Raw genomic sequence first — 72,089 nt, forward strand, 5'->3', positions numbered from 1 at the left:
TAAGAAAGAAGGAATGTTTAACCATTTGCAACTGCAGGTTGCACAGCTTCCTTAAGTAAACGATGTGCACGCTCAACAAGACCATTAGAGGACAGACTGTACAATGGAACTAATATATGTTTGACATCTAATCCACTCAAAAACGAGTCTATATCGTGAGCTGTAAAATATGAACCATTATGCGTTACAATCTCCTCAGGTGTACCTTCAGTACAAAATAGATGTTGCAAAAATAAAACAACAGAGTTAGCATCAGCATTTTTAACAAATGAAAAATAAATCCATTTTGAAAAATAGCCACCAGCAACAATCAAATATTTCTTATCTGTACTCAAAGCAGAGAATGGTCCTGGAAAATCTAAGCCAATTTTCTTCCAGGCTCCGCTAGGCCACTGAACAGGACAAAGAGGAGAGTTGGAAGCTTTCCAATGCTTATCAGAGCAAAGACAATGGGGACACTTGTCAACATGTGTTCTAACTTGATTGTCAATCCCCAGCCACCAATAGGTTTGTTTGATTTTATTGATAGTAGCGGTGGTGCCGGGATGCCCTTCATGAGCTAAAGTAATAATGGTGTCCCTAATGCCTCTAGGTGGAACAAATTTATCCTGACGAAGTAAAATATCATTTGAAAATGATAATTCAGCAGCAATTTGAGCAAAAGTTTTTTCTTCCATAGATACATTTCTATCAGTAGGCCAACCATTAATTAAATATTTTTTTACATTCTGTAAACAGCCATCCTCTGCATAATTGCGAATCCAATCATCCTGAGTTATAATTTTGTATGACATCTTCAATAGAATACACACACTCAAAATCATCCTCCGATTTGAAAGATTCTTGCATATGTGAAAGTGGAATCCGTGAAAGACAGTCGGCACGTACATTTTTGCCACCAGGGATATATTTGATGTCGAAATTACATTTCTATTTAAACGTGAAGATGCTCTATTAGAGCAGCTATCACCAAACATTTAAATTAATGGTTTATGATCAGTGTACAACAAAAATGTAGTCCCCCAAATGTTAGCTTTAAATTTTGCCACGGACTAAGTACACGCTAAAGCCTCACGCTCAATTGTGCTATAATTGAGTTCAGCCAAAGTTAAAGTGCGAGAGGCAAATGCAATAGTGCCTTCTCGTCCATTTGCAATCTGACTCAGAACGGCACCAAGACCTTTTGCGCTTGCATCTACCGTAATAATGCTCTGAACACCATAAGTAAAAGGTTTGATGGCAGGAGCATTAAGAATTAAATCCTTTACCGAGATGAAAGCATTTTGTGTTTCCATTGACCATTCAAATTTAGCATGTTTTATTAATAGGTTTCTAAGGGGTTGTACAACTAGAGCATACTCTTGAACGAAGCGAGCATAATACTCGCTCAATCTAAGAAATGCTCTTAAGGAATCTTTGTCAGTAGGAGAAGGAGCGCATTTAATAGCATCCAGTAGAGCAGTTTTAGGTTTAATACCTGATCCTGATAGATTATGACCTAAATAATCCACATTGTCAGAAGACTCAACAGGACATATTATACCCTGAGAACACAATGGGGTCGATTCCGATCCTGGAGAAATATTCCCTATACGAATCGTATCCGGATTTTTTTACGTACGAATCGTACAAGTCCCGTACAAACTGGCAAGTACGATTCGTATGTAAAAAACACCATACGAATCGCATTGGGAATATACCCCGACACGTCCTCGGGTCGGAAAAAGTGTCCGACACATCCCTGGACGTTTTTACGTACGACTCGGCAAACCGACGTCCGAACGTGCAAGTACGATCTGTCCCGTCCGTCCGAATCCACAACCGTATGGTAAAAACACAGTGCGGAGCGGACCTCCACAGCAACCATGGAGACGTCTAAACATGTGCCCGCATACGCGCCGAACACCCCCCGTATGTCCGTGACGTCCCCCCAGCCCCCCCGTATGTACGTGATGTCCCCCCAGCCCCTCCGTATGTACGCGACGTCCCCCAGCCCCCCATATGTACGGTGCGGACCCCCACCCCACCGCCGTATGTACGGTGCAGACCCCCACCCCCCGTATGTCCGGTGCGGACCCCCATGCGGACCCCCACCCCACCCCCCGTATGTACGGTGCAGACCCCACCCCACCCCCCGTATGTACGGTGCGGACCCCCACCCCACCCCCGTATGTACGGTGCAGACCCCCAGCGCGTGGAGTGGGGGTCCGCACCGTACATACGGGGGGCTGGGGTGGGGGTCCGCACCGCACATACGGGGGTGGGGTGGGGGTCCGCACCGGACATACGGGGGGCTGGGGGGACGTCGCAGACATACGGGGGTGGGGTGGGGGTCCGCACCGGACATACGGGGGGCTGGGGGGATGTCGCGTACATACGGCGGGGGCTGGGGGGACGTCACGTACATACGGGGGGGCTGGGGGGACATCGCGTACATACGGGGGGAGCTGGGGGGACGTTGCAGACATACGGGGGGGGCTGGGGGGACGTCGCGGACATACGGGGGGTGTCCGGCGTACCGGGCCCCCTTTTCCTCACGCTTCACAGCGTACTTCGCTTTACTGGCACTTTTTGTGTGCCGTAATAATATGGCCGTCCGGAGTGCTGTTGGCACAAATCGTACTTGCTGGTACGTAAAAAGCTGCCTAACTCCGTCCGCATGTCGCGTACGCGCCGTCCCGGATCACATTTGTATGTGTTTTTGTGTCGGTCTGTGTTTTGTACGATTCGTACAGAAATGGTGTTTCCGTGCAAATCGTACTTGCATGTTTGTATGGTGTTTTTACCGGGTACGAGTCGGACGGAGAAAACGCTCCGACCGACGGTTCGTACCCGGTTTTTCCAGGATCGGAATCGACCCCATAGTGTCCAGATGTTTTTTAAGATCATCTCTAACTGAAAGAGGTACAGGACGTACTTTTTGGACAACAGGAGTTACTTTATCTTTTAACTTTATTGTGTGTTCAAAATTTTTAACCACCCCCACATCATTACTGAACACACTTTTGTACTGATTAAACAAGATGTTTAGAGTAGAATCTTGTGTCATGTTGTCAGAAATAGTTAGAACAGGAAAATCACCTAAAACAACAGGTTCTGGGTGCCCTGGTTTGAGTAGTATGCCTAAACTAGCCTGGTCACGCCACCCTAAAATGTCTCTGCCATTTACAGCAACATAAATCTTAGTGTGAGTAATTCTGTTCTTGAAATCAATAACATCGTTAAAACATTCAAGCATAATGATATCGTAACCACCAAATGCTTTAGGATTAACATCTGTTGACAATAACTTAGTGTTAGGCCATAAATTGTGAAATGTTTTCTCATCCAAGATGGTAATTGGCGAACCAGAATCAGCCATAACGTCAATAGCAACAGGACCAATTAGTACTTTAACAGTGTTACCATCCAGAGAATTGATTCCAATAGATAAAGCGGCTACATTGAGAGCTTTGCAAATTTCATCTTCAGTATAAACAAAATTAGCCTTACTTTTATCTTTAGGTACCTTGCAAACTGTGAAAAAATGACCAATCTTTTTACAATTGTTACACCTTTTTCCTTGAGCCGGGCAGTTAGGATTATTAACAACATGAAATTTTGAGCCACACCTGTAACAAAAAATATTAGGTTTTCGATCAACAAATTTCTTATCCTTGAAACGAGTAATGACAGCACTAATATTACACTCATTAGTGTCATTTGTAGATAGAGATATAACATTAGTGGTAGCATTCATTGTTGAAGATTCTGCTATAATTTTTGATGAGGTGACAGAACATTCTATACTTCTTGCAATGACCATAACTTCATCTAGCGTAGGGTTTTTGAAAGTCAAAATGCGTTCCTGAATCTTTTTGTTGTAACAATTGAATACCAACTGATCACGACGTGCAGTGTCAAGATAAGAACCATATTCACATTTTGAAGCAAGTACTCTTAGTGTGGCTAGGTAATCCTCAGTAGATTCATCTGGCAATTGTTTACGTTTCACAAAAACATGGTGCTCAACCATTATAGATGGTTCATCTTTAAATTGTTTCCCAAGACGAGCCAAAGCCTCAGTAAAAACATTCCATGAATCATCTGAAGATGAACTTTGTACAACTGGTAAACTGTCAAAAAGTTGTTGTCCCGCATCTCCAAGGTGATTAAATAAAATTACTCTTTTTTAGAAGGAGAATAATCCAGAGTATCTATGGCTTCCAAATAGTAGTAATTAAGTCAAAAATGTATTGTTTCTGATTAATTAAAACCATTACAAAAGTTCATAATGAGTACACATTTCATCAATTTCAAAATTTGAGAGAGATCTTAAAGGAAAAAAATAAAAATAAGAGTTTAAAAGATGTTCATAATTCCTTATTTCTTTGAAGCACCATCACCTGTTTTGGATTGTTTAAACTTAACTAATTTCAAGAATTTTACCAACAGTCCATTCAGTTCTAAAAGTCTTGGGTCGAAGCATGCGATGACTGCTTGTCTCCGTATGCGCATATTAAGTTCATTGAAGGTGGTTTTCAGGAGAGCTACTCTTTCATCTTTTAACTTTTTGCAGGAGCATAACAGATGTTCCATGTCTTCTTTCCCTGAGCCGCACAGCCCACATATAGACCCGCAATTCCTTCTCAGCCATGGTTGTAAGTGGGGTCTGGCTGGTAAGATTCCTAGCCTATGTTTTAAAAAGGCTTCTTTTGATTTCCTGCAGTACCCCAGTCCGAAATAAGCCTGTAACCCGGGCGATTTGTAGGTGCTCAATATCATCCATGCATGGCGTCTGTGGGCAAAGGTAACTTTGTCCTCTATAAAGGAAAGTCTCTTTATATTCTTGTTTACAACACGCTTAAATTGTGCATGCGGAAGAGAAATTTCCCATAGATCTTTTAGACCTGTAGTTGCTAGTGACTCCTCTAAGTATTTATTTTTTTGCAGGTGCAGTGGAGCTGCCACGCAGGTCTTCCCAAAACTGGTGATTCAGTGTGTTTTCAGGTGAATTCTTTATTTTGTACCAGCACTTGTTGTATGATCCTCGCCTTGCGAGCAGTTGCTTGGTTAGTCCAAATTCTAACCGGATTTGAGCCTGTGAGGTATATGATGGTAGATTTAGGAGGACTCTATAAGCTTTTGAGATAGTAGTGTCCAACAGTTTTGCATCTGTACCTCTTAAGGCTTTGCTACCATAAGTAATTGATGAATGGATTTTAGCTTGAGCGACACGCAGTAGTGGCAGAAGAGTAGGCCCAGACAGTTTGGTTTTGAGTTGTCTAAGTGTTGTTGCAATCAGCATACCTTTCCTCTTGGTGGCCTCAAGATGGTTTGAAAAATGGCCAACCCTGTCAACTATGACGCCAAGATATTTGTAATCAGAGCAGGTCGCAATTGCCCTTGTTCCAAGGAACCAAGAGTAGGATTTTTTTTTCCCCTTTATTGTCAGTGTTTTGGTTTTTTCGATGTTGACTTCAAGCAAGTTATCCTCAGCATATCCGTGCAGTGTATTGATAAGATGTTGAAGGCCTACTTTGGTGTGACTAATCAGGACCACATCGTCTGCATAGGATATGCTGGGCAGGGTTCGGCCCCCCAAATAAGGGGCGTGTGCATTACAGGCGTCTAGAGCTGGTGGCAAATCTGCTGTGTATAGGTTGAAAAGAGTTGGTGCTAATACACACCCCTGCTTGAGGCCTTTTGTTGTTGTTATGCACCTCGAGAGGTGGGTATCATTTCCGAGCTTCACCTGGACCCATGTATTGGAGTGCAATTCGATCAGGAGATTTAAAAGGGGTGCAGGGATCCCCCAAAGGGCTAGTTTCCTCCAAAGATTTGCTCGATTGACATTATCGAAGGCCGCTTTGAAATCCACAAAGCAAAAGTGGAGACTTTGTTTGGTCTGTTTTGCTTTAACAATAAGTAATGATATTGCTAAAAGGCTTGTTGTGGTTCCGGCATCTCTGCAAAATCCTGTTTGGCTGGGCGGAATTATGTTGTTCTTGGCAGCCCATTCGCACAGCTGAATCAATAGGAGCCCTGCAAAATATTTCGCCTCGATGTCCAGTAAGGCAATCAGGCAATAGTTTTTCGGAAGGGTTCTGTCACCTGCTTTGTATATTGGTGAGATGACAGAGCCCTTCCATGAAGCTGGAAGGCCCCCAGACAGACTGGCCGAAATGAAAAGTGGGGTCAGAGATTCTGACCAGTATTCCGGATCATGTTTAAAAAGAGCTGGTGGAATTCCATTTGGCCCTGGTGCTCCGTCTTTCCTCCCTTTGGAAATTAACTCCCTGATCGTTGCGGCGCTGATTTCGAGTGGTGCGTCTTCATGTAATGTTATTGTTTACTGTAAGTTGGCCGCCTGGACTTCCCGGCGCCTGATTGTTCCTACAGCCGGTTGATTAAAATGAGTGTCTAAAAAGAATTCGCAGGAGTTGTCTGTTACGTGTGATGTTAGACCTCCGTGTTTGGGATTTAGAAATTTATTCAGGGTGGACCAGAAACAAGCACTGTTATTTGCTTTAATGTCGTAGTAAAGTTTGGCCCAAAAATCATCTTCTTTGGATCTTTTGATCTCTCATATGGCTTCCAAATAATTCGTGAAAACTTTTAACCACTTATGCCAGGGTGTAGGAGGCTTACCTGGAACTTTCAAAAAACATGGTGGAGTTAAAATACTGTTGTTCGAATTAGTCATATTAAAATAACGAAATTAACAAAACAAAAAAAAAGTTTTACATATTTTTTTTTTAATATATATTACTTAATAAACTCTCCAAAATATTAAGAAAGCAATGTTTCTTTTATTTCAACCGATATGTCCATAAACCGGTTAGAGAGCTCAATGTAAATAAAATTAGTAGTGTTTCTCCATAGCACATGAATTCTGTTTCTTCGTTGTTCGTAGACGCTATTAAAGTCAATCTGAATCTTCCCAAAGTTCAACAAGCATTTACAATGCAATGGTCTCGGCATTGGTAAAGTTAGAGCTATTGGCATTGCTCATGACATTATTTTTGTTTATGTTTTTGTTTTTAAAACATTTAAAGAAACGGCATTGTTATTTACAATGTCAATAGCTTAATCACTCTCAAATGCGAGACCTATTGCATTTGCACCCACACACAGAGCCACCTACACACACACTGATTAAGCTATTGACATAGTAAATAACAATGCCGTTTCTTTACATGTTTATAAAAAAAAACATAAACAAAAAAAATGTCCTGAGCAATGGCAATAGCTCTAACTTTAACAATGCCGATACCGTTGCATTGTAAATGCTTGTTCGCTAGCCGAGACCTAAAGACTTAATAAAACATGTTCCGCAGAGGAAAATACAAGCAGCCTTCATTTTGTGTTCAGGCAGTGTTCTTGAGTGTGTACAGTTTTCCCCTTTAATATGGTTGTGAAATCTATGCTTTCAGGCAGCAGAAAGGAACCCCCTTGCCAAACAACACTTGGAAAGAGCAGGGGGAAGTGGGTGGGGGGAGTGGATGCGATGTCCTCGCGCTACCCTTCGCTCCACCCATGCACAAACTTGCAAAGTTATAAACCATTGCAAAGTTATTCCTGTACAGCATCCCATTAACCCCCCCCACTTGTGACCATTGTGCCGCCAGGCACTCTCGTAGCGGATGCATGGGGGACTATGGCAATAAGAGAGGCCATCATGGCAAGAAGGGGCATTACTCTTCTGACCATCAGGTGGCGATCCGGCACAAAAAGAGGCAGTGGTATAGTTAACTCAAGTAACTATACTGCTGAATTTCACTGGTTTATGTCCCAGGGCAGAAGCTCTGGTGTCATGCCCTGGGGCTGGCTATACACTTCCTCTGCCCTCAGCTGCCCTGGTGGGTCATCCTTCACCACTGTGCTTGTCTGATCGTGTCACTTTGAGATTTGGCGGCTGCTACTTCTACATTTTTTCTAGTGCCACCTGTTTGTGGTAACTGGGCGCTCAAAATGCATTGCATGTAAAAAAAGCGAACACGCCCCTTTAACGAAGCGTTCACTGCATGGCAAGAAAACAATCGATTTGGGTATTGACACAGCAGCAGGTTAAACTTAAATAACCTGTTCACGTAATACAGCCGCCTGGTTACCAAAATTAGCCCTGGTACTGCGGCCGACTCCTTCCCAGCCTTTGCAACAGAGGGGCGGCTCGGGTTTGTGTACTCTCGGCCAGACTGTTACATAATAGGCTGTTTGCTCGCGACCGGAGACCCTGCTAATCCGGGCACAGCGCGCGCACTTATGTCATCAACTAGGTGCTAACCCTTTACATGTCACCAGGCAGACGCTCTCCTCACCTGCAGACAGTATTTTCACTCACTTTCGCATAAAATGATAAATCCAATTCACGCACACATGACTATCGCTCTGCAGAGAGGCCAACGATTGGATGAGCATGTAGTGTGAACACCTTATGACTCACTGAGGTGCAAGATGAGACACTCTCCACCTTCAGAGCCCTCTGTCGAACACACCCCCCTACAACCTGAACTCCCCAGACACCTTGAGGCGACTCGTTTCACACCTGGCATCTAATCAAGAGTCCTGTGTTAAATGAAGATTAAAAAAACTATAAAACACATCCGGAAATAAGAAATACTCTTAGGGTATCACGATGAAGCAAAACAGGTGAAATACAAATGAGGACCGCTTCGCTGACATGGATTACCTAATGGATGACGTCGATTAGTGTTTTGGCTTGCAAAGTTAAGGTGGCGAATATAGAGCATTGTGTGTACTCGTATCAAGTCTGCCCAGGCAGGGTCAATGCCTCGCAAACCCTGCTGGAACCTACCCTTACAATAACAAAACGCAGTCATTCGCGTCTACGCGTGCAGTGACTACTAAACCCACCGTGCTGCCGCAGTTCCAGAAGGGCCAAACATACCGGAGCGTGCAATCGCCCCCGGACACCAGTGCTGCCGGTGAAAACGTGAGGGGTCCAGAGGGCTGCGGGGAGAGAGAGAGAGCTGGTGTCTGTGTGGAAACCCCCGCCCTCCGGACCTTATCAAGACAGGGCAGCCCGGATAGGCCGAAGATTCCCCGGGAATAAGCAGTTCTGGGTCTCAAAGGTCATGAACAGGGAACTAGAGAGCCGGTCCCCGTGAACTTTGGAAAGGTAGTCAGCTGGTCCGGCCCCGCCACTTTCACATCTAATTACCTCGTGTATCCCCTCCCCTTCAGCCACGCAGCGCCTTCCAGCTGTGACAGTCACCTTGGAGGGCGCATTCCGCAGAAGGGGGGGGGGGGGTGTAATTGGCAGCTGCATCGCCACTCGACTCTCCCGACCACAATCCACATTGTGGCGGAGATCAAACCCCTCCGAGACTCTAGCTGCTCCCTGGACGAGTATCTGTAACAGTCCAGTTCCTACCGATGGATTCTGGGACTTGTAGTGCAGAACATAATATTGTAGCATGCGCCACGCTACCTGAACTGTTTACACGTGCAATTCAAATGCCGGTCACAGCATATGCTATTGTCTATATTGAAAAACTTAAATAAAAACATTGAAAATGTTGGTACCAGAATTCAGCGAGAACCTGGGACTTTAATTAGCTAAAAATGCCAATAACTGTCAACAGGGCCCATGGCACGGGCCACCACTGCCTTTTATGTCGACCTCGCTCGGAATGCTGGGACATTTAAGCCTATAGTTACAGCAGATAAAAGTGAGACTTCGAGACTCCGCACACACATTGCTTTTGACTAAAACTTCTGTACAGATCAAGGATGGCGGAATGACACGACGTCAAGTCGTAGTTAATGATTGCTGCCGCAAATACTAACTAAGGGGCTTATTCACAACCCCCCCCCCCCCTTTTTGTGCATATTTATGTAGCGCGAACCTGTTATCTGGACTTAAATCGTGTGAATTTATCAAAACCAGAAAGGTGAAAGGCAGCGTGAACCCTGCCTCAAGTTTACCAAAGACTTCAGGTTGCCAGTGGTTCTGTCTTAGCCTGTGGTCTGAGGGTCTGCAACTCTTTTCCAAAATTAAATAATATTACCAATAATTATTATCAAAATGCTAAAACATGTTTATCCCACAAGCAGACGTCAGGGTAACCCCCCTCCTCCTCCTCCTCCTCTCTACGCTAAAGATGGCCGCTTCGAGATCACAGCGAGGCTTGTCCTTTTTCCATTTGTACACTTCAGCGGAGGCGGGATATCAGGCAAGCTCCTCGGCCCTTAGGCTAAAGAAAAGCTCCAAATACAGCCGAGGTCCGCCTGCTTTGTGATGTAATCTATAGATTGCATTAAAGACAACCGCTCCTTGTATGGGTAAGCTTTTTGTCGGCGATTGAGGAGAGCGACTGCTAATTTCGAACGGAGGCAAAAGGCACACCACCGCCTTTCTCCGAGGCAGAGAAGAAAATGCCTCGGAGGAAGGGAGTGTCCTTTTCGGATTGGGGGGCGTGTTTTGCTGTTGTCTCCTCCCTGAGACTTCTCGCAAAAAACACGCCCCCCGATCCGAAAAGGACGGGGCCTAATCGGAGTGACTGGACCTCTTCTCCAGTGGCTGGCCAGCATTTACGAGGCCAGCCAATGGAGAACAGGAGAGAAGAGGGGCGGGTGCAAGCCCCTCTTCTCAAAGTCACTCCAACTCATTAAATCTCGGAGCGAGACTGCGCAAGCGCCGAGACCTAAAAACGGCTGCTGAAACGTGCTGACATCCTCACGTATATGAAGTCTTTCAAACGTTTGATGTCATCCGCACGAGTTCAGCAATCGAAGTAGAACATGAACGCGCAACTCAGTGAGCGCTGGAATGATTGCGCGCTTCAAATGAAAGCAGCGCACAACAATATGAAACGGTAAGAAGATTTTGTTAGCTTTTCGAATATCAACGCAAATGGGTAATCATGTGCAAGAGAATAACACAAAGTACTCACAAATCTTCTTCGAATATCAATAAAGATTTCACCAAATCAGTTCCAAATATGCTGACGATCTTCAGATGGTCGGTGGATAGTAATACAATCCACAGAAAACACGTAGGTTTCAGAGATGCAAAATCCAAACGTTGCCAAAATATGTAGTAAGATGTTTTCCCAAGTGAATCCAATGAATCCAAGAAGACTTGGGAAAAGTTATAATCTGTAGTTTATTTCACAAGTAATAACCACGACTGATCACAGCAAAATCCAAGAGACATCTGAATGCCACTGTTAACATTCTGGAACATAGTGATGTCAATGAAATTGAAATACAACAATGACTCTTTAAAGACACATTACTGTAATAAAGGTAATACATTATATACTACCTTACTACATACACACAGTGTTTTTTGGTAATCTTAGCGCCAGGATACCCGCTGGGGGGCAGCCGCGCTAAAAAGTGTCCCTTCCATTACATAACATAAGGAATCGCTATTAGGAAGGAATGACTTGTAGGCATCCCTTCTAAATAGGGATTATTTAGGAGTTGTAATAATATTTTTGGACCAAAATCCGCTCGTGAAAAATTGAAAATTTACGGACTCCTGAGTCAGGATGGAAGGCCATTCACAAAAAGCTTCACCTTTTGTAAATGGCTTATAACCCCAATCTGGGAGCCATTTATGAATTAGCAAAAACGTTTGCCAGGGAGTAATCAGAGGTCAAGGGGACCATTGCCATCTCTCACACAGACAGACAAAGAACTACACTTTTTTTTTTATTAACGCAGCCTAATGTCGGGCTGTATATAATAAAATGTTTACTTGCTTTAAATGTGATCATAGAAAAGGTAGTCTGCTGGCCCGAGCAGTCTACATCCATGTAAAGCGATGGATTTAGGCCCAGATCTCTGTACTGGGGTGAATGTATGACATTGTTCTGCATTCTGTCCATCAATAGTTCTTTGTGCATTTGTCACCCCGAGTGGGACGGGTATGCTCAGACGTGAGTCCCGTGCTCTCCATGCCACTGGAATCAAGCTATCCTGGCTGAAGAGGGATGAAACCCTGAAACCGGTCCTAGGATGCTTGTTTAGAGTCCAGAGAGGACCTGGCCTGGCAGTTCGGGTTGGACTGTTCCCATTGGGCACAGGGTCAAGACTGATATGCATATGGCTGGGTCTAAACTGGAACGGCATGGTGAGCAAAAAAACGATGGATTTAGGCCCAGATCTCTGTACTGGGGTGAATGAATGACATTGTTCTGCATTCTGTCCATCAATAGTTCTTTTTGCATTTGTCACCCCGAGTGGGACGGGTATGCTCAGACGTGAGTCCCATGCTCTCCATGCCACTGGAATCAAGCTATCCTGGATGAAGAGGGGTGAAACCCCGAAACCGGTCCTAGGATGCTTGTTTCCAGTCCAGAGAGGACCTGGCCTGGCAGTTCGGGTTGGACTGTTCCCATTGGGCACAGGGTCAATACTGATTTGCATATGGCTGGGTCCAAACTGGAATGGCATGGTGAGCAAAAAAACGATGGATTTAGGCCCAGATCTCTGTAATGGGGTGACTGTATGGCATTGTTCTGCATTCTGTCCATCAATAGTTCATTTTTCTTTCTTTGTACATCCATGTAAAGGCATCCAATTAGAGTAAGTCGCATTTGGAGACCAGTCTCAATAATATTTATTGGGTAGGTCAGACTTTGACACACTCTCAATGGGAATTTTGCAAACTGGCCTATTAGAACATAGGTCGGGTCACAAAATTCCACAGTTGTCGCATAGCTACTGGTCGCTAATTTGCATCTTGCACTTTGCGAACAGCGTGTATGATGTGCAAAGTGTTTTAACAGACACAAACCCTCAAATTCTGTAAATGTTTATAATGTAATGGAATGAACCCAATTAACTGACCGGAAAGGTGTTCTAAATCTTTAGGTGGGTTAAGTAAATATTGAGTATCACTATTTGAAAGTAGTGAGTTTAGGGCGTCCCTTCCAAATACCAATTCTTAAACAGTGAATTAATTTTTTTGCAACAGAAATCTGGTTTCAGAAAATTACTATTTTGACACCAAATCCAAATTGATGGTAAACCCTTCACAAACTTAAAAGGGGCCCCGCCGACCTTTCCCCCTTCAGAATGTTGACAAAAACATTTATTTTTTAGGAGTAGCCAGTGGTGCCATGGGACCGCTGTCCGCTCCTAAAAACGGTTTGCTTAATTTTCTTTTATGTTTTTTTAATGCATCCTGTTTTCCTTTTAGGAAATGGGGCTAAATAGTTTTTTTGCTTCATTTAAAGGCAATCTCAGACGTGCCGGTCTGCTGATCCGAGAAAGCTCCATGTCTATGACTTTAGCCAATCATGATGTGTTGCAATTTCTAACCTGTGGCATGCATATTAATGAGGTAGGTCCAATTGCGACCCCCTAAGATTTGGAATGTTGTGAATGGGTCTATTAATATATAGGTCGGTTCACAAACTTCCTTAACATTTGCAAAACTTTGGTGTTAAAATTGGACTACATTTTGTGAATGGACAATTTCTGCATCAGGCCAACCCTCCCTTTTGACTCTGCAGGACAGTCATTAAAACATACAAACAGAATGTACACAAACTTAAGAAACAATAAACATATTGCAGCAGAAGGCCAGAAAACAGCAAATCATACTAAAAGCAACAACTTTGTTGTATGTCACATGCATGTGCTATCAGGGCTCATCTTTATCTTCACCTAGACAGAACTCTTGCCAGTGGCCTCAGCAAGAGCACAGCTATAGAGTGGTAAAATGGAACTCTTTGGAGTATCAAACTATATGTAAAACACACTGAAGTAACGACACATGTCCAAAATGCACACCCCACACATTGCTCGCCAGTTGAGAAAGCTCACAATAGTGTCATGCAGAACGGAGCCATTAGCCACACAAGTTCATCTGTTAGAGCCACCTGGAGGTCTACACTCAGAGAATTGCTTCTCTTTCCCAACAAGCACCACCTCTTGATATCTTCATAATCAGAGCAGCTTGAGAATCCCACAGCTTAGAGCAGGAGACAACACTGAAACCCTCCTGAACAATCACCTCGACCAATCACTTGATATTGACCTTCTGATGCAACGGGCTCAATTCACAATCGTGGATTCCAGTAAGTGGGGTAAGTTGACAGAGGACTCCATGTCACCAAAGATATTTTTAATTTACCAGCCCAGTGCAGGCTGATAATTGTAGTGCTGGTTCTTGTCTGACATTAACCCACCTGAAAACAGAGATTTGTAGAAGAAAAGCCTAGGAGTGGGTCATTCTATCCTTGGAGACATGGTGGCAACTACTATCATTCTGTGGTAGCCGTGGCATTCATAAACATTCCTGGCATACTTCTGTTATGCAAGGTTTACTCCTGAACTTTTCCACACTTTTTTCAACAGTTTTTTAAAAGGTAAAGCCTGGATCTTTTAGAGTCTAGTTTCCCATGTCCATGCATGAGTAGCTAATCCAACCTTGGTTAAATTTGTTTTCATTCTGGTGAATTTAGTACAGATTTTATAATGATATGGCAGGACTACAAATGTTAGAATGCAAAGAAAACAAAACCTTAACTGGATGATACGCTCATGAATGCCCGTGGGAAACTTGAGAGTTGTACACTGATGTAGGTCCTTAGATATGCATTGGAAAGCCGGAAATGTGCTCCAAATGTTTGTGAATACTTATCACTGTTGGTGTTCGCATCCTTTTAATTGCATAAACCTGATCATTCCTTTGACTCTCTCCTGAGTATACCCACAACTACACATGCATAGTGAACGTACATGAGCAAAACCTAAACCAACTTTGCAGGCTCTCTCACATGCGTAAGTATCATAGTAGGCTCTTACACAAGCATAGCTGATGTCTCTGGGTTTGTTAACTGCCTGTAAGTTATGCATTCATCAGCTACAACTTTTTCCAGGAGTAAAATCACACTTATCCACAGAAAGTGGGTTGTGAATTCGTCTGACCTCTTGTGTGGGTTGGTCATTCATGTGAGGTCTTCATCACAGCATGGGACCTAATGCACATATATTTCTTCCAGTTTCATCAAAAGATGTCGTCCTTTGCAGTCAGATCTGGGTCACCTGTGGGACAGAGGGGAGATGGTCATTGAAGTGCACCCCTCAAGCTTGGTGTTAGATGTATCTTATTCAAAGGTTATACACCATACAGTTTACTAGTTATCACATTGTTTGTCTGCACACTACTGTGCATCCTGACATGATGTGGAGATACATGCATTACTTGTCCATGGTGTGTCATGTCAATACATACCATGCGCCATGTGCACATTTTGTGATTACAAGGACATGTTGTCATCTAGCGACTAGCGCCACAACACATTTATGTGAAGCATCTTTGTTGCTTACTCTGCCTGGCAGACATTTCATCTGAGCATGAACTAGCCATTGTTATCTCATGCATACCTTTGTCATGTCATGTGCAAATCTCAATTTGTACTACAGACCATGCTTACATTGTTTTCATGTGGTCCTTGATGCTCTGCCCACATAGCACTCACACATGGCATTCAGTGTTGTGCATGATTGTGCACAGACTTTCTTCAACATGTGAATTAGTGAGTCATACTTTGGATGCTGTGACAGTTACATTTGCTTAGTTGTCTACACTCTGTAAGTGGGAATTGGATCTGTGTGAATTTTTGTGAGATGAGAGGGCTGGTGTTGTCATATGGCACCATGCTTTTTGAGAGGAATGGCTGGATGCATGCACTGTCTACTTACCTGTTTTGTTGTCACATTTAGGTTGAATTTGTGACACATCTCTGTGTGTGTGTGGTGGGGGGCTCCATCCTGCTCAGGGGTGGGACAAGAGAGCATAAGATGGCTACCCAGCCGAGTCTGGTGGCTCAGTGGACTAATGCATCCACTGCAGGGGCCTGTGTTCGACCTCATGGTCACAGGTTCAAATCCCGGCTGGTCCACTCAGCCTTTCATCCATCTGAGGTCAATAAAATGAGTATCATTGAGTTGGGTAACAATAAACATCTGTTATTCAGCGCTAAGATGCCCCGTCAGGGATGAACGTGCGCTTTACAAATACACGTTATGTTATGTTACCCACCTGTTAGTTTGAAGTGTACAATGCAATGGCTGACACATGCATCTGGGTGGGAGGGAGTGTTCCATCTTGATGAGCAAGGAAACAAGGGGGCATAGTGGGAGTAGTAGTGCAGGCCTCCCACCCCAAAGAGCCCTCCATGAGAAGATGGCAACCTACCTGTTAGGTGAGAGTGAACCATACAATGGGTGACACATGCTTCTGGGTGGGGGGGGAGTGCAACATCCTGCTCAGGGGGGTGCGAGTTGTAGTGCTGGTTGCCTGGGCACATAAGCCTGTAAATGTTGGCTACCTTTGGAGTGATTCAGATGGAGTGAATGTTACATCTGTGTGACCTGTGTTTGGTATTGTAGTGCAGAGGAATCTACTTGGGCCTCGGAGATGTAGCTTTGTAGTTGTGCAAGACAGTACATGGCAGTGTGATGGTTTACATTTGTTTGTCCTTACCAGCCTGCACTCCCTAGGCTATTCCTGTGAGACTCTCTGGATGCAGTATGGCAAGCACCTTCTCCTCCCATGCAGTGAATGTTCTTGGTGGAAATGTAGGACCACCACCAGTCCTCTGAGCCAGCTCATGGTTCTTGTTCCTCTTCTTTTTGACAACACTCTTCAGGTCATGCCACCGCTTCATGATTTCCTGTTTGTTGCGAGGGGTGGACCCTACGGCATTGTCAACTATCCTTACCCACATTTGATTTCTGGTGGATAATGGTGTCTGTTGGACCAGGTTGCCAAACAATTGTGGTTCTACTCTGATGATCTAATCTACCATGACTGACAACTCTCTCTCTGTGAATTTGGGCAATTCTGTGGTGCCATGGTGTGTGATGTGCTAATGTTTTGGGATGCAGTTGTAAGGGTGGTGGGGGTGGTGTAGGTGGTGGGGGTGTGTGGGGGTGTTGTTGTGCTGGTGTGATGTGTGCAGGTTTGCCTCTCCTTTGTGCTCTGGTGTTGGGCCCTTCAGTTGTTGAGTATTTCAAAGGATTCTGGTAAGGGAAGGGGCTGGTTTTATGCTCAGCTATGTGGGTGTGCCAAGATGGAGTATTGCTGTCAGGTGTGTTGTGTGGGTTGTCCTGGGATTGGTACTTTTTGAATTTGCCATGGGGGTGTGGCTTTGGGGTGTGTTAGGTGTTTTGGGGGCAGGGCTAGTTTTCTGTGTGCACTTGGCGGCCTTGTAGTGATTTTTTGTTGTCGGCCGCAATGTTTTTTCACGGAGCGTCCGCAGCGATGGCTATGCTGCATCCGTCGGATCTCCCATTCATCACGGTTTGCGACCGCGGCGGTCGGAAACGGTGGAACATACTGCGATCACATCAGAGATATCCTACTTTTCCGTGCGGTCTCTGCTGTCCTGGCGGCGGTTTGGTGTGTTTCCGCCGCGAATCCGACCACCGCAGACGAGTTTTCGCCTTCTCGGCCCGCTATGGGCGGTCTTTGGTGGCCTCGTTCTGCCACGGTTGGATTTTTTAGGTGGTTGATCCTAATGGGACCGCTGGTTTTGCCGCAGTACCGGCGGACCGTTGGTTTCCGCTACCATTGAGGTCGGGGTGGTTTTCCGACCGCCATCCTAATAGACCCCTAAAGGAATAAAAAGAATTAAAACTTACATTTCACAATACAATAAATGCAAAAATAGGGAAAATGTTGGATAGCGGAATAATTAAATTTACTCTTCCAGCTCCAGTGAGTGCAACAGTAGGGAAGGTGTTGGATAGCAGAGGGGCAAAAATTCAGATTCCCACTCCAGTAAGAGCAACAGTATGGAAAGGATTGGATAGCGGAGGGGAAACAATTACTATTCCCACTCCAAAGAGTGCAACAGTAGGGAAAGTGTAGAATAGCGGAGGGGTAGAAATTACTATTCTCAGTCCAGTGAGTGCAAAAGTAGGGTAAGTGTTAGATAGCGGAGGAATTAAATTTACTATTCCAACTCCAGTGAGTGCAACAATAGGGAAAGTGTTGGATAGCGGAGAGGTAAAAAATATTATTCCCACTCCAGTGAGTGCTGCACAAGTAGGGTAAGTGTTCTATAGCGGAGGAATTAAATTTACTATTCCAACTCCAGTGAGTACAACAGTAGGGAGAATGTTGGATAGCGGAGGGGTAAAAATTACTATTCCCACTCCAGTGAGTGCAACAATAGGGAAAGTGCTGGATAGCAGAGGGGTAAAAATGAATATTCCAACTCCAGCAAGTGCAACAGTAGGGAAAGTGTTAGATAGCGGAGGGGTAACAATTACTATTCCCACTCCAGTAAGTGCAACAGTAGGGAAAGTTTTGAATAGCTGAGGGGTAAAAAATACTGTTCCCTCTCCAGTGAGAGAAACAGTAGGGAAAGTGCTGGATAGCGGAGGGGTAAAAGTTACTATTCCCACTCCAGTGAGTGCAACATTAGGGAAAGTGTTGGATAGCAGAGAAACAAAAATTACTAATAACATTTAAACAATAAAAAACAAATCATAGAAATAATGAAACAATATAAAAAAATATACGATTAAATATATTAAACATATAAAAAGAACACATGTTATAATATAAATCACATATAAAAAAGCTACAAATATATTAAATAAATTAATAAATACATTTCTAAACAATAACTATTGGAAAGTAGCAAATATTAACAAACAAAAAAATTATGTAAAACATACATTTATTTATTTTATTACCTACCCTATAACAGCACACCAATAAAAAAATACTTCAAACGTTTTATTGAAATGTATTTCCATGATTAACATAATTAATAATCAATTAAAAATATTATTAATAAAAACATAATCAACATCCATTGAATACACATGCTTTAACACTATCATATCCACAACACACACCTAAAATTAATTAAACAATTACCAATTAATTTCTAATTAACTAATTTAAATTAATTAACAACTAATTATTATGTCCTCAATTCAAAATAACCCACCCTTCCTTCCATTTACACCTATAAACACCACAACATACACCTAAAATATATGACATAATTACCATAATTAATTACTAATTAATTATTAAAATTAATTAACTAATTCATTCATCAATTAAAAATAAATTACTTCCCACCATATACACCTATAAACACCACAACACACAACTAAAACTGATTACACAATGACCATAATTAATTACTGATTAATTATTTAAAATTAATTAACAACTAATTATTAATTCATCAATTAAAAATAAATTACTTTCCACCATTTACTCCTATAAACCACACAACACACACCTAAAATAATTACACAATTACTATAATTAATTGCCAATTAATTAATTAAAATTAATTAACAAATTATTAAATAATTGATAATAAATTACTTTGCACATTTAACACTATAACATCTCAATTAAGCAAATATTAATAAATAACAAATATTCAATACATTTAATATAATTAAATTACTTTTCACCCTATTCCTCTATAATCCCACCCCCCGCTATGGAACTAAGAACGCAAAATTCAAATAAACCAAAATTAATACTTACTATTAATTATCAATAAACTTTATATAATTAATCTACTTCCCACCTTATTACCCTATAAACCCACAACCCGCTACGGAACTAAAAATGCAAAATTCAAATTAAAAAAAATGAATAACTACTAAAATGTTAACACATATAATAAAAATACAAAAAACATACATCACATACATATAAAATATATACTAAAATACATAACATTAAAATAAAAAAATCTATATTTTTAACAACTAAGGGGCCGATTACGATAGCGGGCACACGTTGTATTACGATGCGATCGCCACCATGGCAGTTCCATCCAGGCTATTTAACACTGTTGCGGGTGCTGCTGGTGCCTGCCACATAGTGCAGGGAAATATAGGGGGGTACCATGGGTACCCTCCCAGTGCACCACCACTCCCCAACACAAGGGGGACCCACAATGGGCCCCTGAATCACATTCTGCCAACCTTTCAATGGCAGTTCCACCACCACAGAAAAGATGCCTTCAGCCAGCATTGTAATTTGTGGGACAGTGCCTGCTAGGCGCTGCCACAATTCACACCATGCTGACCGGTCTGCCAGGCAATCAGTACGATTGCTTGTGGAGGATTCATGGTGGGCGGTCCTTGTTACCGCCACAGTACTAGGACGATTCCCACTGCCATCGCAATTTGGTGAGGGGAAAATTGCTGTCAGATGGCGGAGGGCCCTCCACCGCATGGCTGAGGGTGGCGGGCCTTACGCCGTCGTAATCAGCCCCTATATTTTGCAAACGATATTTAACACTTTGATATTTTAAACATCGATATTATTTACCTAAAATCGATATTCTTGACCACAAGAATGTGTCTGTCGATATTTCTAACCCACAATATTTTTACCTCAATATTTGTGTATTTCCATAATTTTTATTCGATATTCTGTCTCTGCACCGTAGCTGTTCTATAGGCCAACATACCCTGCAAGATGTCCGGAATCAGTCTAGACAACAATCCCTTAGTTTATGTAGTCCAAACAATGTGCAGATCCTGCAGATTTGTGTGAACAACACAATCATTTGTGTTATTATAGGAGCTCCAGTCCTAGCAACCCTGGAAAGACTACACCCCTGTGTTTTTTTAAGTTATCGCAAGTAATAGCCAACACTAACTAATCCCAAGAAAATATTTTATTGTATTTTAACATTTATATATCGCTTACTACCCCTATGTGAGGCGCTGAAGCACTTGCCTACATGGGAAGCACACTACCCCATGTAGGATGTGTGGCTGGACGGATGTTATCTTTGTTTTATCTTGGGTGGGAGGTGTTTTCATGTTGTGCGTGACAACCACCTAGGTCGGTTATCGTGTTATGGGAGGCAGAACTTAGCAGTGTGATAGATTAAAAAGTGTGACTTCACCGATATCGTAGAATAACCGCCTGTAAAGTTGTGTAGGAAGGTTGCCATGGGCCGCAATGCAAGACTGGAAAATGGCCTCCATCCTCCTTTTGGGTAGCAAAAGCATCCATAATTGGGCACCACTGTCCATTAAACAACCCTGGGGGCCTGAAATAGCTACGCCCTGCTTATGGAGATTTGGGACAGAGCTCCCTTACATTACATCAGAGAAGGAGCTGAGAGTGAGAACAGGGGAAAGGAGTACAATCAAATAAACAAAAGAGAAACCCTCTTCACCAGCACCAGGCGTTCTACACCATCAACGGCGGCTCCTCCCCTTAGGCGGAGGAGCATAACCCCACTGCTTTTGAAAATTGCAAAGTAAAATTATAATAAAAGTTATTATAATTTTATTCTTCCTCGCTTACTTTCTGCAACTAAGCCGAGGGCGGGCCGTCCATTCCGAGATGTTGACATAGCCACAGGAAGGAGGCGGAGTGGGGGCACTGCTTCAAGTGCGCATGGCGGTTTGGCTGGCCGTCTAAGGACAGCCAAACCGTCATGCGCACTTAGATGTCTCCACCCAAGCTGAGCTTTACGTGCAGGGTGGAGAACAAACAGAGGGTCATAGTCCCTTAATGAGCACTTAACTATGACGCTCACACCAATCACAGTGCTGCTCTCGTGCTGGGTAATATCAGCATGAGAGCAGTGTCTGGATTGGTGTAGGGACCCTGTGGCATGCAGGGAGTCAAGAAGCAGAGGCCAGAAGAGTAGCAACGCTGCAAAATGCAGGTAAGCATTATTTTTGTAATTCTTTTCCCCTGCACTGCCCCTCACCGCTGCCCTCTCCTGCGCTGTTCTCGCTGCGCTGCCTACCACTTACATGCCACAGCAGCCACCACTGTACAACATATGCATCACGTTCTACCTATCTTTAATGCTGCAAAAGGTTTCTGTAACCAGCCTATCTCTGGTTCATAACATATGCTATTAGTCTAGAATCAAAAGAGTGACAAGTCCTATTAAAAATGTAGGAGACACCTCATGTAAGCAACCAAGATTGAGCTGCTGGATGTTGATACCAGTAGAAGGGGCTTATCATCATCGGTATGTGCCTATGAATGCAGTGATAGACACTTTAGCACTGCTAAAGTGGCGATATATTTATCGCCCTATTCACAAGCTGGTGCAAACTACCGATATCGCCAGTTTTCCAGCGATAGCTGCCGCAAAACACATTGCCACGGATGAGAGTGACAACTAACGCTAATGATATGCAGAGTAGGCATTCCCGTGCAGAAACACACGAAAACACCACTGTGTGAAATTCTCAACAATCAGCCAGATCTGCGATGCGATCCAAAAACAGACGATAAGGCGCACTAGCAGCAGGGATTTAACACCTACCTGCTACTGGTGTTAAGCAGATGACAACCTGCTGTATAAAAGGGAGCCCAGCCCAAAGCCACATCTGAAGATTAACACATGCCATGGAGCAACTGATCATGCAGCTCGGAGATCCAAGAGGGCCACAACACCCACCGCCACCACCACCACCCACAGGCTCCCCCCACCCCCGGACTACCCTCCTCCCCGGACTACCACAGAGTCAGCGCAGAACAAGGCAGGGGACCTTCCGAAAATGCACCAGCCTCACAGACCTAATGCCAGAGGATGTCATTGCCCACTACAGGCACAAAAGGACAACAATCCTCGGCATCCTGACCCTCTTCACCCACAGGCTGACGGTACCAACACAGCGGACGACTAACATCCCTCCGCAGACAAAGCGGCTGGCTGTGCTGCATCTGTCAGCCTCTGGTACCTTCCAACCAACAACTGCCAGAGTCGGAGGAGTCTCACAGCCAGCCCTATCAAAGTTCCTCACACCTGTCTTGAATGCCATCATCAGATTGGTACTCCAGCACCTTCACTTCCCCCACATTGCACAGGAACAGCTGGAGACCAAGCAAGGCTTCTACGCTATAGCTGGCTTCCCGCACGTGTTGGGGGCAGTTGACTGCACACATGTCCTACTTGTGCCCCCTGCCGACACTGCACACAATTACCGCAACAGAAAGCACATGCATTCCATCAATGTGCAGGCAATAGTAGACCAACGGGGACTCTTCACCAACGTCGTTGCCAACTACCCAGGCAGTGTGCATGATTCCTACATCTTCCAACAGTCCATCATCAACCAGCGCTTCGAGGATGGCATCTATGGAAATACACTGCTCGTTGGTAAGTACCAAATGAAAACACCACACACCTCAACTCCACAATCATGCAACTCACAACTGTGGGAATGCCCATGTTACAAAATCACATACATGACAATCAACATGACCACCTACTAGACATGACAGCACAAGTAACTGTGGTAACCGTGGCCAGCCATTTAGACAAACCATCCACGTCATGGCACCTCTGCAACACAATTGCAGAATGTGGGTAGAGGTGGGAACCAAGTCTGTGCGAAGGAGGCAAGTGACCCATGAATAGGAATGTACACAATGCCAAGTGTGGGGGTGATGTGCTAGACAGACTTCAGTATGCAGAGCACAGACATGTCCATGTGGACAAATACTGCTGGTGTTTGTAGTGTTGTGGACAGTGGACGCAACCATGTTACCGCAGGCAGTGGGGAAGACCTTGGACATGTAGCTATGTCATCCCTGCCTGTAAGCGTAAGCGGAGTGTGCTGGGCTGGCATATCCCAGTCCAGCGTAGGAGTGGGAACAAATACCCCGGGGCTCTGGGCGTAGTTCACGTCCGGGATGGCCACCAAAGTAACTACTGTGTGTTTCTCTGTGTCCACCATATCCTGGCCAAAGGTCTACACACACGTGGACGGACACCGTCAACGGCCAATATCACAGTGTGGTTTTCAGGCTTGTGGACATGCACAGACGCTCATGAGAATGGTGTGTCTTAGGAGTGCAAGTGATGCAACCGCGCAGCGCACACAAGTAAATAGGCTACGGGAGAGTGAGGAGCAGCTGTGAGGCAACGTAATACACATTGATGCCTCTCATTTGCCACAAGCAATACATGTCAAACATGAATCCCAAAGTCACACACACCACTAAACCAATAGGCCTGCCAACACACAATGCAGAACCACCAATTGACACATATCTCTCTCCCCTGTCGCAAGTGATCAAGGATATGCACTTTGCCCGTGGATGATGACACCCCTCCGAAACACGAACACCCAGGCCCAGAGGCAGTACAATGAGGCCCACAAACGCACCTGGGGCATTGTGGAGCACTCATTTGGGTGTTAAAGTCATGTTTCAGGTGCCTGGACATCACAGGTGGAAGACTCCTGAGCAGCCAGGAAATAGTGTGCAAGATGATCATTGCATGTTGTGTGTTGTACAACATATGTGTACGCTCCAATGCACCATGGATCCAAGTGCCAGATGCACCGGACAATGATGATGATGAAGATGAGGCAGGTGGAACACACCCCGGTGCAGCAGCAGCAGGAATAGCCTGAAGGAACACAATCATTAACAATTTCTTCACATGAGCTCGTTACATTGTGACTGTCCTTAGCAATCATGGGACAGTACAAAATGACCACAGGCACAGCATGTGCAAATAAATTCAGTCCAACACAAATCTCCTGTGAGGATGTCACTCCTTTGCATAAGCACATCACTCTGACAAGTGTAAGTGCAACATTCAGTGAGAACAATCTCACAAATGGCAATTAGATGGTGGGTGTGTCACCTCTTGACAGAGAGGCTGTTTAGGGTTTCACGTATTCAAAATGCCATTTCAGGGTGTCGAAGATAGTGCGTAATGCCAGTTAGCAGCTTATCACATATGTCCATATTTATCACATAAAGGCTGTGACCAGGAAAAGACAACAGGGCGTCTTTTGGGGTCAAATATGTACCACCATGATGCAGAGAGTTGCACCCTGTGACTCAAGCCCCACAACGTTGGCAATATGGACATGAGGGGGAATCACGGCCCCTACATTCATCCATACCTTCATACCTGATTGATCATAGACATGACACGTATGTGTGAGTTCAAATGTTTTATTCACATTCGGTGGAGTGTTGAAGCTGGAGCAAGACAGGGTCATGCAAACCCCTCTTTACATTGTTACCCCGTGGAGGGCCAGCCAGAGTCCTTTAGGGACTGACAAGTTCATAGGTAGAGGAAGAGTTCAGTCTGCAGTCTGATTGCTGTGTCATTGGTAACTAAACAGAATATGGCAGTCCAAGTTGAGGTCCAAAGTGAGTGTCGCAGAGTGTATCAGGGACAGTGGAAGGTGATGATGCAGAGCCAAGCAGAAACAGGCCATATGGCGGAGATGACTGCTACGCTTCCTTCTCACCACTAAGGCAGAATCATCCACATCTTCGTCCTCTGATGTCTCATGTGCCTCACATGTGGGTGGTAGTGTTTTGTCTGTGGCACTGACACTTCAGGGGGCGGAGATGTGGATGGAGTGGCAGCAGCAGCATTCATATGCACCAGGCCTTGTGGCAGCATTGCCATGATGAGGGTCTGCAGGGCATGGAAGAACCCAGCTACCTCTCGCTGGGTTGCAGCCGTGGCAGCCGTTCTTTCCACCTGCGTCCACTCCATGTTTCTCCATGATCCTCCGCATGTGTCCCAACTCCCGGCTGACATCGCTGGAGCCACTCTGACTATACAGTTGTTCTTGTCTCAGAGACAGGACTCCAGCGATGTCAGCCATGGATTGTTGGAGAGCATGGAGAAGACTGTGGGTGTCTTTTAGGGACTGTGAGTGGTCCCTGATGGGACTTAGACACCCACGAATGGCATCTAGTTTGGCTGCCATGAGGTCGAACCCCACCCGCACCTGTTCAGCCATCTTCTCCTGGCACCCCAACACACGGCTTTGGAAGGCCATGTGTTGTTCGTGGGGGGTCCTGGGAGGCAGCCGTTGTGGTGGGTGCTTCCTGCTGTGTGGTCTGTGCAGGGGTGAGATGTCTCGATGCGGCTGGGCTGCCCTGCTCCTGGAGGTGGGGTGCCGAGGCTGTCCATGAGCTGTTGGAGGGCGTCGGTGTCGATGTTGGGTATGTCCTCTTCCTCATCAGTGAAGAGATGTCCGGTCTGCTCTGCAGTAGGTGTTGATTCTCCCTCTGCAATGTGAAGGGGAGATGCAGTTTAACATTGCGTTCACACGTATGTTGACGCATTGTACAGGTTTACATACAGACTGCATGACAATGTACATTGTGATTGTTTTGTAATAGCTGCCTATTTGATGTGGTACAGTGGACATTTTGACAACATCACAGATGTGTGTTTGTACTTGTACTTTCTCATCTCACAGTTTCCTGCTATGCCAAATGTGATTGGCCAATTTCTACACACAAGTGGCAGCAGCTGTGTCCTCTGTTCTGTTGTGAATGTGTTACAGTTTGTACCACATTTTTGTCAATGTTGATGTGCTCTGTATGTTATGTGTGTGTGCTGCAGTGTCGGAGAGTCGGCCCTGCAGCTCTGATTTTGCTGCCACTTATCAGGTGGTGTGCCTTTGACTTCTGTGCTTATACAGTGCTGAGATGTTGCATATTTGGGTACATTGGGCACTTGGTGGGATTTGGGATTCTGGGGCATGGTTTGTCCGCAGATGTGTTGTTGACGTCAGGGGTTGTTTGTGCACGTGGATGTGTCAGAGTGTGACCTGCTCCTTTACGGATGTGGTCCACACTCAGCCATCTCAGTGTCATGGCGTGCAACATGTCATGATCTATGGACTGCAGCAATGCTAATCATCATGCAGTGTCACTTGCATTGTCAGTGTTGCTCACAGACTTTGATGGGTTTGGCACATGTGCATGGGTTGGTTGTGGGATTGGTGATGTGTGGGAAGGGCCCCCTCTGGGAACATAGTCGACGGGGGCCTCGTTGCTGTTTCTAGGTGTGCGGCAGTGTGCCAAGGGGATCAGGGACATGATTCAGAGTCATTGTGGGTGTCGACTGTGCTCCCCCCGTCCCCCCAGTTGCTGGTCGTTACCCACCCTGTTGCTGTTGTGTCAGGTCATGTTGAGCAGTGTCCGGTCCCCCAACTCTTGCCACTCTCTCCACACTGATTTCTGTGGATACCATTTCCTCCATCTCATCCAGCTCCTCCTGTGGCGCTGGACTCCCACCTCCAGTCTGCATTGCTGCCTTCTGGTTGTTGCCGAGTTTCTGCTTGGTTTTGCGCTTCACATCATTCCAGCACCTCTTGACCTCTTCCATTGTCCTCCTCAGCACTCCGACTGCATTCACCTGGTCCACGATGGACTGCCATATTCCATTTTTAGTTGCCAATGACACAGTGGATGTGACGAACAGTAGTTGATGGTGTTCTACCACCTCCGTTATCAGGATCCTGTTTTCCTGTGAACTGACCAACGTCTTTCTCTTCTTCTTCTCCTTGCCCTTCCCTAACCCGAGGTCCCAGGCTGGTCCTCCGTGGGGCTTGTGGGGTTCTGGTTGTCCTCTGTACTTGCTCTGGCTACCTCCATTGTGCTTTGCAGTTGTTTTGGTTTTGTTTGTGTTTTTTTTCCTACTTTTATAGTGATTTTTCCCACCTGACGTGTGTGGATTGCAGGCCTGATGCAGATTATTGCTAATTTTTTATCGCTGTTGGGCCCGTCGCAACTTTTTTCACATTCGGGTTTAGATTTTTATCGCCATCCCGGTGATTTTATCGCGGACATTTGACACGTTATCGGGAATCTATCGCATATTAGCGCTGTGTTGTGAATAGGACGTTAACACAGAGTTAGTTTCCCGCAATATAAGACATTGCATTAATCTATTTTGGCAATGATTATCGCATGTTCTTGAGAATATCCCTTCTAGTGTGTTCTATAATTGTTTTAAATCCTGGCGTGGTTAGACTGATTTGCATATGGCCATGTCTGAACTGGGGTGGTGGAGTGAGCTAGAGAATGATGGTGGATTAAACCCAGATCAGTTGACTGGGGGTGAGTGTTTGATTTGCTCACGCGCTCCATCCATCATCCCCTTTGGTATCGCGTGGTTATAGGTCTTAACTGGTTCCCTGCACTCCCTCAGTCTCGTGACATTCAAAGTAAAAAATGTGTCCGGGGAGGGGGCATCAAAACTTTATTTATATGGTGCCTAGGTGCATGGTTAAAACCAGTGTTTGGTTTATAAAAAAAAAATAAGTGCCAGTCCCCTCACCAGCCCCCTATTGTACCTGCCATCACTGCCAATGACAGTACTTATACAACTACTAATCATCACACACCTAAAAGTGCGACAATGCAGTCTATTGCAGGTCCCCAAAGCTACAAGAATGACTTGGGCAGCAGGTATTAGTCATTAAAATTGATAAACAACTGTTGTTGTGCTTATCTCTAAATTAGACAACCAGCGCCACCATGTGGCAAACTGTCATAAGTACAGGTGATGACAAGGAAGTACCGGTGCAAAGCTCCAGAAACCACTGGCTCAAATTGAGCCCTGGTCAAAACACACTAATACATGCTACAACCTGTGGCAACATGTTCCATTGCCGGCTGTGTTTGTAGCAAATTCATCAGGCCTATAGGACTGCAATTTCACTCATAGTGCATTGCAAACCATCTGTACCGAGGACGAGCACCTACCAGTGAACCAGGCCATTAAGACATCCAGGGGCTTCTTTACAAGCCCCTTGCGCCGCCGGTACGTCACTTTTAATATGGGAAAAGGTGATGAACCAGTGGCGCAAGGGGTTTGTAAATAAGCCCCCTGGTCAGCCTTTCTCTCATTACCACCTGCGGCGATGACAGTCCCCTGCAGCTTGTTCACGTGCATGGCATGGAGGCTTGTCTGAGAAACCCTTAGAGAATTAACAGTAGGCAGAGGGTGTTGGTATGGTGTAGAACGCAAGGTGCTGCGGGAGAAGTTTTCTTTTGCTTCTTTGATATCATGAGATTTTAACTGATTTTGTTTGACTGATTTCCCTTAGCCTGCAATTGGTGGGGCTCGACCACCGAATAATCTGTATTTGCAATGAAAATATTGTGCACTGTCCAGCAGTTTATGGTCAAAAGACAGTTTGGAAATTCGCTATTGTGGAATGAAAGCCAAATTTATATTTGAGCAGTAAAAAAGGGTCCCTGTTCCTTGCCATCCTGAATGTGTACTGTGCACCTTCACACACCTCAGCATGCTTGCTTTCCAGATGTTTTACATGTAAATGACGAACGAACGTGGGTATGTTCAAATATATTTACGTACCCACATTTTTTTCCTATAAAATATGCAACACTCACACCTGCACACACGAATGTTTGGAGCAGTCGTAGCACGCCACGTCTCACATTCTCTGTCACCATCTGTGGGCAAGGGTACACCAAGCCCAACTGTCGCCCCATACAGGGACACCAAGTAACAATTATGTTGTACACTGGATCGCAGCACAGGCACGCAGAAGTGATGACAAAGGTGCATCCGTGCTGGAGAGAGATCGGAGTTTTGTCCAGTGGCAGTTTTGACTCATACAAAAGTAGCGTAGAGGGTTAATGTGCCTGCTGCTAAGAACGTGAACCATGCAGATCTTATAACAGAGTGTCAGTGAACTATTCGTAGCACTATAAAAAATGAAACATATATCAGGGAGGGGCTATGGTGAGATGAGGGGCACTGTCGGAGGGTGGTAGTGAGGGAATCCGTGGAGAAGGAAGTCCATGGGAGGACACCAAAAAGATTCTCGCACTGGGTGCCACCAGCGCTGGAGCCCTGCCATTGGTAATATGTTCCCTAGAGGACTTTGTATCGTAGCCTGGCCCCACAGACCCTGGTTATGACAGCAACAGGGAACGGGAGGTCACGCCAGCTGTGAAAATGAGTGCAGGGCTTGTGAGCCCTCAGGAAGATTACTCTAATGCTATCTTGGCCGGTGACTGCAACATGCAAAGGAAGCATTGCACAGCATTCCAAATAACATGCATCTGTAAAGTGCATGTTCACCCAGAAAGACATCTTTGCACCGAATAGCAGATGTTTATTGTTACTCAATTCAATGGTACTCATTGTATCAACATCAGAAGGATGATAGGCTGACTGGGATTTGAACCTGTGACAATGACCCCCGCAGCGGTTGCCTTGGTCCACTGAGCCACCAGAACCAGCCACGGTCAAGTGAGGTAGCGCCTAAGGCAGGAAGCATGAAGTGCTCACAAAACAGGGATTGTGGCTGGGGTGTAAAATGTCCAGAAGGACAGCAGGTGGTGTTGGGTGAAGACAAAGGGGCATATTCACAAGAACGTCTGATAACTACCGCAAGAGTAGCTTAACACAACTCTAAACATCGCAGCCCATCGCGGGAAAATAACCCCGTGTCAACGTGGAATTCACAAAACGGAGAAAGCATGCGATAGTCCGCCGAAAACGTGGCCAATGTGCGCGATACATACAACCACCCAGACGGAGATAAAAACACAAACCACAACACCAAAAAACTCGCGATGAGCCAATCCGTGAGGAGGAAAGCAGGGATAAGCACCACCCGGACCGCAAAACACACGGCAGGCAGGAATAAGCACATCCAAAGCCAGAAAAAGTAAGTCAGACCAAGCAGAAAACAACAGCCAACCACAATGGAGCCAACCCGAGGCAGCAGACAACCCCACCAAACCCATTGGCAACAAAATATTGTACATGGCAGCCCAACGTGGACAAGATGAATACATACTGAGAGCGGAGGAGGTCAATGGAACAAAACCAGAACTCCAGCAATGATTCGAAAGGCACAAACATGCAGAAACACGCCAACAACAAAAGGCAGCAATGCACACCGGAGGTGGGAGTCCAGCGCCACACCAGGAGCTGGATGACATGGAGGAAATGGGGTCCACCACACCAGTCTGGAGATGTTGGCAGGACTTAGGGACCGCAAAATGCACCAAACCACAGACACAACAGCAACAGGGAGAGGAACCAGCAGGGACTGGGGGATGGGGGGAGATGGGCACAATGGCACACATGCACAACTAACCACAGCACAACAGCGGACAAACTATGCCCACGAGCAACAACACCAACCAGGTGCACAAGTCACACAACCCGGCAATGTCACACCACTGAACAGGCACAGAAGTGAACACAACACTGCCTGAAAGGGAGAAGGGTGAGCCAAATCAGAGCTGAAGGGACATCTCACACACAATGCAGCACACACACACAGGAAGCAGAGCATCACAATACCCAACACAATGTGGTACAAACACCAACTTGCGCACAACCAAACACAGGACACAAGTGCACCCGCCTGTGGCCGGTAAACGGCCATACGCATCTGACAAAGCACGAAACAGAGACATGATAATGCACATGTACAAACACGCAATCCTGATGGAGTAGCAATGCACGGATGGCAGGGAGCCAGAGAGTCCATGACACACATTGGCATGCACATCAAGACACAACACAGTTGGAGAGTCAGTACAGACAAGAGAAGTGCCACGACATGCAGACCAATGCAGCAGCATGTCCGGATGAGGAACATAGGAAAGTGCCCATGTCCATCTCGGGGGAGTCCCTCACCAACAGAAGTCAGTGCCAACACGTGTTGGTTATCCGTGCCTAGAACATGAGTCCTGGCCAATGTAATCATGTCCACTGACGCCGCTGGACTGGTAACCACATCCACATGTAACCATGTGTCGTGACAAGTGCAGTGACTCACATCCAGTTGTGGCAGCAGGTACCTTGTCACTCATCCATGAACGCGAGTGCAGCTGCGTAGGCCAACATCTCCAATGAGCGATCGTCAGCTACCACATCTGACATGTCGTCAACGTAATCCATCGGCTGACCAGGACAGATGTGCTGACTCCAACCAGTGGACCCAATGTGCCCCAAAGCCCAATCGGGTAGTGCCTCCATGTGCTTACTGCACACAACAATTCATGCAATCTCCCAGGTCCAGTTTCCAGCCTGCATACCGAACATCCATGCATGCCATAAGCGGTCATTCTGGTGACACCCCTGGTCGTGGTCCAACAGGGGGTGCTAACACGTTGAAATCCAGGTCAGCTACCGTTATGTTGGTGAGGCAGACATCCATGGACCACTTGAATATGCACGAGTGACAATGCAACACAGGCTGCATGCAGGTGACGTGCGCAAGGCAGAAGCTCAGCCAGTAACTGATCCACAGCATTGTACATGCCCCCAGTACATGCAGCAGACGTGCACAGTACAGCTCCATGTGGCTGGAGTAGACCATGTGTACAGGATGGTCTGCCATTGCGTCAGTGGCTCTGCTTGAAGCAGCACTGGCTTGCCCTGAGACAGTCCGGAGATTGAAATGGCACAGCTCGGTGCAATGAGCAGTGTCTGTATGCAACGGGTGCAGGCCTTGGGTGGGGTGGGAGTACGTGCGAAGGCCATATCACGCACGCCAACTACCACCAAGGACCACTGTGTGTGGGATGTGTACACATCGGTCACACGCCGGGCAGTGCGTAGTGTGGGATTCGCAAGAAAATGCCCTTGTACCTGTCAGGGGGTGCTGGGCACATGCAAGTTCCTGCTCGGAGCTGCAGATGTGCTACCGCCTGATAGTACAGACAAAACACCTTTCATCCCTACGTTAACTGCACCAGCTGCATGTATACAGGAGACGTACAGAGGCCGGTCGTGGGTGTGGTGGGACGTCTGCGACCCGGGGAATCATGGATGATTTGCCCAGCACGATGCACATGAGCGGAATCACTGTGTGTCACGTTGCCACACAGCTGCTTCACCCTGCCATGGGCACCCACACTTGTGTGCGCTAAACGGTTGCATCACGTGCACTCCTACGGGACACCATTCCAATGTCATGCCAACAACACCATGATGCTGGCCTTCGAAGGTGTGCGGCCACTTGGGTATAGGCCAATGGTCCGGACAGGGCGGACACAGGTATCCAGCCCATGGCTGGCCAGGATCGCGCAGCGAAAGTGGACAGGTAACAGACTCATGCATCCGCAAGACTGATACACATGACACCTGGCATGCATGTGCCAAGACCCAGAGCGTTCTAGTGCTCCTACATGTCCCCGTACCTGCGGGCCCGTCCTCCTGGTACATGCCACATTGCGGCTTCATGTACTGTGGCCCTGTTGGCGACAATACCCCAATACAGAGACACTCTTACCACACTTCCTGCACCAGGCCACATCTGGACCATGCCCTGCCCCCCCTGCCGAAACAGCACATGCAGCCTGTGCATGCCCGGGGGGGCAGGTGCGGGGCTACATGTCCAGGGTCACTGCCAACGCTGAGGTGACATGGCAACATCCGCAGAAGACAGCACACTGTGATGTTGCAGGGCCCGTGCACATCAAGCTGACAACAATGAACACACGGACACACTTTCTCAGATGTTGTGAATGGCTACGGGCATGTGCGCATGGCCACATTTATTATCAGGCACACTTACCGAGTGGCACCTGTGTTGGATGTGTGTGGGGTGTGTGCACACCAGCCGGAAAGGGCTGCCTGGTGCAGTCAGAAATCGACAACAGTGTACATCGTAATGGACACAACCATACAACCATAAAGGCCCCATGATTTGTGCTGCACAGAGTTAGTGGCCCAGATGCACTACGTCCTGCACAGGCCTGTCGCCACGGGCCGCTGACTTGCGGTGCACTGGGGCAGGGTCACAAGTGCAGAGCAGGTTCTCGTAGATGACAGGGGGCTTGTCGCGGAGTGTCTCTGTGGACAGTGGAAGGTGTGCCCCCAGAACAAGATGCAGAGGGCAGGACCATGCAGAAACAGTCACTATGGCGCAGAAGAATGGAACAGACACATGTTGGACACAGGGACATTTTAAGGATTTTGGGGGCCCTGGGCCAAACATATTTTGGGGGCCCCTGTTCAGTACAACTTTGAATTTATGTTCCAATTTGAGCCCCTGTTTCCCACACAGTTTCCGCTTCCTCAGCTGTGTTAGTGATCCAGTTTTCATCATAGGCATTAGCTTATATATTCCCGATGCAAACAGACACGCGCAGCTGACAGTGGTAGGATTTAGTGTTTCCTGCCATGCTACTATGTTTTTAATACTTTTTAAATTGTATATGTGTGGCTTAATTACTCTGTGCATTTTAACAATTTCTTCTACCTACGCGCATACGCTATGCTGCTGGAATTATAATCTACAGCGCTGCTTATATTTTAAAAATACCGTTTTTGTATTTAGTTTGCTCTAAATTGTATTTTCCCCTGCTTTTAAGTCAATCTTTGTGTGCCCACATACTTGCACCTTAAATTGGGCCCCCCACCGCGCTTTTCGCGGATCTGTTTCATCTTTCCTTTTGCCTTCGTGTTTGGCGCCTTGGGGGTGGCGAGTAGCGAGTGTGCCACTTGTTTGAGCGCTCTAGCGCTCACTAGGACCACAGGTGAGCCCTACTTAATGCTCACTTTCTGCGCGCAGCGGTGACGCGCAGCGGTAGCGCCGGACTCGCGCCGGAGTCAAGCCAGAGTCCTGCCCGTCTGCGCCCGTCAGCGTCCCGGAGGCGATCGGAGCGGCGGGTAGGGTTCTAAACACCAGGGATGTGTCCCCATGGGACACCAGTGCTGCATTATTCCCCTGGGGAACTTCGCTCTTTTGACACCCTGGTCACAGGCTGTCGCACTGTCTTTCCCGGACGCCATCGCGGGAAACTCTGCTGCCCTGGCTGTGGCTGGCGCCCTAACCGCTCTCAGTTATCACGTCCCAACAATAACACCCTCAGTGTGGGCTATCGCTGCATGCTATTAAACACCAGGTCGGCGTGTAAACATGCGCAAGACATATTTGAGCTTCTAGATACAGTGAAGCCACTATGTATTATGCTTACTGAGACGTGGTGGGGTGAATTTTCCAACCCAGATGTCGCTACGGCTATCCCGCCTGATTATAACATCTTCAGGAAGGATAGAGCTAAGGGAAGGGGTGGTGGAGTGGCATTGGTGGTCAAGAAAGGCACGCCCTGTGCGATCCTGCCAGTGAAGGACATCCGAGGCTCGGAGACCCTCGCTTTTTCTATCACTTTGTCTCCACATCAATCTGTTAAGGGATTACTCGTGTATAGACCACCTGGTTCACCCGGTACGTTCTTTGAAGATCTGGACTCCGTGTTGATGGGGCTGGCCCTGAAAGCGGAACATTGCATCGTGGCAGGGGATTTTAACTTTCGGATGGATGATCCGTCTGACCCTGCTGCCATCAAACTGTCTGAGGCTATGGCCCCCCTGGGACTGATTCCTCATTTGCAGGAGCCTACGCACGAGAAGGGGCACACTCTTGACCAGGTATTCTTGTCTTCCCCTCTCGAGGTGATTGAGATTATACCAGTACTATGGTCAGACCACTTGCTTGCCAAATTTACGATCAAAGGCACAGTTAAACCGGTGGCTGCCTTGGCACAGCAACAGGGTCGTGTCCATAGGGCATATCATCGTGTGACCCCAGAGATGCTGGCCCAGGCTGCTGTGGATCACCCATGTTCCCTCTCTGGCGATCTGGATAGGGACTTGGAGACCCTGCAATCTTGGCTCCTAGACAGGCTGAATGATCTTGCCCCGGAACTGACACCCCGCCTGACACCGAAACGGGTCTCTGCGCCTTGGTTTACCGCAGCACTGTCGGCTACGCGGCAGCAGTGTAAGGTGGCCGAGAGAGCTTGGCGGGCACAATATGATACTGTAGCCAAGCTGACCTATAAAACGGTGGTCAAGGCCTATCACCGGGACATTCGCCTGGAAAAAAAAGCATACCTAGCTAGGAGAATAGAAGCTGCTTCTAACTCCTGCAAGGAGATTTTCTCCATTGTGAGAGAATTTATTTCCCCATGGTCTAACACCTCGGACGAAAAACCGTCTGGTACCTGGGCTTCGGACCTTGCTGATTTCTTTACGAGCAAGATCCAACGCATACAGGATTCTTTTCCATCGCCTGGGCCCACGGGCCAGACTAATCCTGAGGCCATTTTATCCCCGCGGGCTTGGCCTGGTGTGACGCTGAGTGTGTTTCCTTCGCTCTCTGCCCCTGACTCTTTAGCGCTAATGGGCAATCTCAAATCGGGCTCGCCCCTCGACCCATGCCCTGCTAAATTTTTAGCGAAAGTTGCGGAGGTGATCAATCCACTGGCAAACCCGCTGTTGAATCTTTCGCTGAGTCAGGGAGTGGTCCCGCACGCCTTGAAGCAGGCGATGGTGATTCCATTGCTCAAAAAGCCAGGCCTAGACCCGAAGGCCCCGGTCAATTATAGGCCCATCTCTCTGCTGCCGGCTCTCACGAAGATTGTGGAAAAGCACGTTCAGGTTGTGCTTTCCAATTTTCTTGAGACCAACGAGATCTTGCACGCCACCCAGTCGGGTTTTCATCCCCATCTCAGCACAGAGACTGCACTCCTTGAGGTCTCAGAAACCATTAAAGGGGTTCTGGACTCTGGGGGCAAAGCCATGCTGGTGATGTTGGACTTGTCGGCGGCGTTCGACACCGTCCCCCATGATGGCCTTCTCGCAAGACTCTTTGAGATAGGTCTGCGGGGGACGGTGCTCGGCTGGTTTTCCTCCTTTCTAGCCGGCCGCCGGCAAACGGTCTGGGCCTCGCCAGATTCCGCCGTGATGCCGCCTCTGGGAGTCGGGGTCCCACAGGGCTCTATCTTGAGCCCGACCCTATTCAACATCTTCATGACCCCGTTGGCGGCATTGGCGGAGTCGTATGGGGCCCAGATCGTATCCTACGCCGACGACACCCAGCTCCTCTTCTCGTGTAAGAGAGGAGGAGACTTTGACGGGGAGAGTATCCGGGATTGCCTTGGGGCTGTTTTCCAATGGTTCCAACTGAACAGCCTCAAGTGCAATTCCGATAAGTCTGAGGTACTCTTCTTTGGGTGCGACACAGAGCCAGACTGGCAGGCCTGGTGGCCGATTAATATGTTTCCTCCGTCTTGCTCCTCCCAAGTCGCCAAGAATCTGGGGGTCAAGATGGATAAGGGGCTAACATTGAAATCCCAGATCCTCGGGGTGTCGGGCACCTGCTTCGGCATCCTTAGGATGCTGCGGAGGTTCCTTCCCCTGCTGTCTGAGGAGCATAGGAAACTGACAGTGCAGGCTCTGATCAGGTCCAGGTTGGATTATTCTAACATTCTTTACCTGGGCCTGCCAGACTATTTGCTGCAGCGGCTCCAAGTGGTGCAGAACGCTGCTGCGAGAGCAATCTTTGGATTAAATAGACGGGCCAGTGCATCGGGCCTGTTGAAAACCTTGCATTGGCTCCCTATCCGGAAACGGATCGCCTTCAAGGCTCTGACTCTGGCCTACAAAGCTCTCCACGCGGTGGGAGCAAAGTATCTTCAAAAGAGACTGGTCGTCTATCAGCCGACCCGGTCTTTGAGGTCGGAATCCCTGTTTTTGGCGGTTGTTCCGCGTGTGAAGAGAGCTCGCCTGGGAGGCCGCTCTTTTGGACTACTGGCGCCACAGTTGTGGAACTCTCTGCCGTTCACTCTGCGGGGAGCTACCAGCCTACTAGCTTTTAGAAAAGGCCTTAAAACCTGGCTGTTTACCCAGTAGCCTGTTTTTCCTGCATGTATTTGTCTGGCATTCTGTCCTTTTTTTTAACGGTGTTATGTTATTGTGTTGCAGCCCTCCTTTTCCAAAAAAGCGCCGGGACACTCTTTTTGAGTAGCCGTGCGCTATACAAAAGAATAAATAACATAACATAACATAACATAACATTTGCACTTTACTTGATTCTGCTTGCCTACACCTCCTTAGCTGCTTCGATTCGCATCTCGCTTTTCCTCCAGTCCTGGTTGGCTGCGGCTGATACGCCGATTGTGCGGAGGGCTGGGGCTACTATCGGGCTCCACACTACTGCCCACTCAGTTTCCACTTCCTCAGCTGCGTTAGCGATCCAGTTTGCATCATTGGAATTAGTCTATACATTCCAGATGCAAACGGACGCACGCAGCGGGCTTGCCGAAGGCACACCAAAGGCAAGCCCGTCTGCGCCTGGAGGCGTTCCGGAGGCGTCCAGCGCCGGCCATGCTGCCCAGTTCCCCTCCGGTGAGTTTCTTCCACTATATTACAATAGGGAAAAACTGCTTAGCCTTAGGCGGCTACCATTATGTCAGTGTACAGCGGCTGATCCGAGCTTGGAGGTAGACTTTTGATGCAATAAGTGCAACTTGTCTCTCCTCCAGCCCAGGAAACTCACACCCAAGACCCTCCCACACAACAATAAGCATAAAAACAATAAGAAAACAGAGGACTTAAAGGCCATCCTTTTAAATTGTCGCTCTATGCAAAAGCATGAACCACACACTTATGGCCTACTTTTAGACGAACAGCCTGATCTTTTATTTCTCACTGAGACCTGGCTGTCTGAAGCCTCCAACCCTACTATCACCTCGGCAATCCCTACGGGTTATAAAATCCTTAGGAGGGACCGGCCGAGTGGGAAGGGGGTGGTGTCACCAAAATTTACAATCAAAAACTAGACTGCTCTCCCTTCCTGATGGGAAACATCGAGGGTGCAGAGTCCTTAGGCTTCCGCTGTCCCTTATCCCCCCCATCATAGGTTAGCTGGTTTTCTGATTTACAGACCTCCCAGTGCCATTGGAAATGTTATTAGTACGCTTAATACAGCCACCACCTCCCTGGCCTTAAAATACAACAACTGCATTATTCTGGGAGATTTCAATATACATATGGACAATGGAAAAGACCCTCAAACAATTTCCTTGTTGGAGACTCTGCAGGCCTGCAACATGTTTCCATCTATTTCTTCGGCCACCCATGAGAAGGGTCAAGAACCACCTCCTATTAAAATTCGTCATTCCCAACTCTGCCACAGCCCCTCGGGCTAACGCAGGGCAGAGGGTCCCTAATTACAGGACGTTCCATAAAATATTCATCCCGATGTTCGCAGACGCCCTCGGTCATTCCTCACCAGAGCTGTCTGGCTGCCCGACTTGGACGCCCTCTCAATAGATTCATGGCTCCGAACCAACATTGATGCAGCGGTACTGGTTGTTTCACGCTCCTCAAAGAGTTTGGCCCCACCAGCTCCATGATTTAACGATTCCCTCAGATCTAGCTAAAGAAATTGTAGAAAAATGGAACGAAATTGCGTAAATCCTATCTACCTGAGGACAGGAAGGTGTATAAAGACAACTTAAAAGCTAATTACATTCTCGTGAAGGCAGACAAGAAAACCTTCTTTCAAACCAAGGTAAAAAATGCCCAAAATAAGAGTAAGGAAATCTTTAGCATAGTCAAATCCTTTACCTCCCCGAAAGTCGGCACAAAGGAAGGGCCATACAAGGAAGGATGGTCTAAGCAAATAGCTCAAATCTTACACAAAAGATGTCCGTGATCCAACAAGCCTTCACTAACATCTCAGAGGAAGAACTGACCTTCTACCTTAGTTCTAATTCACCTCTTGGATCCTCCATCTTTACTAGCTTTCCCTGAGTTTCAGCTTGAAGAGTCACTGACCCTTCTCCAAAGCATTAAGTCTGGCTCGCCTACCGTCCCATGTCCAGCGAATATCCTGAACCTATTAGCTCCCACCATAAACCCCATGATAAATCAGCTCTTTAATGCTTCCTTCTCCTCAGACAACATGCTGAAATTATGGAAGAATGCTAAGATTCTTCCACTGATAAAAAAGGCTAACGCCAAACCGAAGGACCCTACCAACTACAGGCCAATCTCCCTTCTTCCGGCCCTCTCCAAAGTATTAGAGAAGCATGTAAACAAGGCCCTCCAAAAACACATTGAAAATGGGAAGCTCCTTCATGAGTCCCAATCCATTTTTAGGGCTAACTACAGTACGGAATCTTCTCTGCTGGAAGTGACTGAATTTCTCAAGGGTAAGCTGGACCAGGGAGGCAAGGACGTATTGATACTGCTCGATCTGTCAGCTGCCTTCGATACGGTCCCACATGAGAGGCTCCTGGAGAGACTTGCTAACATCGGCCTCGGGGGACTGCCTGAACATGGATGTCATCCTTCTTGGCAAATAGATCTCAGGACATCTGACTCCCCCTTTTCTCATCCCCAGTTCCGGCCATGAAAGTAGGTGTCCCTCAGGGCTCCATTCTCAGTCTTACCCTTTTTATTATATATCTATCCCCGTGCATTTCTGGTAGAGGAAGAGGGCGCCAAAATTGTTTCCTATGCTGATGACACTCAGCTGTTTTTTACGTGTGAAAAAGGAACCGACTTTGACGGGGCAATGATTAGGTCTTGCCTCACAAAGGTTTTTAACTGGCTTAAGATCTTTCAGCTGAAGTGCAATCCGGACAAAACTGAAGTTGTTTTCTTTAGTAATCCTGAAACACCTGACAGGAGTACTTGGTGGCCAAAAGATCTGCCGCCCCGGCTAGCGGAAAAGGAGAAAGTCGAAAACTTAGGAATTGTCATAGACAAGACCCTCTCCATGCGCTTTCAAATCCAAAATCTAACTGGCGCTTGCTTTGGCATACTCTGGATGCTAAAAAACATTCTGCCACTGTTACCGCTTGAGAGCAGAAAGATCGCGGTGCAGGCTCTGGTGACATAAAAGCTTGACTATGTCAACAGCTTGTACTTCGGTCTTCCCAAATCCCTTATCCAGCGCCTACAAGTAGTACAAAATGCGGAGGCCAGAGCCATCCTGAGACCTAAGCCCAGATCTAGTATGACACCTATTCTTAAGTCTCTACACTGGCTCCGCATAAAAGAACGGATGGACTTCAAAGCGATGACCATCTTCTTTAAAGCTTTCCACGGCTTAGAAGCCGGCTACCTAAATAAGTGAGTTAATCGCTACACAACATCTAGACCCCTAAGATCTTCCAATGCCAACCTGGCCAACGTGCCTAAAAAATACCCTGCCCGCACTTGAGGCAGATCCCTCTGCTTTCCAGGCGCAAAATTGTGATATAGCCTCCCTGAGTCTCTGAGACTACCCACAGACCTACTCTCTTTCAGGAAGAACCTTTACACACGTTTTCCTCCCGCTGTCACGTGCCAGGACACTCTTGTCTGAGTAGCTGCGCTCTTTGATAAATACACTATTTCATTTCATTAGGTCCCTGACAGTGCAAAGGAACACTCGTTCAAATTCTAAGGGCCTTTTATGCCGCCAGTGCGTCATGTTTTGTGACGCACCGGAGGCGTAAAAAATATGTGCCATGTTGCGCCCTATTTACAAAGTGATGCATCTAGGCAGATGCGTCACTTTGTAAACCCCTGCACCACATTATACCTGCGCCAGGTATAATGTATGCAGGGTGGGTGTTGCCCCGCAAAAAGCCTTGTAGAAGTCGCGCATTGAAATCTATGAGAACTAAGTGCGCCACTTCTAGGACGCCATTGTGTCAATATCTTACACCTGCCTCACAGCAGGTGTAAGACTGATGCAGGGCCTTTCACATGGGGCTTGCCCCATGTGAAAGGACACATTACTGGAGCTGCGTCTATTTTCAGACACACCCCAGCAATGCATCACTTGTGCACCTACAAATACGTCAGAAATACTGCTGTATCTGTAACTCCTTGCGACATGATGCGTCATACAGTAAATATGACGCATCCATCATGTTGCATGGAGGGCGCGCTAAGGAGTGGCGCATCCCTGTTTTCACACAGCGATGCGTCACTTCTCATAAATGAGGCCCTAAATGTGTTTACATCTAATACTCAGGGATAGTTATGTGTGTTTTCAATATTGTAACACAGCAGCAGCTCACTAATATTCCTGCAAATAATTTCTGTGACGCCCTCCCATTTCTTATATGTAAGGCCTTGTTTTGATCTTAAAGAAAATTCTTTTATGTATATTGCATGAAACATAAACACAACATTTCTCTGGAAAATGGCTGTACTAGACTCTCACACATCAGGTACATAAAAATAAATTAAAGGAAAACAGTATTTAAAACAATCTGTTTGAGAAATATTCCAGGTCATTAGGGCAAAACTCTGGAGAACAGAGCTGACTCTGTCAGGGGGCCCCCTGAAAGGCTGGGGCCCTGGGCCAGAGCCCACTTTGCCCATGCATTAAAACGTCTCTGGTTGGACACCAAGTCCTGTCCAGCTAGATGAAGATGCAGGAAACCACCAGCCTCTGGACTCAGTGGCCACCAAGGTCCAGCCAGATAGTGCCCATGACTCATTGCGCACAGAGTTAGTGGCACCAGTGCCGTTACGGGATGCCGTCTGCGATGAGGCGTGCCCAATGGTGTTGGCTCCTCCACATATTGGCCAGGACACAGTTCCACATGTGCGACATACTGGACCGCAGTTTAGGTCTGTGGCAGCTGTCAGCACAGGCCATTTACCGAGTGTCGCCGGCTTAGGTTGGATGGTCCCACCGGCCTGCGTAGTTCAGGTTCGGTGGCACCACGGCTCGCGGACTTGTGGTAAACAGGGTTGATGGCACCAGGTCAGTTGTTGATAGTGTTCGATCACCTCCATGACTCAGATCCGGGTTTCGTCCGGACTGAGACGCATCTTCCTCTTACTCCTCTCCGTGCGTTCACGGGTGTGGACTCTGCCATTCGTGATTCGCGACTAGGTGCTGGATGTGGGAACTACTGGTCCGCAAGGTAGACCTGGTCCCTCATCCACGTGTGGCCGGCTGGCATCTCATTAGCGATAGTTGCGGGGGTCATCCGTGGCGATGTTTTTTGCGGCTGCTATCGCGGGTTAACTGGTGCTGTGGGCTGGTAATGGGGAGATAGATTTATCGCAACTTTAGCTGCGATAAGTGCCGTTAACTCGGCGATAGTTCCTTGTGAATATGGCCCAAAGTTTCCTCACATCATCAGCTAGTAGGGGGTCTGCTTACAAAGTACACCATCAGACATCCCTCAACTAAAGTCACAATCATGTTTTGATGGGGTATTGTCCAACAAGCACCATTTCTAAAGTTTTTTTGCATGGGGCATTGCATGTCCCGTTGGCCGCTCTCAATGAACGCATAGCGCCTGTCTTTGAGACTTTCAAAAAAGCGTGAGATTGCGCGAAGGAGGCTTTCAGGTGTTTCACGTCCACGCGGATATTTCATATCTTTGAAGAAAATTGAAATGCAATTCAAATCCTAGCAACCTGCAAATTTGAGCTCATTATAACCATTATCCAAGTATGAATTCCATGCCAAAAATATGACAGCCTGACAGATTCCGAGCTGGCGCAGGTGCGGATGTTTCCTCCATCCCACGCCGCTGGACCGCCTTTCAGCCAGTTCCAGATGCGGCGCCGTTGTGACGGTGGCTGAATCGGAGCCTGAACGCTCCACTCCCGAGGGTCGCTTCTTGCAATTTACTTTCCTACACCGATGGCGCGATTACTCTTCAATTTACCTGAGTCTCCATTCAGCATGAAAAACACCTTATAATTATATCTCCTTACAGCCGGGATGGTTAAAGCCAGGAATCAAACCTGGCGGCAACTGCCAGTTTGACAGCTAAATTCTGCGCTTACGGAGAATGCACCGAGCTCAGTGATCCCATCACCGGATGCTAAAAACATCGACATAAACGACGTACTACCTTCAGGTTTCCTGCTCACCTTAGGCTGAGCGTGCCTCGTGGCATTGTTATCTCCGAGTGTACCACTGTCACAGCACATCAGCTGCGCTCCCTGCTCTCGCGTGAGCTGGGTGAGGCAAAGCTGCATGTGAGTGACTGCAGCATATTACGTCTCTCAGAACGCGTTTCTTAAACTCTCCACTGATGCCTGTCAACCGCGTGCAGTTCTCCGACTGTTTGCACAAAAGGATGGGCCTGCAAATAAAGCACTGGTTTCTATAGACACCGGAGAGCAATTGCCACCCATTATCCACGCAGCCAATGAGCGCTGATCATGAGGTGCGCAGAAGAACAAATATTAGTTGCATTGCATTAGCACACTCCAGAATCACTCTGCAGCACTTTAAGCATCCATTGCAAATTCTCTTAAATCACGTTTTGTTCCCATTGAAAATTGAGGCCCTTGGTGCACCAACCACTGATAGCAGCACCACAATTCATCAATAGGTAGATGATGCACAACTCTGCTTGAAAGTCCAGTCTGCTTCAGACATCCAATGCCGCATATACTGCTTGCACAGCATTCACATTTTGATGTTCAGCACCTATCTGAACTCGACCCAAGCAAGCCAGAATTCTTGGTATTTGCAAAGAAGAACAAGATACAGCATAGACCTGTCTCAAAAACATGAACCCTCACGGCTTCAAACCCCAACTCTCACCGAATGCCAAGTCTAGGAAGCTGGCTCTTTATAGGAGACACCAAAAAGAGGTATACGGTGCAAAGAGTCCAGGCATTCCCTTACTAAAGGACAGGGGACTGCTCTAGCAATCCTAGGAGCTCTTCTAGGGGTAAAATGGTGGAGCAGCCTTAGGCTTAACAGAGAAGAGTGTCAGACATCTGGAAATTCCCACACCGTCAATAAATGATGCACATGACTCAATACAGAGATCCACACCAATTTATAAAAATAACAAGTACATTTCTATATATTTAGGCACCAGAACCAATATGATCAGGTAAGTACGTTCTAAGAAAGAAATACTTCTAGTTTTCAAAAGTCGATAAAGTGCAATTTTCAGAGGCTGTAATGTTGTCCTATGGGAGGGTAATCTAATATGGCATACAGGTAGAGTACAGCGACTTACGAGACCAATCTCCTGGGCTTAAGGTGAGTATGGGGCAAGGTCCGAGGCAGCACCAGCAGGTCACCTCCAGCAGCACTAGTGCATCCGGGTGCAGTGGTACAATACTGCATCAGCCTGATGTAAATCGGGCTCCCAAGGGGTGCCTGGGCCCGCTCGTCTTTTTTTAGATCATTGGACCCGCGGTTAAATCCCGTACTAAACCAAATCTGGAATGCCTCATTTAGAACTGGAAATATTCCGGTCACTTGGAAACAGGCGTACCTACTACCATTGTTGAAGAAACATAATGCTGACCCTGAAGTGCTTAGCAATTTTCAACCGATTTCCCTGCTATCTGCACCCGCAAAAGTCTTTGAGAAATTGGCTCAGCGACAACTAGCCGACTTTGTAGAAGCCAATGGCCTTCGACATACCTCTCAGTCAGGCTGCCGGTCAGGCTATAGCACAGAGACCGCTTTGGTAGAAGTGACAGAGTCAGTGAGAGTGACATCTGACGGCAGCACATCTGCCATGTTAGTGCTGTTGGAACTATCAGTAGAGTTTGATACAGCCTCACACTCAATTCTGTTGGAAAGACTAAATTATCTTGGCGTTCAGGGGGTGGCACTTGCCTGGATCCGATCGTATCTTGAAGACCGCGCCCAACAGGGTTTCCTTCGCCCGTTCTCTTCCTCACTCAAACCACTATTATGTCGAGTGCCTAAGGGTTCCACCTTGAGTTCACTGCTCTTTAATTTTACCTTGCCCCTTTGGCTGCTTTTATTGCCTCACGGGGTGCGAAGGTAGTTTCCTATGCGGTTCTGGGACAGAAGCTGACCCACTGGTCCTCAGACAGATTGGGACTCTACAGACTGAACATAGGAACTTAGCACACGATGAGGCCAAGAAACAAATGATGGCTATGTTGCATCATCTTTATGAAACAGGGGACAAGGCTGGCAGGCTCTTGGTGTGGCTGAGCAGAAAAGAATAGGCAGCTCGCTTGGTGCAGACTATTCTCAGCCCCACTGGGGTCATTTGTGACACTAACGCCCTCATTGTTGGCGAATTCGCCCACTACTATGAGGGGTTTAAAAAGGCTAGATCGGTCCAGGAACTGAATGCTATTGCACAATATTTGGCCATGATTCCCAACTAAGTGCTAGATGCTGAAGCCCGCATCTCTTTGGAAGAAGAGGTGACGCTGGAAGGAATACAGGCCGCAATATCCAAACTGAGATCGGGGAAAACCCCTGGGCCCAATGGGATCTTTGCAGAATTTTATAAAAGGTATGAGAGTATACTTGAGCCACACATGCTAATTCTGTTTATAGAAGCCTAAGATTTGGGAGAGCTACCCCCAGGTCTGTGGAGAGCCACTATTGTGGTTCTTCTGAAGGAAGGGAAACCCAAAGAAAGGTGAGATTCACATTGCCCGATCTTAATTTATGTTGAGACTAAACTACTGGTCACAGTCCTAGCCACTCGACTGTTACAGGTGATCAACCCCCGATACATAGGGACCCATCGGGATTCATGCCTGGCAGGTCGACCCACCTTAATCTGAGACGCACGCATAATTGGTTAAACAGGGTGCAAGTGCTCTCTGCACCTCATGTCTTTCTCTCGTGAGAAAGCGTTTGATGCGGTCCAATGGCCTTTTCTTGACAGGTATCATTGTAATTTGGCTTTTGCCCCCACTTTAGGAAGGGTGGCAGTACTCTACAAGAGTCCGGCTTCGACGGTGTGTGTTAAGGTGACAACATTGGGCAACTTCCCAATAAGCAGGGGGACTAGGCGGGGCTGTCCCCTATCCCCACTTTTACTCGCCCTAACGGTCGAGTCCTTGGATTGTGTGGTGCGGTTACACTCCGGTGTTGAGGGGTTTCGTATATCTGCCAAGGATGACCAGGAGGAAAAAATATAGTTCTATGCCGGTGACATCCTCACATATATTACTACTCCGGCGACCACAATCCTGATGCTCATCCAACTGTTGGGAGAATACGGAGACTATTTAGGCTATATGATTAACTGGGACAAATCAGTGCTGATAACCCTTGTGCCCTCCTAGACCCACTATCATTGTCATAGGGGCTGCAGATGGCCGACAATGGTTTCCAATACTTAGGGACTTTTGTAACATCGCAGAGGGAACTCGGCATGGGTCACAATGTGGGGAGGGTGCTCACTGCTTTTCAGGCTGACGTGCAATATGGATGGCCTTTCCTCTCACCCTGATGGGCAAACGGCCCTTTTAAAATGATTACACTCCCCAAACTCCTCTACGTGCTACAGAATACCTACTGCCTAGTCCCCCAGAGGGTGCTTGCCAAGATCAATAGAGAATTGGGGACCCTGCTATGGGATGGGCATCAACCAAGAGTCTCATGCAAAACACTACAATGTAACCAATACAATGGAAGACTCATTCTAATGGATATTGAGGGTTACTACTGGGCAACCAACTTGATAAATATACATTTTGGATCTGTGCTCCGCTGGATCATCCCATGTTTCACTTGAAAGGGCTCAGTTGCAACACAGAACCCACCTACATCACCTTTTCAGAGGCAGGGGCTCTCCGGTGCTGCCATGGGTAACACAGGTCACAAAATGGCAGTGTAGGTTAAAGCTACGATGGCTCTTGGTTGGGCTCACAAGATCACCTGAGAATCACCCGTCTGGAAAGCAACCTGGCTGCCAGAGCTCGTGAAATTGCAAGGCTTCGAACAGTGGAATATTATAGGTATCTTAAAGGTGAGTGACATCATTGAACAGGGTGACATCATGCCCTTCTTCTCATTTCAGAGGGAATGCCATATACACTCAACATAATTATTAAAGTACGCCCAATTGAAGCACGCCTTGCATGCCAAAGGAATAGAAGGGACAGAGTTACCCAAATATATCCGCTAGAGGGATGAATATTAATGGAAGAACTGGGGAGGGGAGACATCTCTGCCACATACAGAACGATCAACAACAACATACCAGATACCCTGGGTCATTTGTGTGGGGGGTGGCAACTGGATGTGGGCGAATTTGAAGACAGAGACTAGAAGGCGGCGTTGATGCACCCACAAGAGGTAGCTATCAAAGCACGCCTACGTCTCATGCAGTAGAAAGTGATCCATAGGGTCCATTATGATCGTCACAAGCTTGATGCTTTTGGGAGGGCGCCTACTCCAAACTACTTGCCCTGTGCCGCCTCTACTTTCATTCACATGCTCTGGGACTGTCCCCACATACAATCGTGTTGGACAGCGATCCTCCATGAACTTTCTGCTCGTCTGGGGGTCCCTCTCCCACTTGAGCTGAGATTTGTCCTGAAGAGGATCTCCAGTGACATATATGTCACACACTTTCAGTTGCTTTTTAGTTCATTGGCTTTTGTGGTTGCCAAGAGAGACGTTGTCAAGTACGGGGGTGCATCAGATGTACCCTCCCCATGCAGCAATGGAAGCGAAGGATGGACCTTTACATGGCAGTAGAAAAAATTATGAATGGTAGTAGGGATTGTCCCCGTAAGTTCTACAAGATATGGGGATGGTGGAGGGCCTATTATGGGTTGGGGTCTCTATGGGAGACTTTGGAGTGAGACGGGCCAGACTTCCAGCCTGCAGTAATAGATACAAGGGCGACCTTGGAAGCTTGCTGTTTTCTATTTCCCACATATGATGTATTTATGTGTCCACTAATGTGTGTTAAATATTTCAATATAATACTGCATACTATTGACAAATGTGTATATTTACAGTGATATATGAAGTTTGTGACCGTAATGCCTCTGTAGGTTTGTGTATCTATATGACAACAAAAAAAAAATATATAGTTAAACAAAAAAAATACACAGGCGGGTTATGATTGAAACACACTTGAGCACCAGTAGGTCCCATTAGCAACTTTTTACTAGCAAATCAAGCACAAATGAGATTAATGGTATCTATCAGTAGTAATGCATTGGTCATTCATGGGTCATGTGCTGTCCACACTTGAACTTTAGGTTGTAGATCTGTATAACCAGTACAGCTGTACACATCGTTTGCACTTGGCACAGGTATCATTTGTGTCCTTTTCTCATCTTCACTTGAGGGGTAAACTTTTCCTGTAAAAAAGTTTTTTGCATAAGGATGTTTATGAAAAATCTGTTTACGTTAGAATTTTTACTCATAAACTTTTTGGATGTAAATCCCTCCTGCTATAAGTATGAATAGCTTATATGGGTTTTGATCCTGTAAGTACTACATTTATCACATGCTTTCACCCTCTTGTTTTCCTGAAGACAATGGGCCTCAGTTACTGTATTTTGACGCAGATGGCAGCGGCCTTCCTGCTGCGCTGCCGTGCGTCAGAATAAAAGGGCAGGAATGCGCCATATCGACAAGATCCGCACAAACAGAAGCCATGCGCCATCGCAGACACCCTTGCGTCATGTTGCAAGGAAGGAACACCTTCCTGCACAAAAACAATCCTTGATGGTATTTTCCTCTTTCTCTATGTGCTTCAGAATGCAACATGCGTAGAAAGAGGGAAAAAACAAGTAGAAATAGGAGTATTTCTCCTTGTTCCACAACTCCTACACCTCCCCTGGGGAGGCATAGGATTCTGACGCATTCCCAGCGTAACCAAGCGGTGTAAATCTGGGAATGTGTCAGGTTCCATGGTGTTGCATGGGAACGCCCACAGCAACACCCATGGAACGCCCCTTTCACGCAGAGTAATGCGTGAAAGGTACCCATATTTACAAGGCCATGAAAAGTCACGCAGGTTAACTTTACGTGGCTTTGTAAATATGGACAAGCCCATTGCGCCGCTGCTGCATCAAAAAAAGTGACACACCGGCAGTTCAATGGGCTTGTAAATGAGCCCAGATGTTTTACAACTTACACATTACTATTTGAAATGCAGATTATTATTTTACCTACTAGACTAGGTTAAAGGGTACAAACGCATGACTCTGGGCAGTTTTATATCCAGGAGGAGTTTATTTAACATAATATTTAATAAAAAGGTCACAGTTGCACATTCAGTGGGAATGACAAGTCTCTTGCATGTAATAGGAAACTTCTAGGGAACATAAACATGATGAAATAAGAGTTCTACGTACATGAAAAGGCAGATGTTGAGCTTGAAAGGGAAAGTATCCGCTAGAATGTTGTTTACATAGACATCCATTGAACACGGACATGTTTTCCAAACTCAATCATTTAACACTGACAGATATTAACAGTCACAAAGATGTTGAACATATCTGCATTAAGAGAAATACATAGATTAAGGTTGTCACAGTTTGAATAATTGGACATCTTAATTTTAAAAAGTGTGGTGCTGTCCGGGTAGAACTTGTCTCTCTTAGGGGCATATTATCAAGCCAGGCGATAAAATTATCGACACTTTAGCGGCAGAAAACTGCCGCTAAAACAGCGATAATGGGCTTGATAATATGCTCTATGGAATTCCAAATGAAGTCCATGTTAGACGCCCTTCACATTTAACATGGGCTTCAATTGGAATTCCATAGAGCATATTATCAAGCTCATTATCACTGTTTTAGCGGCAGTTTTCTGCCGCTAAAGCGGCGATAATTTTATCACCTGGCTTGATAATATGCCCCTTAATTTTTATCTGATTTTGTTAACTTCAAATCTAGGATCCTATTGAGCCGATAAGAGGTAAGTGCAGTAATCACTTTGTACAACAAGCTTGAAGTACACACAGAGGGCTTTTGCATTTGTGGCGGAGGCCCCACAGTTGTGGTGGAGTCTCCACATTCGGGGTGGAATTTCCGCAAAGAGAATTGTCATTGAGGAGATTCCACCCTAGGTGCAAAGACTCACCCACCACTGCGGGGCCTCTGTCACGAGTGCGGTGAGCCTTTGGGGATTAAAGGCCCTGTATTTTTACTGATATGTTTAGTATCAATAAACCAAAATAATAATGATCTATGACCCCCCTAAGAACAAATGTATCACACAAAAAACAAATCAAAGGCTTTTTACCTTTCTGACTCAGACTAGGGGTCTGGTTTAGGTTCAGATGATAACAGGAAATTCTCCAGTTTCTGGAATAAATGCTACGGTACCTGGAAATTACCTCCCTAAATTACAGGGTATAAAGATTAGATTCGATTAGTTAGATTAGCAGTTTATAAAGCACCTGGTTACACCAACGGAGTATCCCTGCGCTAAGAATTCTTCCTCCTCATCAGTAAACAAACCCCTATCCGCCGCCTCAACCCCAATCAGCCTGGGATGACCTAAAAACGATGGGCCTCATATGAGAAGTGGCACATCTCTGCGTGAAAGCAGCAATGCGCCACTTCTCAGTGCATCCTCCTTGCGACACCAATGATGCGTCATATTTACAATATGACGCATCATGTTGCAAGGATTGACAGATACGTCAGTATTACTGACGTATCTGTCAGCTCAAAAAGTGGCGCATTGCTGGAGTTGTCAGAAGCCTGATGCAACTCCAGCAATGTTCCTTTCGCATGGGGCAAGCCCCATGTGAAAGGGCCTGCGTCACCCTTACGCCTGCAATAAGGCAGGCATAAGGTTTTGACGCCTCAGCGGCATAGAAGTGTCGTAGTGAAATCTCATAGATTTCACTGCAACACTTCTACGGGGCTTTGTTGCAACACAACGCCCACCCTGCATACATTATACCTGACGCAGGTATAATGTAGTGGGCTTTACAAGTTGACACATCTGCCTAGATGCGTCACCTTGCAAATATGTCGCACCATGGCACATGTTTTACGCCTCCGCAGGGTCGCGAAAAGTGACGCAATGGCGCCGCAAAACAGGCGCACAGGCTCATAAATAAGCCCGCACGTTTTTAACTTTCTACGGAACAGCACTTCTGAAGGCTGCATCCTAAGATCCAGCGGCAGCTGGTTCCACATTTTTGCTGCTAAAAAGCCAAACGATCTACCTCCCAACTGGGTTCCTTGCACTTTTGGGATAATCAGCCTAGCGGTGCCCGCAGACCTGAGATTCCTGAGAGGTCTATAAGGAGTAATTAAGGGAAACAGATAACTAGGGCCTTTCTCATTTAAGATTCTATGACAGAAGCATAGAGCTCTAAAAGCACTCTCTCCTGCACTGGGAGCCGGTGTGGTACTGCGAGAGTCGCCCCAACAGGGGCCCGCCTTGAGATGTTCAATAAAATACGGGCTGTGGCATTCTGTACTCTCTGTACCTTAAATCAAGCTTTTAATGTCTGGTGTCATAAAGCTAATTCAATATCCATGTTGATGCATGTTTTTATGAAAAGCGATTGAAAGGTGATAATAACGTACATAGAAAGCAATATCTTTGCAAAGTAATTACCGTTCACATTCAATATATTGATTATATATTCAAAAACTCATTTTAAAGTGCACAAGATTAAGCAATTATTTTACCTTAGCAAGTTATTGTGGAAATGCAATGTCACATCATCACTCACTTCACACCTTTAGGGTTAAAAATAAAAGAAAGACTATCATGACCTGGTCTCCAGGAAGGTGATTGAATATGAGTTGCATGTCAAACAAGGCTCATTGATTTATGTGTGATTTTGTGTTATCATGTGCTGTTCTGTCTCCTCGTGGTTACTTCCCAGGGTGAAGACATAAAGAGTGATCTAGAGAGATGTATAGTTTAGATGACAAATTCAGCGAGAGAGCCTTTTCTGGCATTCTTCATAAGCTGCTTTCAGTCAAGGGATCATCTGATCAGGTCTATTTAAAGATGGTTCTCGAAATGCATGTAGTTTGTGGAATGATCTTCCGATCAGTTCTACTAGCAAAAGAGTCTTGAATTTGTATGTAGTTTGTCTTCTCCGTTTGGAGTAGAACCAGCTCATTTCAATCTTCCCAACTTTCATGAACAGTCTATTGTAGATACTAAATTTTGAAAGTATTCCATATCACTGCTTCAGTGCTCCTTTTGAACAATGCAAGCAGTAGAAAAGTTGTTCATGACTAGGGGGGGCGGAACATTTCACACCACCCGTGGAATTGTTGGAATTTGGGGACTCCGCGCTACTCTTGTAATGTGGCGTTTCGGCCAAATTCTGCGAATTGCCGCATGGTAGAATTTTTTCCCATGAGGCACCAGAAATGCGGAAAAAAATTGCCATCCTCTAGTGCCATTTTCTAACTCGAGCGGTCGCAAGCGGTTGCGATCAGGGGGCTGCATCTCGAGTAGATAGATAGATTTTCTACTTGAGTGGCAGCAAAATCAACCTGAATGGCTGCGCGCTCTTGCACACTGCATGGTGCCGGTCATACTTAATTTTCAGAGCTGCTTACGCTACTGATGCTAAATTGCAGAGAGAGCAGCAGGACGTGCATATTTCCACTCAGTGAGTTCCTCCTACCCCTATTCATTACTCCATAGAGGTCTGATATGTTCCTGATTCTGTAGCTTGGACAGTGCCTCCCAGGATAGTCCTAGGGTCGCTAGGGCTATCCGAAATATGTTTAAATGATCATGTAGATAAGATTACAGCAGTGCAGCCATACCATCATCAGGCTTCTTGGAATTATTCAGTGTGCAGTCTGAAGGTGTGGAATGGTTACCAGGTCCTATCAATACCTGCAAAGACGTATATTGAACTTTGGACCATCCAGTGCTTAGATATTCGAACTGGATCACTTTAAGAGAAATAGTATTTACCACATTATGCAATGTACATGTTCTAACCTTACAGCGATATTTGCCGAGCACCCTGGGTTTTTCTCCAGGAAGTGTTAATTTGTGTATCATTAGCAAGCATTTGGAAGCTAATTTGGTATCAATCCATTTGCTTTCCAAACCGAAAATTGTCATGAGACTACCACATAACACAGTGATTCCCATGTCCAGGCCGTGACCTTATAGCAGCTCCCACGGGATCTGGATAAAAGCATTACACAAGCACTCGGTGTTACTTATTGCTCTAGCAAGACCTATGATCTCTCTAACCCCACTTGAGTGGTCAGCAGCAGCTCTGCAACCAGAGAATTTCTGCCTTGGAAGGTGCCCACTCTACTCCTAAATTGGGTCATTTTCTAACAGGTGAAGATCTGTGAATCAAGAAAATACCAAGGTACATGGGGAGAGTTGGCACTGAGGACGTCTTGCCATGTTCTCAGTAGATGCCTCAAAGTCTTCTGTATCCCCAATGAGTAACCTTGGGGACTTCAGCGTACTCTTCCCGCATTCACAGACCAAGCATCTTGTAAGTGTTTGAGATTGTGGTTTGAAGCATCTAATGCTGCGAATGTTGGGCCACTAAAGCCTCCTGACAGAGTAATCAAGAATTATCTTTTGGAATGGACTCCAAAACTTTAAAGAAAATATGTGCAGAAGTTAAAGCATTCGTGCTACAAGTACCAGTCTTGTTGCTTCTCTAACATTCTGAATTTGATTGAATGCTCATTAAACACATTTCCAAAAGATGGATGTCAACACATATCATCTAGCCTTAAGGAAACTGCTAGCAACCCCATGATAATCCAGTCTGCAGCATTCAACACATACACACTTATTTATAAGAGGACACATAAACCATCCATACAAAGACTCACGCGTTCACACAACTCTACAAATTGCCCACCTAGTCCAATGCATATTTGCAGAACCTCACAGGTTTACAGTGGAAGGAAGTTGACTGGATTAAATGATATTGACTGAATCGCACGCCAAAAGCGGAGTCAATAGGTCTAGGCAAACATTTATAATCTCTCTCAATTGATTATTTAAGTTTATGCTAAAACTGTTGCTCTACATTAACATCAGGTGGGCATATGGCAAAAAAGAGCACTTTATAATAAGTTAGAACCACAATTTTATAATGAATTTAATAGGCCCGACTCACAAAGACTGGTGTTTGTGTAACTGTGAATTACTCTTATAGTACTCCTGGCTTACTCATGAATTTCAGTCCTAAACCAGAACTACCATTTTCAAAAGAGCGAGCTCTGCTGGATATCCAGGGTCTGGGTATCCCAGTGTTCACCCGAAACCTTCAACCAATCTCTACCACTGGTGGTGTAAGTGATCCCCACTATGGTGTATCATTGGGCGGCGTCATCATTGGGTTTCGCACCCAAGTAACTCGCTTCCCTAGATGAGCATTGCCTCCTCCCGAGGGAAAGTACTGAAGGGATCCCTGTGGTGGTGAAAAAAGTTCCTTGTGTTGTCATGATTTAATTTTTTCATCTTACCCCTGTATTCTTCGCCTATGTTAAAGTGACTATTTTTAGATACAGGAGGTAATTTTATTCACCACCACACAGATCCCACCAGTACCTTACTTTCCCTTCAGAAGGAGGCGGGACTCACCTAGGAAGGCAAGTACTTAGGTGGGAAACCCAATGATGACGCAGCCCAACGATGCACCATAGTGGTGATTACTTACACCACCAGCGGCAGAGATTGGTTGAGGGTTTCGGGCTGACACTGGAGGTTCCCAGACCAGGGCTAACTAGCAGAGCTCACCCTCCTTTGATTATGGATGTTACGAGTGTAGAAGCGGTGCAAACTCTATAAACACTTCTACCTCCCCCCCCCCTTTGATTCTAGGCTATGCCAGATCTACTCCTGGCTTACCTCTGTCTTTTCTTAGTATTCAGGAGTACTTCAATAGTAAGCCAGTGTCAGTAAGTGTGCATTAGTACCCAAAAGCCCCGAGGAACTGACGGTCCTGAAATACATGTTTGCTGAAGCTTTATAAATCTCCAAAGAATTAAACATTAAACCGAAACCAATCTATTTAAGTGATTTCACTGATACCTTTAAACTGTTTCAGTGAGCAAATGCCCCCGATAAAGAAGCTATGCCTTTCAGCCACTTCAAGTTACTTGGTATAATACGTTTCATTTGATAAGCTACCTGCTAGATCATATTCACCAAATTCACTGTCTAATAGCATTATTATCTGAGTTGGAAAATGTATTAAAATCTTTATGCATTCAGGGCAGTCATAAAACCTTCAATTTGCAAAATGGGTAGAGGCGGCATGACCCACTCGAGACTTCAACTCTTGTACGTTTGTGGCCCCGCCCCAGACTCAACAATGGTCATAAATAGCATATTACATGCTGCACATCTGAATATATACTATATAGGTCAAGGCAGTGAAAATAAATAAACTATCTGGTATTTAGAGAAACAGTACTAATAAAGGCATGTTAACACATTCACTACTGTGATAGATAGATAGATAAATAGATAGTTAGATAGACAGGCAGGCAGACAGACAGACAGACAGACAGGCAGGCAGGCAGGCAGGCAGGCAGGCAGGCAGGCAGGCAGGCAGGCAGACAGACAGACAGACAGACAGGCAGGCAGGCAGACAGGCAGGCAGGCAGGCAGGCAGGCAGACAGACAGACAGACAGACAGACAGACAGACAGACAGACAGACAGACAGACAGACAGACAGACAGACAGACAGACAGACAGATAGATAGATAGATAGATAGATAGATAGATAGATAGATAGATAGATAGATAGATAGATAGATAGATAGATTTACTTGTCTTCAGAGCACACACCACTTCCTCGACCATCTTATATGACTATGTTCAATACAATTCAATTGCTTCATTTATTTCATGGTAGAAAATGTTCCTGAATTTTCCCATTGTGAGCTCTCTCGACTAGTAAATTTGTATATATTTGAAAATTGCCTGTAGACGCTAGCGCTTTCAATGCATCTAAACATGAGCCAGTTAACCCCCTTTCTGCATTTGTCTTCACAGCCCAACTGGACTGTAGAAGGATTTCTCAGAGCATCATAGAGCTCATTATATCCATGAACCTTCATGCCACGCGCCAGAGTAAAACATAGGATAGATGTCCAAAACATTTTGGGGCAGATTTACAAGCCCCTTGCGCCTCTTTTACGCCGCCGTTGCATCACTTTTGTGACGCAGCGGCGGCACAAAACCAGCGCCATGCTGCGGGGTATTTACAACGTGGCGCATCTGGGAGATGCGTCACGTTGTAAAGCCCTGCGCCAGAAGTATGTGTTCCGGCGCAGAGGGGGGGGGGGGGCATTCCTGCACAGGAACGCCTCCTTAAAGTGGCTAAGTGAAATTTACAAGATTTCACTCAGTCACTTTTAAGCCCATGCTGCATCAAAACCCTGTGCCTGCTTGAAGCAGCCATAAGGATTGACGCAGCATTTCAAAGCTAGGGCCCCCCGGAGCCTTGCTGGAGCTGCGTCGCACTTGCGACGCAACTCTAGCAATGCGCCGCCTTAACGGCACAGATGCGTCACGCATCTGTCCGTTTTTGCCCCATGGTGCGCCGCATTGTAAATGCGGCAGATCCATGGTGGCGGAGCCGTGACGCACAATAACTGGCGCATCCCTGCTGATATGCAGGGATGCGCCAGTTATTGTAAATCTGCCCCTTTGACTTTCCATTCCTAAGGAATGGCAAGGCAGGTGCTCCCTCCTTTCTGGCCTAAGCTAAAACCCATAAATTGCACCATAATAGTTTTTTTTATATATAATCAAGATTTTATTTGTTTTATCATTTGTAACGAACAAACAGAGCTGTACACAGAGCGCAGGGGCATATGATAACTTGTTTACATCGCATCACTACCAAATGGGTGTGTTCAGAACTATTTAGCCCGTAGTAAGCCCACCAATTCCTCCAAATTTTGTTGAGTTTCTGTGGGCATCCTCTGGCCATGTAGAGGGGTTCCTTTCGTTTAGAGCACCAGTCGATTGCTGCTCGCCATGTGGCCAATATCGGGAGGGACGCCGAAGTCCAAGGTTTAGCGATATCTCTTGTGCGAGCAGGGTGCACATTCATTCCAGGGTGTGTTCACCGCAGCTCCCAACTAAGTCATCAAGGATACCTAAAAGTGCCACTCACATTGACCGTCACTCATCTCCGCAAAAACCCCTGACAGGGCATTGAAAATCTTCCTCCAGTAGGTCACAATGACAGGACAAGTCCAGACCTTGTTGATGAAATCCCCTCTTTCCTCCAGATAACAGAAGCATTTCTGGGTAGGGCGTTTATGTGCGTGCCATGAACGGGTAGGTATAAGGTAGGGCATCTGAAAATAGTTCATCTGACTAAGCCGAAGCCTGGAGGAATATCCAGGACTCCCTGAGACATACATGCAACCCTCCAGTCACTTTCGTCCAAGGGACCTACCCAAGCCTACTATTTCTCCCTCAACACCCAAAACTGGTCCGGCGAATGTATGACCAGAGATTTATAGATACGTGATACCCCTTCCCCAGAGGCCACAGAAGGATTTTGGCTTCCTGTGGATGATATTCGGGCACAGCTTCTAGGGAGTCACTGTGGGATCTGGGGGCATGTCGCAATTGCAGATGACGAAAAAAATGGTATTTGTGAAGAGCAAATCCCTGTTGTAACTCCTCAAAGGATTTCAATAGCGTCCTGTGCCACACATCTCTGAGCTTAGATATGCTATGAGGTCCCAATCACTGCAGGGATGTAGTGTGTCTCAGTGAAGTACCGTGTCACAGGGGGGGTTTCCTTTGTACGTCTCCTGACCCACCCTATACAGTGGAACGCCGATCGCCATGGCATCAAGGTCACCCTAGTCTCTTCAGTGAGCGTGCCGGGGTTCCCATATTACATTCACCACACAGCCCCTTGGCATGGTTGGGCCACCTCCTGGTAAAAGGTTGGGTCTGGCCACCCCCCATTCATCTAGTCATTCACCACAAGACCACAAGCATCTGGGAGGCCCGATAGTAGAGGCGGACATCTGCCATTCCCATGCCACCATCATATAAGTACTGCACATATTTGCCAAATGCCACTCGGGCGGCGGGAGGTCTTTTCCTCAGAGAAAGATGCCGACATTCCTTGACAGGTTAGTGAACCATTTCTGGTGGATGTGGAGGGGAAGTTCTGAAGGGCATAGAGGAACCAGGGGTAGTGTCATCATCTTGAAGAGGGTCACCCTTCCCAGGATGTAAAGGGGCAGGTTAGCCCAAGTGATGGGGTCAGTTGTCATTTTATACATTAGGGGCTGGAGGTTCATTGCCAAGGTCAAGTGTGAGTCTGGGGTGATGTGGATCCCCAAGTATTGAAAGCTGAGACAGCGGCTCAGCGTCAATGCCTGCCAGTCAGTCGTGTCGCTGTCACCTCAAAGGAGAATCAGGAGGGATTTTGACCAATAGACCATCAGCCCAGAGGTTTTGCCATAGAGAGTGAGCAAGTGAACCAGACAGGGCCAGTGATGGCTGGCTGCAAGAGAAAAAGTAAGATGTCATCTGCTTATAGGGCTATGTGCTCTTCTGTGACTACCCCCAGTTAAAGCCCCAAATATGTGCATCGCATCTGACCCAGACTGCCAGTGGTTCAAAGGCAAGTGTGAATAGGAAGGGGGGCAATGAACAATACTGTCTCGTGCCCCTACCTACCGGGAAGGGAGAGGAGAGCCTCTCCTTTACCCATGCCTGTGCGCTGGAATGGGTGTACAGGAGGTGAACGTAGCTCTAGCTGTCATTTAGGAAGGACCAATCAACAGAATGCCTTCTCGAAATTGATGGGCATGAGGGTTCTTGGGCTCGGCAACTGATCCACATGTGCTAGGTCCATGTGGACCCTGTAAATGCAGTGCTTTGTACTGCAGGGTGGAACGAACCCACATTGGTCCAGGTGTCATAAAGGAGAGCAGCTTAGTAGCAAGGAGTTTTGCATACATTTTGAGCTCAACATTGATAAGGGAAATTGGCCTGTAGGACGCATAGTGTGTCATCTGTTGGTCCTGAGTAGGAATAATCAAAATGGTAGCTATCCAGGTCTGGGGAACCGGACGCATTTAAATGCCTTTGATACATGCCCAGCAGTGGAGGGCCTAGAATCACCTGAAACCGCTGAGAGAACTCCACTGGGAAGGCATCTGGGCCAGGGGTTCTACCAGAGTGCATTGCCTTAAGAGCTTCACCGATCTATTTTTCTGTAATTTCTCAACTAATTCCTGCCGATCCTCCGGGCAGTGCCTCATCAGGGGGCAGTCCACAGTAAGCGGGGTAGACGTCTCTTTGTCAGGCCGCCTCGTAGGTGAATATAAGGTTCAATAGTAGTTTACAAATGCATTGGTAATGTCAAGGGTTGACATGAGTGTTTGGCCTTTAACCGTTCAGGAGGCTGTGTCCCAGGTGACTAGGCAGTACAGCAATTTAGTGGACTTGTCTCCCCACTCGTATACTCTCCTGGAAGGGGCCAGCCAACACTGCCAGGCCTCACCATAGACAGCTGTCTCAAGGAGGTTATTGTGATGTCCAGCCTGGGGCTCAGCGCCTACGTCAGGTGTAGGATATAGTTCAGTTCCAGAGGGAGGGCCTGGGTCTCTAGTTCAGTAATTTGGCAATATTTCTATCATTTCCTCCGCTTTAAATAGGATCTGAGAATACTTCGGATTGTATCCTTCCCTGTCATGCAAATGGTGAGCAGGGAGGCAACTATGCCTCGATTGAGGTTAAAGTAAGACTTTGCCTTCTCTGCCAAGTATTGTGTAAATTGTTTGTCAGCAGAATTCAAGGCATTGAGGGGCCACACCGGGCAGAGGCGATTTAGATCTACTGAGCCGAAGCTGATCGCCTGATGGAGGACATGGGAATCCGTCATCAGAGCAGCGTCGGTGGCCAGCTGCAGGAAGAAGTCAATGCAAGACAGCATTTTTTGGGCTGCTGATAGGTGGGTGTAGGCGCATTGAGCACTCTCTCCACTCCCTTCACTGGCTCCCGATTAAAATGCGTGCCCTTTTCAAATGTCTCTGACTGGTGTGTAAGACCCTGCAGGGGAAGGGTCCTCTTTACCTGAGGCTGAAACTACAACCATATAGCCCGTCACTGCAGCTTAGATCGAGTGATCTATTGCTCCTATGCCCAAAACGTATCAGAACAACGAGGTTCGGAGGCTGCGCCTTCTCATTCCTGGCCCCCTATCACTGGAATAGGCTACCCTTATCTATCCAAGCATGCACGGACTTCACCACATTAAAAAAACTTTTGAAAACTTGGCTCTTCTCTCAGTAGTTTTAACTCCAGTTTGCTCCCACACTGTAATGGTGCCTAGAGATCCCTTCGGGAATGATTCGTGCACCTAACATGTGTAATAAATAAATAAATAAATTGGGTAGGGCGCAACATTCTCCATGCATCACATAAGGCTAGGGTATTCAACCATTGGTGTAGCCTGCAGTAGTGTCGGCCCCCTACCCTCTTTGGTCCAAGGGGATCTATGTCCATTGTCAGTATGTCAGGGCGGTCACCACCCACCACCGTCACCCCCATCGGGCTGATCAGTATCTCTTGTCATAGGGTCTCAAGGGTGGTCTTGAGGAGCCCCGGAGAAATGTACACACTGATGAAATGATAGCGGGAGCCTCCCACAACAATATATCGACCCAAAGGGTCCATGCGAATGGAGGCTACTACAATGGGTAAGGGTTTCTGTAAAAGGATTACGATGCCCCTAGATCCAAGGATATGACCTGCGTGATGGACCTTGTCATATCCGTAACACACCTGGAAGGGGCATTTAGTCCCCATCAGATGCATCTCTTGGAGAAAGAGTACTGCCAGAGAGTGGTGTTTGGTAGTAGCACTGCCTCTCATTTTATGCGGTCATTCAGGCCATTGCCATTCCAGGTCATAAGGGTAAAGGCATGCATATTTGCTGCAAATCATGAAGTAGGTGGCAGGAGTAATTGACCTGGTGCTGGCCAGGCGTAGTGTGGGTAGACATCATGTCAGATTGTTGGTGCAGACAATACAGTGCAATGCAAAGTGAATGCAAGCAAGGACATGCAATGTGTACAGCAAACTCAATTTTAACCTGAACAAAATGCAAACTCATAATAGCCCCTCTATAACCCCTATAACAACAACTCCCACCCCATACTTCCACCGCAGAACCATTGGTCGCCCCTCCACAAAGACAATCTTCTAATTAGGTGTAAATTCAATGATTGCATCCCCAACGGACCTGGCTTAACCCATTCCGAAAAAGGATATGGTGGTGCTGACAAAGGAGACTGTAAGTAGGTGGCTGGCTTGTTTATGCTGTGATCAATGGGTTCAGGGCCCCCTTCCCTCCACAAGGAGAGCGGGGTGAGATCTGCTGTGTGGAGTCCTCAGTGTAGGGCTGTGCCCACCACAAAGGCCATCCTCCGACTCCAAGGGGGTCTCCTAGAATATTTGCGGTTACACTGTGATTGACCCTGGGCACCCTCCTGCTGTTGAACAGATGTACCCTGGGGGAGAGTGGGGGTGGTTGCATTTGAGGGGTCTCCTCTCCATTGCACCGGTCCAGTCCTCCTCCAAGGAGTCGAAGAAAAGGGTTTTGGAATTATGGGTCACTTTAAGTTTGGTCAGGAATAACATTTCTTAGCAAATACCTGTGATCAAAGTTGTTGCTTGACCTTTTCATAGGAGCATTGCTGCTGCTGAACCAGGTGTGTGTAGTCTGGGCAAATCATAATGCATCAACTTGACTGTAAGTGAAGGTCCCCTACTTGCATGCCTCTCTTATGATGGTGTCACAGTTCCTATAGTTCAGGAGTTTTGCAATCATTGAGCGGGGGACCCCCGAAGGGGCCTCTGTGCAAAGGATCGGTGTACCCTTTCCAAGACAAAACAAGAAAAGGACAGGGAGGCAGATCTGATGTTCATAGATGAGATAATGGAAGTCATTACATCCAATGACAACTCACAAGTGCCACAGATTTTCCTGGGCGACTTCAATCTCCACTGGAACAATTCAAACGATCATGGTATAAGCTGTCTTAAATCTTTTCTGGCAGATCAGAATCTGTCCCAATTCTGTGCAACACACAACATGGGAGAGACATTAGATATCATCATAGCAAAAACCAACACTGTATCACTAGAATCCATCACCCCATTTGACTGGACAGACCATTACAGCATTGTCTTCTCTATCAACATTGAGGTAGCTCCAAAAAGGGGCCAACCCACAAAAAAAAAACAATGGAAAAGGAATATACAAAATGTTAACCTCAACGACCTGGTAAACCGATGCAAGTCCGCCCTGATCCCCACGACAGACATGGTTGATGTCCATGACCTCACAGTCTTTTACAATTCCATTATGCTTGAAATTCTTGATTCCATAGCGCCCCTCTAAGAAAAAAAGTTTCTTCCAAAATCTCCAAACGATGGTTCAACGAGGACCTGAAATCTAAGATTAGCTGAGCGACTATGGAAATTAGCATCCTCCACCGATCACCTACATCACCTTAGAGTGCTGAGGAACTCATACAACAGAAAGATCCTAAAGGCCAAGGCAGACTTTTTTTAAAACCCAGCTGAACCAAGCCATCAACCATCCCAAAAAACAATTCGAAATCGTGAAACAACAAGCGTGCAACATGCCTAAATCGCTGGAACTAAATGATTCGGCTACACCTAATTGCAATGAGCTGGCCAATTTCTTCCTTGAAAAGACAAAAGCCATTTAACTCGACATCCAATCTAAGATGGCCATCCCACAATTTATTGCTCATGATACAAAATTTTACTTTCAGATCAAGGTCCATTTTAGTACCCCGGCGGAAACCCCCAAAAACAATGCCTCTTGGCACTCCTTCTCACCCATCCCAGAACAAGAAATCCATAACACTCTTCTAGCGATTAACCCCTCCAATCACTTCTCTGACCTCCTACCTCCTTCTTTATTCAAAATGATAAAAACCTCTATTCTACCCCTATAGTCAAAGATTGCAAAGGCCTCTCTGAGATAAGGCTCCATACCGGATAGTCTGAAAGTAGGAAAGGTCACACCTATACTAAAGAAATCCGACTCCCTCCCCTCAGATCTCAACAACTACTGCCCTATATCCAACATCCCCACTCTGGCGAAACTGCTGGAAAAATGTGTAAAAATACAATTATGTAACCACATCGAGAATTTCAACCTCCTAGACAAACACCATTCCGGCTTCCGTCAAGGTCACAGTACGGAATCTGCACTCACCCACATAATGGATGACATACTAAAAATGCTAGACCACGACAAATCATGCCTATTGATACTTCTTGACTTATCCTCCGCTTTCGATACGATCAAGCATGACAACCTAATGTCCCTACTGTTACAATAGTTCACCTCCTTCCTAAAGAACATAACATAAAGAATCAAGATGAAGCATTCACTCTCTCAACCCTCCATGGTCACCGTAGGGGTTCCACAGGGTTCAGCACTCTCACCCATTCTTTTTTAATTTACTCGTGGAGCCCCTGGCAAAAGCATTGAACTCTGCGAACATTCTATATCACCTGTATGCGGTCGACACGCAACTGTATATTAAAATCTCCTCACCATAAGACTTCATCTCCCTTAATGTATTCTACAGAATACTCAAAGCTGGCTCACCGGCAACCACCTCATGCTCAACACCAAAATAATTCCTTCTCATCTCCCCACCCAATCACACACCCAAGATAGACGTATGGTTGAAACATCTAACATCCTTTGACTGTGGTCCCCACATCATTGACTCCGCAAAATCCTTGGGAGTCACCATAGACAAACACCTGAACATGCAGGCGCAAATAACTAATGCCACCAAGGGAGCCAATCACCAGATGAGTATACTAAGAAAACTTAAACCCTTTCTCCCACAGACTGACTTAAAAATGGCGGTTCAAGCCCTAGTGTTACCAAGATTGGACTATGGAAGCACCACTCTATGCGGTCTCCCCAAATACAAGCTGGCCCTGCTGAGGGCATCGCTTAACGCTGCGGCCAGACTGGTCTCTGGATCTAAAAGAAATTACCACAGTTCTCTGACCATGAAAGCTCTGAATTGACTGCCATACGAGGCAAGAATACACCTAAAGATCGCCTGCATGACACATAGAGCCCTACGTAGCAATACCCCCAGTTACTTAGCACTAAAGCTGGAGCCATCGGGAGGATGCAGAGAATTGCGAAGTGCGAGCTCACTACTACTGAAACCACAATCCTTCCATAAAAAGAGAACTGGTTGCAAAGCTTTTTCAGGGATTGCAGCGAAGATTTGGAACTCCCTAGTTCCAGTGATACGTGGAATCCCCTCATTTACCTCCTTAAAAAAAAAGTAAAAATGCTTCTAATGAACAAATTCACATCCTAAGACTTTAATTCTAAGTTGACTACTAGTCACCTATGCTATGTATTTATTACTGTCTACCTCTTTTGTATTGAATGACGATTACCGAATGTACGTATACTACCCCAACCTCCTAATGTTTAATAGCTGTGTATTGTGAAGCACTCTGATTCCCTCGTGGATCATTCTTTATTGATTTCTAGTCAACTATGCTATCCATATATTACTATCTATCTCTATTGTACTGAATGGCGAATACCGAATGTATCTACACTACCTCAACCATCTAATGTTTAATAACTGTATATTGTAAAGCGCTCTTATACCCACGTAGGTCATGTTCGCGCTATATAAAACTTTATAAATAAATAACAGACCCAGGTGGTGATCCAGGACGCCAGGGATCTCTGCAGAGCCGACCCTTCCACCCCCTCTGCAAAAACCAACAAAGCGAAGGTTCCATCATCATCTTCACCCCTCATCATCCTCTATGTGATCAGTCATTACTTTTGACATGTGGGAGAGGCGGGAAACTGTCTCTTTGAGTTCCTTGACTGTGTCCTCGAGCTCCGAGATCTGTTCCTCTGCTGCAGCCACCCTCTCTGCCACGCTGTGGAGGTTCTCTATCAAAAGACTGCCCTCCACTTCCATCTCACCAGTCTTCATCTCGACTGCTGCCCATGAGGCCTGGATAGCTTGGAGGATTGCCTATGTGTTATCTGGAGTTGGGGCCTGGGGCATTTGGCCACATTCCCCAAGACTCCCTGGGCGCAGAAAGCTGAGGTGGTAAATTTGTCAATTTTATCCTAGATGTTGGAAGAGGAGGGCTTGTTACAGCCCATGCTGGTTCTGGAGTCTGCAGTCCCCACCACCAGGGCAAAAGAAGGATCACGGATAATAGGGCACACAGATCAAGGGGATCAGCTCCCTGCGCGCTTGCCCACATGGGAAATGAGTGTGGGCAGCACAAGCAGCTGGGAGGTAAAGGGAGGGCTTCTTTCAGGACAGAGTGCATCCAGGTGTAAAAGAATCTGCAGGGCGGCTCCTCGGTAGCGGTGGGGGAGGTGGTCCCAACGAGGCCCTCTGTGCAAGGCCAGGAGTCGCGCCTACCCACTCCACCACCAAACCATATTGGGGCCTCCGAGTGATCTGTAAAAGCCAAGCAGTAGTCCCCGCAGACTCATATATGGCTATCCCAGGATCCCCTCCCTCCCAGGGTAACACCTCTGCCCAGTCACCTCTGGCAAAGGGAGTCTCCCTGCACCTCACTCACACTCTGTCACATTGGGGCAGGACCCAATCATCTCTGGGCCAGTCCTACATTGCGTAACCCAGGGACGAGGCCACTTCAAGAGTCCATGTGGGCCCCAACGATGTAGTCTCTAGATACTTTCTGGGATCTCCACCACGTGCAAGATCCGCACTGTGGCTGGTGTAGCCCGACCTGTGAGGTTCCTCTCCCCTCAGCAGGGGCACCGCAACAGGCCGCAGCAGACTCCAAAGGCCGAGCGACCCCCGCTCCCCGAAGGCCACACCGGCAGATCTGCGGGCCCCACAGGCTCTGCAGCAAGATAGATTTTAAATGCTAAAACCATGCTTTAATGTTTTGTAGGTGTTTCAGTTGGTATTTGTAGAAATGGTTGCACAGTATCTGACTGAATGTTTATACAAATCAAATGCTTCCAATAAACTCTGAAAATATATACTTAAAAAAAAATGAGTTGAAATCTATACAATTTGGACTATTACACCACACGAATGGATAAAATCGAATATGCCATCTTCAGTCACACTGATACAGAAGTCCCATTAGGTGCCAGTACTGCCAACCAGAATAATTCAGATTGGGTAAACCTCCGGCACTGATTGCGACCCATAACTTACTCCACACATGTTCTCTCTCATCTTGAGATCCTACAATTTACCAAGCGTTGTATATTATTTGGTAACACATGATTTCTTCCATATAGTGACGTGGTGAATGCACCCTCACCCTGCGGTCCCCAATTTGCCAATAACTATCTCGCCATTCAGTGTTAATGCATTATATGACATGTTCTATATAGGAGGCTTGCACATGGAATCGCAAAGGACCCTCAGACACACCAGGGGCGGCTCCTCAGTCATGGTGGCGGAGCGACATCCCACTGGTCAGTCAGTCAGCGAAAAATAAAATGCTAATAAAACTCAATGGGGCAGATTTACAAACCCCTTGCGCCACCAGTGCTTCACTTTGGTGACACTTTGCGTGTTAGGGGCATGACATGGGTGTTGCTGTGGGTGTCCACTGATGCATTTTCAGATTTACAAGCAATCGTAAATCAGGAAATGCGTCAGAATGCTACGCCATGCTAGGGGTGGCATAGCGAGGTACAACGAGGAGAAATGTTTTAATTTCTCCTCGTTTTTACCCTCTTTCAATCAGTGCTGCATTCTACAGCACACATTGGAAGAGGAAATCACCTCAAACGAATGCTCTTGTGCAGGAAGGTACGCCTTCCTGCACAAAAACAACCTTCCCATGAAGCAACCATGGTGCAAGGGTGCCTCTGGCGCATGGCAGAAGTTTGTGCACCAGTGCAGGGGGAAGCACAGAGATGCGATATATTGTTGTAAATATGTCGCATCCCTGAACTTCGAAACTAATGCAGCGCAACAAAATGGCTTGCTGCACCACGCTGCATTCGTTTCTTCTAAATCTGTCCCAATATTATTATTTTATTTTCCACTGACTGACTGAGCGAGGGAGTCTTGGGTGGGGCCGGGCCGTGGCAGGGAGGAGAAGTGATAGGCACTGTAAAGTGCTCATGTCGGTTTAGCCAGCCATCTTAGGCTGGCCAACAGACCCAAGCACTTAGCTTTCTCCAACCATGTTGTGCTGACAGCCAGGTTGGAGAAAAGCCGCAGGCTCCCTTGCCTGAGCGAGCGTCAGACCAGCCCACTCAGGCCAATCGGCATGCTGCTCTCAGCATCTGGAGTGGGTGGGCAGCCTGTGCTTTGTGCCCCAGTGCCTGCTGGGAGGTGAGAAGCACCGCAGAAGCCAGCAGCATCGGCGGCAACAGGTAAGTTAAAAAAATATATTATTCCCCTAATCGCCTGTCTCCCCCCCACCCTCCCCACTTTAGTTTTGTTGTGGGCGCCACTGAGACACACGCCATTCGCAGTTGCCCATGCTTGCACACAGATCAGCACACCAGCCCAACAGATCCAATGTAATTTGCAAAGCATTGCTAGAGTTTTCTCCACTTGCTGCAAGACCAGCCTCAGGTAAAGACAATCAGACAAGGGGCGGGTGATGAGTCGGCTCACTCTTCACAGTGTTAAGTACCCAGTGACCACCATTTTGCTAAGTCTTCTTCATTGGATTCCTACAACAGGCGGCACAGTTGCCCATGTCCTGTACTCCTGTACTCCTCTACCAGCTGGGTCTGGTGGCTTAGTGGACTAATGCGTCCACTGTAGGGGCCTGTGTTTGACCTCATGGTCACAAGTTCAAATCCCTTTGGTTCCACTCTGCCTTTCATCCTTCTGAGGTCGATAAAATGTGTAGCACTGAGTTGGGTAACCATAAACATCTGTTATTCAGTGACAAGATACCCTTGGGTGAACGTGCGCTTTAGAAATACACGCTATGTAACTTCCTGCGATACTAGTGTAATTTTCGCCCAAACTTAGAGCGCACCACACAACCATGATACGGTATGGGTTTGGGCAATGATTTCTTGAAGAAGCTTGGAAAAAGTGCAAGACCTGACATAACACCACATGACAAGGAATGGGATACGAATGCACAGCATGTGCTTGGTCGTACAGATCTGGCAATGCGCACGCTCGCAGAAAACACCCCTTCACTAAGGAAGCGTTGACACTATGGTGAAGGGGGTAAAAGCTGTGGTGGTGAGGGCCAGAAAGAAACACTAAACCCATAAAAACATTGTTTAAGCAGTGGCAAATGCAAGTTAATAGCTTTCTCACACATGGCTACCAATAATTCAGATAGGGAAAAAAGAAACATTAAAAAAAAGAATGAGTGTTTCCTGATAAGCCAAGTCAAATTAGGTCACCCAAGATACATTGTGAATTGCCAGTTCTTGCCACACTCCATAGAACCTTAAGAAGTACATGCATCACAGCAAGAAATATCATAACTTTACCATAGCTGCGACATACAACAGCATAAAATAATAATGAATGGCAGCAACATTGAATACTCCTGCAATAGAGCAATAGACTGAATGAGTCACAGGCTCAAAATGGTCATGAAAATAATATCTACATGCTCCCATCTTAATATTCTGTATGACAGAATGTAGGAATACACAGTTTTGACTACTTGCTTTTGAAAAGTTCTTTGCCATTCGAAATGACCATTTCATCATTGCTCATGTCATGAAAGATCATAATGTTGTAGTTGATATCTGCCCATTTCACTTCTTTCAGGTCCCTGAACTTCACTTGAAAACAAACTTAATACGATCTTGCACAGATGCTTACAACTCTACCTCGCCTCCCAGCATGTTTTGCCCAGGAGGTAAGAAAGGTAATGTTGCACCCATTTTAGGTGGTATGTATTCAGTGAGCTGGTCCCAGAGTGGGATGTGGAATTGACACAATTTCCGCAGACCTTTTAAGTTTGAGTGCTGTGAGGAATTTGGTTGTGGTTGACTGGGGTGTCAGCCCTGGTCAGGAGGCAGCCACAATCCCTTGCAGGGGAACCACCAAAGTCATTAAATTAGCCTGTGCTTAACCTGTGTTTTAAATTAGCCAGTGCCTGTGGTTGGCACAAAAAGCAGTCAGCCTTAACTTAGAGGCAATGTGCAACGTATCCATGCAGCACACAACTAGCAATCAAGTGAAAACACAACACAAGAAAAATCCCAAAACAAATTTGAAAAACAGTAAATGTAATAAATTATTTGACACCAAAATACCAAAACCCAATCAGTAGAACTGGAGTCTAGAATTTTTGGGGGTAAAAAAAAAAGTGCCTAAAAGATCAAAGTGCTAACTGCTGACATCTAGTTACACAAGACTGGGCCAAAGTAGAAACTACGGCAATGGAGCGAGGTTCGGATACACAAAGTGGATTGGGCGCGGTCAGCGCTTATCTTCAGACTCAGAAGAATTCTGAGAAAAGGGTTCTCTGAAGGTAAAGTTCAGCCAGGCAAGGCTGCAAGAGGGGTCAGAGGAGGAGGCGTCATCGTTAGATTGCCTTGGGTCGAACTCGCAGTGAAGCTTTCTACATTTGGACCTTGTCTCTGAAATGGAAGTCGAAGGTCTCCAGCAGGACGAGGCAGAGGGCTGTAGCCAAAGACAGTTTCACAAGGTTGGTTACCCCTTTTGGGAAGCACCACTGAAAAGGATTTGCTGTTGTGAAAAAGAACCTAGCAGGAGTAGCTGCAAAATCAATACGACCGGCGATGCACCTCGGGCAGCTAGGCGAACAGTTTGATTCATTTTCTCCTGGTTCTCTGAGCACTATTTGGCTAAAAATGTTCTCAGTCCCCACCTTTGGTTTTTGGCTATCTGGGGATGTTTAGGACCAATCTGAAGGGCGCAGGATTGGAGGGGCCCCACTTGGAGGGTCAGCAATCACTCAGGCTGAGTCCAAGTGTGGATAAAAGAGGGAGAAAGCTTTTTGTGTCCCTGTGGCTCTGAACAGGAGGCCAGAAAACTAGCTCTTGTGAGTCATTGTGGTGCTCCTGGGACAGAAGAAGATGAAGTCCTTGAACCCAGGCAGAAGACAGCAGAGCAGCAGGGATACAGGACAGCAATCCAGCAGGGCAGCAGTCCTTCAGAGCAGCAGTGCACAAGAGTGGCAGTCCTTCCAGCAGCACAGCTGTCCTTCTTCCTGGAATAGTATCCACAGGTCCAGAAGTGCACTGAAGAGTTGGTGTCTGAGGTCCTATTTTAATACTCTGGTGCCCTCATTCTGGAAGGTGGAAGAAGCTTCGAGACAGTGGCTTTGAAGTGCATGGAATTTCCTGCCTCTTCTGCACTGGTTCCAAGCTGGCTACAGTGACAATGTGGAGTCATAAGGTTCTTTGTGTGAAGGCAGAGGACAGACTATTCAATTGCAAGTGAGGCTATGCTCAGCTCTGCTCCCCCAACCTGCCAGCAGATAGCCCATTTAGGCACACCTAATCCCTATTGTGTGACTGTCTGGTAGGAATTCAAAAAGTCTAAAATGTCAGGTAAGCCCAGTCATGTGACTCAGGCCAGCCTGCAAGCCCACAAGGGTTAAAGGCTTAAAAACGCCAACTTTCTAAAAGTGGGTCATTTTTAGGTCTCGCCTGAGCCAGCGCATGCGCTGCTCTGCAAGACATTTAGTAAGTAGGTTTTCAAAGTGCTACCACACGCTTTTGCTGGCCTCAAGCTTACGGTTACGCACACGTGCACACGCTCAGCCGCCATCTCCCTTTCTGTCATGGCTCATTAAGCCGTACAGCATGTGAATCATTCTCTTCCACCCCCTAGCTCTCTGCTATCACTACCCCCCTCCCTTCTCTCCCTCCCTGCTCGTCAGCTTTGTCAGCTTCATTACCTATTGGCTATTACCAGTAAGCCCGTGCACAAGTAACTATGGTTCGTCTGCCCCACCATCCATTCCCCATGCTGACGGAATAGTTGCTAAAGATTATGTGTGTGCTACAGACGTCACTCTGCCTTATTACAATAACTTCCTTTTTATATAGCGCTTGCTACAGTTTTGCCTTTCCATAGCACCGCAGACATCATGCATTAATATTACAGGACACAATATCACTTCATATATCGATTTCAGATTGATTTAAGGTGAGTGAGGCCCGTTGGAATAAAACGCATTCTGCTCCGATTCTTCGGGTATGGGGGGTATTAAAGTAAAAACACATCGGATCGGACTCCGATACCTCGAATCTTATGTTGTAACACTATAAACCTTCTTTCATACGGGGTCATATTTTGAAGCTTCTGTGTGAGTGAGCCAAGAGGCCCTCTCTGCTGTGAGAGGCTCTAGAAATAAAGGATAACAATACATAGTTGGTTGGTAAATTTGACTCGAATTGTCTGATAGTACAGCCCCTCCCAGCATGCCACCCCACAGTCACATGCTAAGCTTAGGCCCCCTTTATCTTTCCATCAGTTGCTGAAATATATTGAGTCAAATTGATAACATCTTGAGATGGCGCTATAAGGCGCCCTCAAGCGGCACAGGCGGCAGATAGTGCTTTCTAACATTGCTTATACATACCTGATAATTCTGCCGTATTCAGGACCAACACACTCACTGCGTGCACACAGACCCAACAGACTCACTGCCCGCACACTAACCCAACACACTCACTGCCAGCACACAGATCCAACACACTCACTACTCGCACACAGATCCAACACACTCACTGCTTGCACACAGACCCAACACACTCACTGCACGCACACAGACCCAACACACTCACTGCCCGCACACAGACCCAACACACTCACTGCTCGCACACAGATCCAACACACTCGCT

This window comes from Triturus cristatus, chromosome 2_2 (assembly GCF_964204655.1).
Source record: "Triturus cristatus chromosome 2_2, aTriCri1.1, whole genome shotgun sequence".
Classification (NCBI taxonomy): Eukaryota; Metazoa; Chordata; class Amphibia; order Caudata; family Salamandridae; genus Triturus; species Triturus cristatus.